The 72,089-nt window shown below is 41.1% G+C and overlaps 1 protein-coding gene across 1 annotated transcript; it reads left to right on the top strand.

Moving 5' to 3' along the window:
• Positions 1-1,021: 1,021 nt before the first annotated feature.
• Positions 1,022-48,821, top strand: WNT9B (Wnt family member 9B). Its single transcript, XM_072645941.1, is given in 6 exon segments — positions 1,022-1,088; positions 1,091-1,160; positions 1,162-1,296; positions 38,735-38,991; positions 46,156-46,421; positions 48,254-48,821. Coding segments are annotated over 6 exon segments (1,269 nt in total). The 3' UTR covers positions 48,728-48,821.
• The last annotated feature ends 23,268 nt before the right edge of the window (positions 48,822-72,089 follow it).

Below are 72,089 nucleotides of genomic sequence, written 5' to 3' on the forward strand. Positions count from 1 at the left end.
CTCTGTGAAATGAAGGAACTGTACTAGATAATCTCTAAGGTCCGTTTTAGCTCTGAATGACTGCTGCATTTCTTTCAGAAATCCAGATACATTGTCTTTGGCATTTCCATGATTCAATCTCTATCTGCCTCAATTTCCTCCGTTGTAATGGGGATAATAATAGCGCCTATTTCCCAGGGTTGTTGAGAAGAGCAAATGATATAACGTTTTTAAAGCCTTAGCGGAGTATAGAAAACGCTTAATGAACCCTTGTTATCTCCCTCCCCGCCGCCCTTTCTAGTCTAGATTCAACGCTGGTCACTGCTCAGCTCAGTAAATCAAGCAGGAAGCCCCTCTGTCCAGGTGACTAACAGATTCATAATCACACAAGGTTAGATGGAGCTGAAAAGGATTGTAGAGGTCATCCTGTCCGATTCCCTTATTCTACAGGTGAAACGAGGAGCAGGGCAAGAAATGACTAGCTCTAGGTCACACACCTACTTAAGTGGACTGAGTAAGCCAGGATTTCTGAGGCTTTTGACTGCAAGTTCACGGATCTCTCCCTACACCAAAGTAACAAGACATCTGGACTGGGGTAGGGGCAAGTCATCTCATGACATCCTTTCCAGCCCCTGCCCTACTTCCAAATTCCGAATCCTTTTTGGTTTTTTAATCCCCAGTCCCCAGAGCTCAAAAGTGGTCAATGCCTGATTACAATCCTCACATTTCCAGCGGGGGGAGTGGGAGGTAAAGTTGTTGGCAGGGAAGAGTTTCAAGCTGAAAGCCTCAAGATAAAGTCCCAGTCTTCCCACCCACCCCCCTTCCGCTGCCCCCACTGACCCCCACCCAGGCCTATCCACCCCTTCCCCCTTCCCATCTCCTCCTCCGGGTAAGAGACCCCGCCATCCCCCCAGGCACGTCGGGCGGCGCCAGGTGAGACTCCTTCCACCTGGGGAGAGGGGAGCTAGGCAGGGGCTGGGCGCGGGATGCGCGCGGCCACCCCTCCCGGGGAAGGAGGGCGGGGCTGCGCGCGGCGGGACCAATGGGGAGGGGGGCTAGCTGTCGGGAAGAAGCAGCAGAGTCCGCACCCCTGTGCTCCCGCACCCCCACGTCCCCGCCTTAAAGCCCCGCGGGGAGCAGGTGGCGGCCGGGGTAGCCAAGCAGAGGAGCCGCGCAGCAGCCGCAGCAGCAGTCGGGCGCCCACGGAGGACATGAGAGCAGGAGCCGCGCCGCCGGCACCATGCGCCGCCCGCCTCCGCTGCCCCTGGCCGCACTCTGCCTCTTGGCGCTGCCAGCAGCCGTCGCCGCCTACTTCGGGTCAGTCCCTTTCCCCCCTTCACCTCCCCTGCCCCACCCTCAGTTTCCTCCAGCTTCTTCCTTTGCTCACCCCCTTCCAACGCGAACAGCAACTTTCCTTGACCAGTCGGCTCTGTTCCTCTCGCGGTCTCAGAACCCATCCCTGTCTTGGACTGTCAACCACGTCTTGCCCCGGTGTCAGACCCTGATTCCTTTCTCTCCCCTGTGGCCTCTGGCCAGGACCCTCATCTGTATCTCCTCCCGTCCCCCACTTTCTCTTCATCTTCATCCTTTCCATCCCACTGACCCCGTCCATCTCCCTTTCGTCTTCTCTTTGACTCTGATCCTTGTCTCTTCTCGAAGATCCCCTTTCCATCTCTTCCCTCGGCCCTCCTCTCTAACCCTATTCCTGTATTTCTTCGGCCCCTCCCCTCGGGTCCCTCTCTCCGGCAAGCTTGTCTCTCCATCCCGCTTCAGCCCTTGCCTCTTCCCTTACTAGGAGTACCCCTGTGTTGGTCTCTGCCCTTCCGGAGGTATTCTGCTTGGGACTGTTGTGTACTTAAGTAGGGCGGGTTGGAGCGATGCGGGGAGCAAGAGTCAAAAAAAAAAGTTCTGGGGAACTGGAATGGGAATAGGATTGTCTTCAAAAAAATAACAAGGCGAGGGTGAGAATGAGAGAAGAACGGAATGAAGGAAAGCTAAACAGTGAGGTGGGGAAAATCTGGAGAGGACCTTGGGGTTCTTATTTGCCTGAGAAGTCACTTGGAGTCTAGGACCCTTGGAGCACTGGACTGCTTTTCAAAAGCATTTGTTGTTCAGTCATTCCAGACTCTTCTTGACCCATTTGGGCTTTTCATGGCAAAGATACTGAAGTGATTTGCCATTTCCTTCTCCAGCCCATTTTACAGACGAGGAAACCGAGGCAAACAGGGTTAAGTGATTGGTTCAGGGTCACACAGCTAGTTACTGACTCCATGCCCAGTGTGCTCTATCCACTACACCCTTTACAAAAGCATAAAGGGGAGAAAATCAGATTGGTTTTAGGTAAAGAGAGACAGAGAGGGAGGGAGGAGGGACTGATAGATACAGAGGCAGAGAGAAAGACAGATATGGAGGGAGAAGAGAGGAGAGAGAGAGAGAAGAGACAACTAGAGCCCCACAAGGGAGGATGAAGAGATTAGATTATTGGAATACAGAAGTTTAGGTGATGACTTTTCTCCTACTTCATTTCCCTTCATCTCCCCCCAACCCTTAGCAAAAGATTCCTTGTTGCTTGCAAGGAGTTTCGGAGGCAGGAACCTTCCCTTCCTTTAGGTCTCTGTGACTGGCTGCCCCAGGTTTATAACTTCACCTTCCCCCTCGCTATCCCATCCCCCATCGTAATACCTGGTAGACAGACAGAGGGGGCTGGAAATAAGACAAGAGAATGAATTTGGGGAAGAATCTGAATTAGAGAAGTGTCCCTGCTTCAGACACCTGTAATGAATTAGATTCAAATTCACTTGAGCAAATCATCCTGATAAAGGAAAGTTTGTTGATTTAACAGGGAAGGTTTGCTAGACTGGCTACATTAGGGATAAGGGAATCAACTGCTGGATGCTTTCAAAGAAGGAAACTTGCCAGTGGGGTGATCAAGATACAGGCTGACAGTCCAGCCCTCAGGGTTGGAGGTGAAGGGATGAGAGGCTTGTGACTGGGATCTGAAGGGGCCTTAGGCAAAACAGGGTATTTTCTTTTCTTTTTTAAAAAGGGTAATTTATTTTTCAGGGTTATTGAACATGACTTGTTATCAAATGATTTCAGATAGATAATGAAGGCAAATCTGGTGATCTCTAAGATGTCTGCGACTTAAAACATGATTCTATGGTTCTGGGGGGAGGGGGAAACACCACCGATTATAGTAATTACATGTAGCAGATGAGAAGCCCAGTATGGTTCAACTGTATTATACCACAACATAGGGAAGGGGTGGGGCAGGATTGAAGGGTGTGCCACCCTATGCTTTTTCTTGGTACTTTATTGTGAAAAGAGCACTGACCTAAAGAGGAAGAGACTTGATTTTAGTGCCAATTAAATAATTAGCTGAGTGACCTTGAAAAAGTAATTTTACTTTCCTAAGCATCAGAGGCAATTACCAGTAAAATGAGAGGGTTAGACTCAAATGATCTTTAGGGTTCCTTTTGGTTCTGATAGCCTATTTTATTGTTCATTCTGATGGACCTCTGGAGAAAGGACCCAGAATAATGACTTTGAATCATAACACTGATAATGCCTTGTATGGAGTAGATAATAAATACACATTGATTTGACTGTCAGAGTGAGAAGGGGCTTTAGAGATCACTTCAGTCTAAATACCCCCATTTTACAGAGGGGGAAAACTGAGGCCCAGAGAAGGGAAATAAAGAGTTGAGAAAAAGCAATAGGTTGATAGATTTAGCACTGGAAAGGGTTTTAGAGGTAATCTAGTTCAATTTTAAAGGTGAGGAAGATGATTTAGAGATATCACATGGCTTGTCTCATAGGTAGGAGGAAGCAGAGTAAGGTCTTCTACCTTCTTATAGAGGTTTCAGGTGGGAAGTGACCTGCAAGCTTTTGTGTTGTTGCTGGAACCAACCTTAGGTGGGAACTTTAAATTCTGACTGGGGGTAGGGTGGGGGAGAATGGTGGTTAAGGGGAAGGGCACCTACTATGCACCAAACACCATCCTAAGTGCTTTACAAATGTTATCTCGTTGGACCCTCATAACAACCTTTCCAGGTATGGTGGTGGGAGTGGAAGGAGGACCCTTGTAGGGACAGGATGGGCTCATGATCCTAAGGAAACCTTGTTCACATTTATACTAGACTGCCCTAAATCAATTAATCCACAAAAAATGTCCTCCAAGGATAATCATTTCTCGTACACTGGCTTCCTTGAAAGCACCCCTACTTTGGAGGTGGAGGCAGCTAGACGGTACGATAGACAGTGCACTGAGCTTGGAATCAGGAAGACTCATCTTCCTGCACTTAGATTTGACCCCAGACACTGACTAATTGTGTGACCCTGGACAAGTCACTTAACCCTGTTTGCCTCAGTTTCCTCATCTGTCAAATGAATTGGAGAAGGAAATGGCAAAGTGCTCCAGTATCTCAGCCAAGAAAATCCCAAATGAGGTCATGAAGAGTTGGACATAACTGAAACAACAAAATTCTGGTGCTGTTTGTTTTCAGTGATGATTAATTATTCCAAGCACGATGAATTTCTTTAGTGAACTCACTCCCCCAACAGGACCCAGGGACTATCCTCCTTGAAAATCCCAACAACAAATTGATATTTCTTCATTGCAGAGCAGGTATCAGAGAGAGCAAGAATTGTTTCTATACTCTGCTGACAAATGCCATTCTCCTGTAATCTGGTAACTTAGGTAGCACTTAACCCTTGTGTCTGCAATGGGGCATTTGGGGGTTGGGGATGGTGATGACTGGGACTTAGGAGATGAGGTTGTCCCTAGGACATAGGATTCTAGGGGCCATTTACAAAGGCTTGTTTGGATAAGAGTGAATAAGGGTAAGAGTGTTTGTTCAAATTGGAATTAGAGGTGTCCCAAAGTGGAAAGTGGAAGGTAGTGAGTTCACTGTCCCTGAAAATCTCCAAGCACAAGTTAGATGACTGCTTGTCAGATGTCATAGAGAGGACTCCTGCTGAGATACAGGTTGAACTGTCTCCTCTGAGGTCCCTTCCAACTTAGTCTCAAAGGCTCATTGATCTAAGGCTTGAAGGGATCTCAGACGCCAGTTATCTAGTCCTTATTCCTCAAGTGAGGAAACTGAGGCCCAGGAAGGTTGAATGACTTACCCAAGGTCAGTAGTAATAATAACATTTTTATAATACTTACTGCTTGCCATTCACTGTGCTAAAAACTTCTCAATTATTCTCTCATTTGATCTGCGCAGCAACCCTGGGTAGGGGAATAGAAGCTATTATTATCTCCATTTTACAGATGAGGAAATTGAGGTAAACAAAGGTTAAGTGACTTGCCTAGGGTCACACAGCTAGAAGTAGCCTGCATAAAGGTAGTGAAGTTCTCCAACTCCAGAACCAGTGTTCTTTCCACTGAACTCCTATGAGTCCATAAATTCTAGTGTAATATTTGCTGAAGTATGGTTGTGTTTAGGAAACCTAAGTGGAGAGAAGGGACCTATCTTTACTCTTTTCCAAAATGAAATGAATATTAGAATAGGTTTTGCTCAGAGCTGAAAAAGATGGCAAATTAATCAATCGTATCTGTCCCGGAAGTTTGTTCCTTGGATTACAGGACCCTAGTAGGTTTCTAGATTTAGAGCCGTATGGGGACATGCCCTAGCAACTGGTGTGAGGGAGGGGGGAACAGGAGGCTTCAGGTAGAAGAAGGTGGAGCTTAAGCAGAGTTCTGAAGGAAACGAGGAATTCTAAGATGCAGAAATGAGGGGAGAGAGCATTCCAGATATGGGGGATGTCCAATACAAAGGCTTAAAGATGAGAGGTGGATTGGCACATGAGGAAGAACAAGAAGGCCACTTTGGATGGTCGAATTTAAGAAGATGTGTTATAAGGCTTGGAAGGAAAGTTGGAGCCAGATCATGAAGGGCTTTCACAACTTATATTTGATTTATATGTTGATAAGTTATGCTGATTTTTTTTTTCTTTTTGTCTTAAATTTTTTTTTGTCTTTTGGCTTTCTGGGAGGAAGAAGGGGAAAGATTCTGAAGGAAACTATGATGATGTAAAAAAGACATCAATAAAAACTTATTTTCATAAAAAAGATGGGAAAAATGGGCAGCTCGGTGGCACAGTGAGTAGAGCACTGGTCTTAGAATCAGGAGGACCTGAGTTCAAATCTGATATCAGACTCTTTGACAATTTCTAGCTGTGTGACCCTGGGCAAATCACTTAACCTTGATTGCCTCCAAAAAAATAGGAAAAATCTATATTTGGTCCTAAAGGCATTGAATAAGGAACCATTTGAATTTTTGAATTTTATTGGATAGGGGAGTGATGTGGTAATACTTGGTCCTTTAGAAAAATCACTTTGGTGGCTGTGTGGAAGTTGGATTAGATTTAGAGAGATACTTGAAGCAGGGAGACCAATTGGAAAGCTATTGCAATAGTCCAAGTAAGAGGTAATGAGGGCCTGAAATGTAATGGTGGCTATATGAGAGAAAGAAGGGAATGAATGCAAGAGATGTGAGGAGGCAGAAATGACAAGATTTGGTAACAGGTTGGCTATGTAGTCTAAAGGAAAGGGAGGAGAGAAGGGACAGACAACACCAAGCTTCCAAACCTAGATCACTAGGATGGTTATACACTTGGCAATAGGGAGGTGTGGAAGAGGGGAGGGTAAGAGGGGAACAAATAATGAGTTCTATCGTGGACATGTTGAGCTTGAGATGTCCATAGGACATGCAGTTTGAAATATTCAGTATAAGCAGTGGAAAGTTCAGGACTAAAGTTCAGAAGAGAAACCAGGGTAAGATGTATGAATCCTGGGAGTATTCTACACAGAGATAATAATTACACTTACGAATACGGAAAAGGTCACCAAATAACAGAGTATAGAGGGAGAGAGAACAGAAGAGGACTCAGGAAAGAGCCTTGGGGAGCACCCACAGTTAGGAGCCCTGATATGAATGCTGAGCTAACAGAGGGACTGAGGAGGGGTCAGGCAGGCAAGAAGAGAATCAAAAGAGAATAGTCTTAGGACAGCTAGCTGGAGCAGTGGATTAACTGCCAGGCTAAATTTGACAAGATCAAATCCAGTGTCAGACACTTGCTAGCTATAGGAACCTGGGCAAGTCACTTGATCCAGATAGGAGGGAAAGAGGGAGGGAGGGAGGGAGGGAGGGAGGAAGAGAGAGAGAGAGAGAGAGAGAGAGAGAGAGAGAAAGAGAGAGAGAGAGAGAGAGAAATAGTGTCATGATGCAGGGAGAAGAGGATAGACAGGAGGAGAGGGGATTCTAGACTGTCAAATGCTGCAGAAATCAAGAAGAAAGACTGATAAAAAGTCCATGAGATCTGGCAATTAAGAAGCCATTGGTAACTTTGGGGAAGAAAGTTCAGTTGAATGATGAGGTTGGAAACCAGATTGCAAAGGACTAAAAAGTGAGTGAAGGAAGAAGAAATGAAGACAATGAGTAAAGGTAGCTTTTCATAGGAATTTAGCTATGAAAGAGACAAAAAAATTTTTAGAATGATAGTTTTAAAGAATAGTAGAGCATTTATTTTTTGTTTAATAATTTTCAGTCGTGTCTGATTGTGACCCTGTTTGGGGTTTTCTGGGCAAGAATACTGGAGTGATTTACCATTTCCTTCTCCAGCTCACTTGACAGTCGAGGAAACTGAGGCAAATAGGGTGAAGTGACTTGCCCGAGGTCACACAGCTAGTAAGTGTCTGAGGCGGGATTTGAACTTAGGTCTTTCTATATCCAGGCTTGGTGTTCTATCCTCCGTGCCACGTAGTTACACTGTAGTAAAACACAGTTAAGGTTTGTTTTTATCTAGTTTTTTTCAAAATTTGGGAGACAGGGAAAGAACTAATAGGTAGGGAGACCATATAGATTACATTGAGAGGAGATATGATTATAGGGAACAATTTGCTGAAGGCCCCTGGAAGAATTAGGATAAGAGACATGGAAAGAGATTGGCCTTGGCAAGTTCACCTCTTCATATGGAAAAAAGGAGGAGAAAATGAGGGATAATATCCAAGGGTTTTGAGATCTAGAAAAGGGAAGAAGAGGAAACATGGTGAATGGTCTCTATTTTCTCAGTAATGTGTGAGGTGAGGTCCTCAACTGAAAGGGGTGGGGGGAGAGGCTGTTATGGGAGGCTTAAGGAGAGCTTGGAGCCATCTCTGTAAGTCATGGAATGGAAAATTAGTTAAGGAAAAGAGACAGGATTGCCTTACTGCAGTGAGTGTCCAGTTAAGATTAAGTAACATAAATCTGAGGTGGGTTTAGTCAGCAAGTTGTAGGATTTCCTCCAGCTCTGGTTAGCAGTAAAAGAACAGATAAAGTGTATGGTGGGAATAATCCAGAACTGCGGTTTGGTGGGGTGTGAGTTTTAGAAAAACAGGGGGACAAGAGATTCAAGAGTAGAGCTAAAATAATAATTGATAACATCTATGTAATGCTTTAATGTTTGCAAAGCAATTTACATATGTTATTTCAATTGAACTTCAAAACAAACCTGTTAGGTAAGTATTAGTTTGTCAGCCAAACATCAGATAGCCCCTGGAGCTCCTTATGGTTAGTACTATATTATAAAGGACAGTATGGCATCGAACTGGTTAACTGTACGGTAGAAATTGGCAAGAAAGGAAAGTAAAATTAAAAGCAAGGGTGATGGCCTGGGAGAGTGCTGGAATATGAAGGACTGGAGATCCCAGTGAAGACAAGAGTGGTTTTAGCGGGGCGGGGGGGGGGGGGGGGCAAGTCATGGCGAGAGGTGGAATGATAAGACGTTATGATCAGTCTGATAAAAGGATTTCAGAGTGTTTGATCATTGAAGTGGAACACTTGTGGGTGATGGTGAAATCCAGGGTGTGACCATCTGTGTGTGTAGACTGAGGTGGAATGGAGGAGTAGGTCGTGGGAGTTGGAAATATTGAGGAACTAGGAAGTTAGGACGTTTAAGAGGTATTGAAGTTGCCTAGTGTGATGGTAGGGTAAGCTAGATAATGCAGTAGATAGATTACAGGGTTTAGAATTAGGGAGACCTGAGTTAAAATCCAGTCTCAGACTTACTAGCTGTGTGACCTTGGGGAAAGTCACTTAACCCTTGTTTGCTATAGTTCCTCAACTATAAGATGAGGGCACATCAGAGAAAGAAATGACAAAACACTCCAGTATCTTTGCCAAGAAAATCCCATGGACGAGTCTATGGGGTCGTGAAGAGTCAGACATAACTAAACAATAGTATAACGGGTAGTGAGAAAGACAGTGCTGAGGAAGACAGTGAGCCAGTTACTGAATCCCTTGAGAAAAAAGGGGAAATTACTTGGAGAATGATAGATAATTTCTTCTAGGATCTAAATTGAATGACACATTTGAATGAACTAACCCTCAAAGTAGGAGAAGCTGCTGAGTGATGACAGCAAAGGGCAAGTGTTGGCACAGTGGCATTGAGTAGCAATGAGAATTCTGACTTTTTCTCTAGAACTGGTGCATAGGGTATATTCTGGGCTGGGCCTGACCCAGGCCAGTCCCCTGGTTGTTTAGGCTCAATATTTGAATGATCTGAGAAACCCTCTGAGACTATACAATAGTTAACAAGAAGAGTTCTACTCTTTGTAATAGCAGAGGAAGGATATGAATTGAGGACACCTTGAACTAATTCAGCCAAGTGAAGCTCCCTCTCTGAGTTGCCAATGGTGGTCTGCCAGCCAAACATCAGCCCTGAATCTTCTTGTGGCTATTTTGTACTCAGGTCACCAGGAAGTGATGGCAGTAACTGATTTAGTTCCCTGAGCCAATGAGAATTTAGCATGGTTTTAAGGAAAAACTAATGTAACGAAAAATGTGGGGAATGTTAGGATATTGTTCCCACCACCAGGTTTGAGGAAAAGCATAGTGTGTGCTGGAGAGGGTGGCTAAGGATGCAGTCAGTGTCTTCTGAGGGCATGTGAGAATGAGAAGGTAGATGGATCCTGAGAGGAAGTCTAAAATGAAGGTTGCTTTGTTATCTGTGGAATAGAAGCTCAGGATAGAGTGGTATACGGGAGGCTAAGGTTGAGGTGAATGAGGATGAAAGAGTAAGAGGTAGAGTTTGGGGAAGGATAACAATTTTGGGCAATTCTGATTTATCCTCACAAGGATTGGGAAAGAAAGAGGTGGTGTGAGTTTGTTAGACAAAAGAGTTGAGTCCAGGCAGAGGGCATAGAAGTACTCAGTGATCTTGGAATAGTTGCTATCTCACTTCCACCTCTCTTGCCTCGGAGTGTTGCATGTATTGTCAAACACAGTCTGACACAGATCTATTATGTTCATCTACACATAGTAGGGCTTGATAAATATTTATTGAATGAAAGACACTAGTCTATGAGGAGGGCTCATCTAACTACTTGGAAACTTCTTCTGGTACACTAAGCTCTGTATGAGGTTCTGTGGAGAAGGGGGAAAGGATAGAAAAGAATGAACTTCCTTCCCTTCCTCTGAAACTTCCACAAGAATCAAGACATGTCTCCTACTTTCTTTTTTTACATTTAGTTTAATTTTTTCTTAATTATATATAAACAAAAATTTTTAACATTCTTTTAAAAACATTTTGACTTCTGTATTCTCTCTCTCCCTCTTTACCTTCCTTGCTCCCAGAGAAGGCAAGCAGTTTGATATAGATTATACATGTGTGGTCATGAAAAACATTTCCATATTAGCCATGTTGCAAAAGAAAGTGAATACCAAAGAAGTCCCATCAAGAATGACAAAGTTAAAAAGTATGTTTCAATCTGCATTCAGATTTCATCTTTTTTTCCTTTGGGTTTGCTGGCTAGATTTCTTGCTCAAAGACCAAGCCTTAAACCCAATTCACTCTGGAGCTCATAGACTTGGACAACAGTGGTCCCCACCCACCTAGCACAGAGTGAATGTAAATACTAAATAGTAACTATTTCTCTTTTACCCAGGAACTCTGGGTAGAAGGGTCTTCCCTTCGCAGTTTGATTTTTATATTTTATTAAAAGGCACCATCCCTTGAAGAGGCTTATTCATTGAATGGATGTATCTCACTCAAAGTGAGAATGTGATAATACCTCAGCCTAAAAGGGCCAGGGTTTCACATTGCATCCTGTACCATCTCTAGTCATCCTGATGAATATCAGGCCACTGGACCCAGATGACTCAGGAGAAGAAAGTGAGGCTGGTGACCTTGCACAGCCCTCCCTCACTTAAATCAAAGTCAACTGCAAGTCATGTCATCATCTTGATGTCATGGTCCTCTTCGAGAACGAAGGACAAACACAACAACAAGTTCTTTCTCTGGAAGTGGATAGTATTTCTCATCATAAGTCCTTCAGAATTGTTTTGGATTGGTGTGTTTCTGATAATAGCTAAGTCATTCACAATTGATTATCATAAAATATTGTTGTTGCTGTCTACAGTTTTCCTAGTTCTGATCATTTCACTTTGCACTAGTTCATGTTAAGTTTTCCCAGGTTTTTCTGAAAGTATCCTGTTCATCATTTCTTATAGTATAATAGTATTCCATCATCATCTGGTTCCTACTTTCAAGGAGTTTCTAATCCAACTGCATACACCCACAACAATGACTTTGCAACATATATACTATAAATTGATCTAAGTGTCAAGGTGAGTGGTGGGAGTAAGACAGAAGTCAATCCAGGAAGCCTTTCTGGAGGAAGTACAATATAGAAAGAGCACAGTGACTAATCTGTCTCTCTTTAACCATATCAGGGTATGTTAGGTCCCTTTTCTAGATTTCCAGAACCTATAATTGGAAAAAAACATTTGGGGTAGAGGATGCTTCCAGGATTGTCACTCAGGTATGTTGTGGAAGGTGGAGGGGAATTTAGGGGTAGTGACATAACAGGTGTGGTGACTGTAGGCTCCTGGGCCCTTGAGAAGGGGAGGGAAAGAGAATCATTAGGGGAGAGTTCTTCGCTATTACTTCCTTTTTTCCCTCCTCTTGTGGAAACAGTAATAGGAGTAAAAACACTACCTAGCTTTGAAGAATCATCTGATGTCAGTCTTTGACATCTTAATGTGAATTTCAGTCATGAGCATCTTTGCTCCAAAACCTTAGATAGCGAAATGAATTTGGCTTCATTACCATCATTATCTATGAGTCAAAGAAGAGCCTCTGTCCTCATAACCAGGATGTTATCTGTCCACTTCCACTAAAGATCACAGCTAGGCACTGATGAGTCTAGGGTTAAGTATTAATTAGTAACTGGTCATTCTTTTTAGCCTTACTGAGGTCCTGGAGTAGACCCTCTACTAAGGCCAGTCCTCAGCAAAATTATGAAATCAGAGGTTTGTCTCTTCTCTCATCCACCCGCCATCTCCTCTTCCTTGTGACATGCCTCATGCTTCCATTATGGCTCCAGGTGCTCACTGCTCTATTGTCTCCTCATCCAAATATGCTCTCAGGAAAGGAAGCAGCACAGGTCATTCTCCAGTTAATCTTGGTGCTTCCCTCCTCCCGGCTTCCCAGTGAAGTCTGACCTTTCTTTGTAGCGAGGCACGTTGGAGAATTTCAGACTTCCCGGAGGAGGGAGGGAGCTGTTTGGGCAGAGTCTTCCAGAGACTCTCTCAGTCTTGTGCTTGAAGACCTCCAGCCAGGAGGAACCAACAGCTTCCTGAAGAAGCCCCTGTTGCTTTTGGACAGCTCTAACTGTTAGGAAGTTTCTCCTGACCAAAAGCCTAAATTGACTTCTTTCAAACTTTCACACATTGCTTCTAGCTCTGCCTTCTGGGGTGAGGAAGAATCTGTCTGGTCTTTTTTCCCAGTGAAAGCCCTTCTATTTTTTTCTTGCAATGGCTAGATAACACAGTGGATAGAGTACTGGGCCTGGTGTCAGGAAGACTCATCTTTCTGAGTTCAAATCCAGCCTCAGACTTGTTGTTTGTCTTCAAAGAGGACCATGACATTATGACATGCAAGTGAATTGGATTTAATTGAGGGAGGGCTGTACAGAGTCACCAGCCTCACTTTCTCCTCCAGAGTCATCTGTGTCCAGTGGCCAGATATAGATCAGGATGACTGGTGATGGCCCTGGATGCAGTGGGAGATGTTGGTCTTTTTAAGCTAAGGTCTTTAACAGGTCTCAGTTTGAGGCAATGCCCATTCAGTGATTAAGGCTAGGTAAAAATGAGGCAGAGCATGACCCTGAACAAGTCACTTAACCTCTCTGCCTCAATTTCCTCAACTCTCAAATGAGCTGTAGAAGGAAATGGCAAACCACTTCAGGATCTTTTCCAAGAAAGCTCCAAATGGAGTCATGAAGAGTCAGACACGACTGAAAGGAATGAACAACAAAAATTTTATCTTGCTTATATCTTCTCTTTCTCAGACTAAACATCCCCATTTCCTTCAGCCAATCTTATGTGGCAAGATCTCAAGTCCCTTTATCATCCTGGTTGTCCACTTCTGAATTCTCATCTTATCAATGTTCTTCCTCTAAGATGCCCTTCCTCTCTCTAGTATAGGAGTTGAGGCTGGGGTGGGTTTATACAAATGCACAGATTACTCTTCTCCATATGAATGTGAGCCTGGATATGTCTAGGGTAGGAAAGACAGGCAGAGGAAGGGGATGGGTATCATCAGTGCTCCTTGAAATCAAACCTAGAGGGAATTAAGCCAGAGAGTTTTATCTGCCATCCCATTTACTGTTCTCAGACAGGGTCCTGCTGCTGCCTCTAAGGAACAAGGAAAGGGGAAGGGCAGAGACTGTAATACTTCATCAGGACCTCCTAAAATGTGCCCCACACTTCAGACCTTTCCAGCCAAGACTTCTTTTCTTGTATTCTCATGTTATCATAGCGGTATAAGATTATAGCTTTAGAACTGGAAGGAAGGGGCCTTTTAAGGCCATTGAGTTCAACCCTCTCACTTTACAGATGGGGAAACTGAGGCTGAAAAGGATAAGAGACTTGTCCAAGAAGTACCCGAGACAATATAAATTCAGTTCTTCCTGACTGCAAGTCTAGTCCTCTAACCATTGTGCCTTGGACCTGCCTCCTCTCTAGGGTCTGCTTCAGGTTTTCCTAGATGGGCATTAGCTAATATTACTCTAATGCCTGCTGAGATGTTAGCTGTTACCCATCTCTAAAGTAATTCTTGGCTTTTTAAGAGGTTCCTCAACCCAGAAGCAATGTGATGTGGTGAACAGCACTCTGAGCCAAGAGCCAAAATCTCTAGATTTTAACCTCTTCCATTTCTGTCCTTCAGGTTTCTTCTTCAGTAATATGCTATTATTAAATGCTTAAAGCCTAGAGGGTATATTAGGTCCTGGGGGAAGATACAAAGTTTAGTTGAGACTAAAGTTTAGTCCTTGTGCTCATAGAGGGGGCTCTTCAGTAACTATAGGTGAGTACAGAGAGAAGTCAAAGCAAAGTGCTATGTGGTATTTGAAGAGGAAGGTTGTTGTCAGCTGGAGAGAGGGGGTCAGGGAAGGACTTTGAAGCATTGATAGAAAACCAGCATGAAGAGGGAGGACATTCTAGGGATAGGGGACAATAAGAACGAAGACTTGGAGGCCAGAAAGCATGGGCTGTGTATGTGGGGGAGGAGAGAGGATTGGCTGGAGTACAGAGTACAAGGAGGTGCATGGTACTGGGCAAAGCACGAAAGGAAGGCAGGGTTAGGTTATTATATTCCCTTGATAATTATGGCAAGCCTTCAATGAGCAGAGGAGTGGCATGATCAGATGATGTTAGGGAAGACCATTCTGGTAGTGGTGTGAAGGAAGAACCCTTATGTTCTCTCTTTCCCTCTCTCTCTTTCCCCTCCCTCCTTTCCTTCTTCCCTCCCTTTCTTTCTCTATTCATTCCTCTCTCCTTCTGTCTCTTCCTCCTTTCTTCCTCCCTCCCTCACTCCCTTCCTTCCTCCCACCCTCTCTTCCTTCTTCCCTCCCTCCTTCCTTTCCTTCCTTCCTTCCTCCCTCCCTCTCTTCCTCTTCCTTCCTTGCTTCCTTTCTTTTCTTTTCTTTCTTCTTTCCTTTATTCCTCACTCTCTCCCTTCTTCCCTTCTTCCCTTCCTCCCTTCCTCCTTCCCTTCCTCCCTTCTTCCCTCCCTTCCTCCCTCCCTCCCTTCCTTCCTTCCTTCCTCCCTCTCTCCCTTCCTTCCTTCCTTCCTTCCTTCCTTCCTTCCTTCCTTCCTTCCTTCCTTCCTTCCTTTCTTCCTTCCTTCCTTCCTTCCTTCCCTTTTTCCAGGGACTTACCATACTGATATATGACTTACTATAGAGACCTAATCAACTTTAGCCCACTGTAGCTCAGAACTCCCAAGCTCAGGCAATCTACCATCTTTATCTTCCCAAATATCAGAGATCACAAATGTGTATCACTACACTCAGCCAGGATGTCATTTCAAGAGCCCAGACTCATGGAGATGAGGGTCTCTGTTGGAGTGGTAGCAATGGAGATAAATGTAGAGGTTAAATTAGGATATTATAGTGGGGATCCCTTTCAGGTCTAGGTTGATCTAGAATAGTGATGGTGGTCCTCTCCAATTCTTAAGAGTCAGTGAACCAGCTCAGTGTGGTAATTGATTAGATATGTAATGTGGAGGAGAGGGAAGAGTCAATGATAAATCTGAGGTTGTGAATATGGGAGAGTTGAATGAATGGGACTTCCATGAACATGATAGTGAAGTTAGAAGGAAGGCAGGGGTGGGGTTGGGGTTGGTGGGTTAGGGAAACATAAGCTTCTTTTTGGACATGTAAAATTTTGAGGTGACTATGGGATATCTAGTCTGTAAAATGAAAAAACTGGAGTTGATCAGCATCTCCCAAACTATGCCCTATAGAAACCTAATATGTCTGTGCAAAAATTTCAAGACTAACAGTATTTTGGTTTGTAACAAAGATACTTATATATGACAATTTTTTAATATGAAAGTAGACTCTATTGGCTCCCAAATGTCATTGATTTTCTTCTAGATTCTGAGTTTTCCATATTACTAAACCCAGTATTTGTAGGTTTCATCAATATATTTTAAGCTTCAAAGGAAAGTTTTAATTCATTTGGGCAACTCTAAATTAGATGATCCATCAGATCCATTTCTGCTCAGCATAAGAGAGAGGGAGATAGGATTCTTCTCCACTGCTCCTTTCACAGCTCACTCAGAATGTAGTGACTCATGATGAGGTTTTAATAAGATATAATATCCTGTGATCTCTTTATGAGGTAGGAACATTTCTCTGATTGAATCTAGTAAGGAACAATTTAATCGGTAGAGCACGCAAATTAGTCAGGGCTTCTAGGGGCTTTATTTGGTTAAGCCCCAGATAAATATTAGAGCCCCCACTGGCGTGATTCCTATTAGCAGTCAGCCGGAAGATACAATTAGCTCTTAGCAAAAGCATTTACTAAGGTGACATAGTAAAAATAGTAACTAAAAATGTTACCCCCATAAACCTGGGGTGTACTCTCCCACAAACATACCTAGTGCCTATGGGAAGACTGGGCTCAAGCTTAGAGAGCAATGGTAATGAAGAACTTGCATAGAATATCGATATAGCAATGACAATTCACAATTTCTGATATGGCAGGGCCTTTTTCTCTCTTTGTAGAGTCTTTACCAAGTTCAGTTTGGGTTCAGTGTCTCAGCTGGGACTTGCTCAATTTTTCCCCCAGTAGGTGCTCCTTTCAACAGCTTGACTCTCTTTTTTGCTGCCAGGGGTTAAAATCCTTGAAACTGTTTTCTTCTTTGGGAGACTGTCCCTCTGTATCTGTTTCAGTGTGAAGTGTGTCTCTGCTCTCTGCTGGATACCCAGCCTCTTACTAGTCAAGTAGCTAATTTCAAAGCTACATGGCCTGCTGGGGAGGATAAGAGATCTATTTCCCACTTTCCTCCCTTGCAAAGGTCTTTTCCACACTTTGACTCACAGGCTTAGAGCTTTCTCCCACTGTCTGCTGAAATTCCTCTAGTGTTTAGCTATTTAAAGGCTCTAGGGCCTTGGCTAATTTATTTGTACAGACAATCTCTTTCCTGATTAAATCTGAAAAGTGTTCAATCCTCATAAAGGAGTCACAGGTTGTTCAATCTTGTTAACATATTAAAACTTCATCTTGTGTGTGACTCTATTGTGTGGCTATGTCAACTGAGCTTTAAGAAGGGGGCAGGGGGAAGAAGTGGTATGGATTGTATCCTTTCTGCCTCTAATGGTGAGAACTGGGGACATATGGTAGGTCTAGGTTATTGCCCTTTAAGTCATAACTCCTTTCTGTGGCCAACCGCAAATGGGATAAAAACAGAACCTGATCAAAACCAAATCTGGGCTTTCAGAAATGACTGACCCGCTTTCAACTTGAGCCATCTCTCCCCAACTCCCTCCTACCATTGCCAGGGGAAAGTGAGAGAAGGAAGAAGGGAGGAAAAGAATCATTTCCTCTGCAGGTGCTAAACTACCCACACTCTAAATACTGAGAGTTGTTGAGATGCAAAATATGCCCATCTGTACGGAACTGCTGAAGTGTTTTGTACATATGCATATTTCTTCATTGATGCGATTCCATGCAGGATGGGAAGGCAGTTGAGCCTGCTGGCTTTGAGACAAGAAATGGATCTATTCAGCAAGGAACACAAAGCTCACAGCTGGGATGAAGCCCATTTCCCCCCTTTACAACTAGATGGTAGGAGAAACACAAGAGGATTTGGAGATTGGCAGTGGGAGCCCATATGCTAATCTTGGGCATAAGGGCATAACCCAATGACTCTTGAGGGAGTAGTGGGAGGAGCACTGGACCTTTTCTGCCTCCTATTAGCCATATGATCTTAGGTAAGTCATTTAGCCTGTCTGGGCCTCAGTTTCCTCCATCATAAAATGTGCAAAATAATACTGCTTCATAGGGTTGTCAGAAAGTCATTTTATAAGTGGCAAAATACCATATAAATGTGAACTATGTCCTTGTTATTGTTATCACATTTTTATTATATCAGCCCAGGGTGGGGATTGTAGGGAGGGTATTGACTATTTAGTTATGGAATGTGGAATGTATGTATTTGGAGTTAGAGGACCTGTGAGGGAATCTGGACTCTATTAGTACTGTGTGACTTTGAGCAAACCATCTTTACCCTATGAGTCTCAATGCCTTCTTCTATAAATTGAGATGGTTGGAGGAGATGATCTATGTGGTCCCTTTCAACACTAAATCCCATGATCCTAAAGCATTTCTCTTCTGAGGTTATGAATGTTAGTCATTCATAGAATGGTAGATTTAGAGCTGGGAGACCTTAGAGGTCATCTGAGAGGTGGAGCAGTGGGTGCACTGTCAGGCTTGGAGTCAAGATGATTCATCTTCATGAGTACAGCTCCAGCCTCAAGACACTTCCTAGCTGTGTGACCCTGAGCAAGTCACTTAACTCTGTTTGCCTCAGTTTCATCATCTGTCAAATGAGCTAGAGAAAGAAATGACAAACCACTCCAGTATTTTGGCCAAGAAAATCCCAAATGGGGTCACAAAGAGTTGGACATGACTGAAAATAACTGAATAACAACAGACGAAAGCTCATTTTACAGTAGAAAGGAAATAAGGGAGGTAAGAAAGATTCAGTGTTTACTTAGTGCTATGCATAATGCATATATTAAGTGAATATATATTTTCCAAATATATTAGTTTTAATTTCTAATATGTTAAATCTTAATAGATATAAATCTCATAAACCAAAAGATCTTTGGGGTTCTCAGTAGTGTTTAAGAATATAAAGGGGTCATGAAACCAAACAAAAATGGAATGGCCTGACTCCAGAGACAGTGGGTTTCCCCTTCAGGCAGAGGTTGGGCAATCACTTGGGTATGTAATAGTGTTGTAGTGTTGTAGGTGGTGTAATGGATAGTGCACCCAGGCTGGAGTAAGTAAGACTCATCTTCTTGAGGTCAAATCTGGTCTTAGATATTACTAGGTGTGTGACCCTAGGCATGTCATTTAACCCTGTTTGCCTCAGTTTCTTTATCTGTAAAATTAGCTGGAGAAGGAAATGGCAAACACTCCAGTGTCTTTGCCAAGAAAACCCCAAAGCCAGACATGCCTGAAAATGACTGAGCAACAAAATGACAGGGTGATAACCAACTCTTTTGGGTACAAGCAAAAAGGACAGTACCTGTCCTTCAATAAACTTATATTCTAATGACAGAAGACTACACACAAAAGAAAGCTGAAAAGCTAGGGGCAGGAGGCGTGAAGGGCTGCAGTTCTGAAGTCCAGAAGTCAGGAGCAAAGTCAGGGTGGGAATGAGAGCTGGCTAGCCTAGGACACTACACAAAGTAGAGTCCTTTCCCAGAAGGAAAGAAGGAGTTGGCCTGGTAGAGGGATATTCCAAGGTGAGAAGAACATGTGGATGAGTTGGATGTTCTAAGACAAGGCAAGGAGGTCCTTAGGACTGAGAGAAGCTCCAAGATGAGACAGTCACTAAGGTGTGGCTTTGAAGTCCAGGCCATCTCGAGCAGGGATAGGAGGAGAATAAAGGTGGTAAAATGACTTACCCAACATTGCATAGGTAGTACTGAAGGCTATAACTCTGAATCCAGTGGTCTTTCCAGTGAACCATACTCCCTCTCAAGGTGAGAGGAGCATCAAAGCCCAGGAGAGGTAATGGGACCAGAGAAGACATAGATGGGACCAGAGAGGGAGAGACCAATAAGAAGAAACCTGCATTAGCAGGTGCAAAATTCCAGATAAAAATAGAAACTGATTAGTGGGTTGAGACTTCAGTCTAGCTAAGCCCTGGTAAGAATCTAAAGGTAAAACTAGTTTAGAATACACTTTTTTTTATCAAGCACTTGGATGATGGTGCAGATGGAATGCTCCTCAGCTTTGCATATGATACTATGCTAGAAGAAATATAGTGGATGATAGAACCAGGATCTGAAAGGATCTTCACATGCCAAAGCAGCAGTTCTCAGAATGTAAGGTTCCCGAGAGTCTTTCAGGGGATCCTTGAGAACAAAACGATTTTCATAATAATACTAAGTTGTTATTTGCCTATTAAAATATTACCCCTTTTCCAACTCCATATCAATATGTGGCCAGATTTTCTTCATGTAATTTAAGCAAAACAGCAAAGCACAACAGTTTGAAAGCAAAAGCAGATGTCTACTATACTAAAAAAAAAATCTATTGTCTTCTATAATAACAGATATTAAAGAAATTTGCAAAAATATGTAAAACAGCATCACCTTTCTCACTATTTCAATTTTGGGAAATATAATTATTTGTCATTAAAATGTTATTTCTGTTAATATATAATGGGTTGTGCTTATTTTGAATGAATAAGTAAATATTTTAAAATTGTATTCATTTTAATTCCTAATATGGTAAATATCAGTAGATATAAATCACATAAACAGAAAGTTCTTTGTGGTTTTCAATAACGTTTAAGAATGTCAAGGGGTCCTAAGGCCAAACAGAAGTGGAATGGCCTGACTTTAGAGGCAATGGCTTCCACCTCCTTGGAGGTCTTTATAGGCAGAGGTTGGACAGTTCCTTGAGTATTATTATTCTGGTAAGAGTAGGGTTGTAACCAGTCCACCCCATTTTAGTCTTGATACTTTGTGGCTATTATTGTTACTGTTCAGTTGTGTCCAACTCTTCATGATCCCAGGGACCATAGCAAATCAACCTCTTCTATCTGCCACCATCTCTCAAGTCTGTCCAAGTTCATTTTCATTGTTTCTATGCTACCGTCCACCTAATCCTCTGCTGCTCCCTTTTCCTTTTGCTTTCAATCTTGTCTCAATAGCTAAAAGACTTTTGAGAAAGTTATTAAAGGCCTTCAGACTGAAAAAATGCTGCACAAAGATGGAGGACACTTGGCCATGCTTCCTGGCATTGTCCATTAAGTTGAAAAGGAATGGAATTCCAGAAAATGGAACAAAAGTGAAGCTATGACTAAAGCTCACTCAGATTGGTCTTGTTGCTTTCCTCCGTCCCCTCCCCTCCCCTTTGGCTAGAGGAGGCCTTAGTGGGCTTCAAGTGGTCTGGAAGATTTTGGACTTTCCAGTTGTCCATTGATGGCCTAGTCAATAATTGAAATCAAGAAGCATTTAAATGCTGGGTTTGTGTGTCATTTATATGCCAAGAAATTATTAAGCATTTATCTGACAAGGACTGTGCTAAGCATCAGTAATACAAATACAAACAAAAAGAAAGACAGTCTGCCCTTAAGAAGATTACATTCTAATAGGGGAAAACAAAACTTAAGAGAAAGCTGAAAAATTGGGTGCAGGAGGGCAGAGCAAAATGGGAGGATGGTGGACAAACAAGTCCTGGGAGTCAGAAGCAGAGCCCAGAGGGGAATGGAGGAATGCCTTTGTGGCATTGCTAGATCAAGTGGTGTCATTGTCTAGATTGGGGCCAAGGACAGATATATACCATAAGGGTTACTTCTTGAGCAATATAAAAATGGGATAAAAGAATTTCCAGGAAACAGGAGCTGTGAATTTCCCCTTTGCCATATGTGTCCATTAAGGTTGAGCCCATTTTGTCCTGAATGCTGTATGTACTTGTGGGAGAGTGTATCACCGACTTTGAAGAGGAATGCTTTGTACTAACTGTTATTACTATTAATAACACCTTAGTAAATACACTTTCCTAAAAGCCACTCAAGGCTGGTAACCAAATTGATTCCCCAAATTATCATCATGGGGAGAAGCACATTGTTGAGGGCTTGGTCTGATGCCATTGGAGAAAGCCAACCTCCAACTCCTCAGACACATCTTTAGAGCCTGCTTTGGGAACCCAACAGCATCTGGGAGTAGAAGTTAGGATTGGGAGCTTACTTGGCCTACAATGGGAATTCCTTTAATGTATTGGTTGGGCTAGATCAGGGCTTCTTAAATTTTTCCCACTCATGACCTCTTTTCAAGTTTTAGCAGCATTCATTACAGTATGTGCAGAGCAAAGTGCACATGCTTTGTGTTCAGAAACAAGGCTGCAGTGAAGTTGCAATGCTTCTAGTCCTTGTCAGATAAATGCTTAATAATTTCTTGGCATATAAATGACACACAAACCCAGCATTTAAATGCTTCTTGATTTCAATTATTGACTGGGTCATCAATGGGCAACTGGAAAGTCCAAGTCTAGGGAAAGTGCTTCTAGAAACACCTCAGATTCATTACTTATTGGATTTCTAATTCCTCTTTGGACATTACATGTTCAGAAACCTTTTACTGTTGCCAAATATCTTATGACCCCATATGGGATTGCGACCCACAGTTTAAGAAGTGCTGGAGTAGATGACCTCTAAGGTCCCTTCCAACTCTCAAGTTCTGTGTCTCTTCTGTACGTTGACTGCTACTCTTGCTGGTCCTAGACCCCTATTTACTCTCCTCTTTTTCTAATGGCAGGAAGCCTTTCATCTTTAAATCAATCAGTCAAAACCTCATATGTACCCAGATCTATGCCAGGCACTTATAGCATAAAATAAAATTCTTGCCTTCAGGGAGTTTACCGTCTTGGTTAAAAGACAACACATAAGAATGTAGAAAAGGACATGATACAAAACAGTGCTGGATAATTAACCAGTGACCCATAAAGATGACAATAGTTGACAACCTAGAACATCTGCTAATTTATCTCTAAATAGCTCCAATTAACTAGATGAATTCCTGCTAAAAGTAGGCATACTCAACCAGTATAGAACTAGTGTAATGCAGTGTGGATAGAACACCTGACTTAGAATCAGGAAGACTCACCTTTCTGAGTTCAAATCCAGCCTTGGACAAGTCACTTAACCCAGTTTGTCTCCATTCCTCATTTGTAAAATAAGATGAGATGGAAATGACAAACCACTTCAGTATCTTTGCCAAGAAAACTCCATGGATAGAGGTCCATGGGGTCATGAAGAGTTGGGCACAACTGAACTATGGTAATTTCTGGGAAGAAGATAAGAGAGAGAGCATTAACCAATGGGGAGAAACAGGAAGAACTTTGTGTAGGACATGGCTCTTGAGTCAAGCCTTGAAGCCAGGGATTCCAAGAGGCAGAGGTGAATGCTTTCCAGACATGAGGGGTGGGGTGCTGCAAAGACATCAAGGCCAAATCAGAACAGTCTATATTGGGAACAGGAAGTGGGTCAGTTGGTGGGAACATGGAGGGAATGAAGAAACAATGTGAAATCTGTATGGAAAGGGAGGTCAGAGCCAGATTGTGAAGGACTTTAAATGCCAAATGGACGAGTCTGTCATTTATCCTAGAAGTAAGAGGGAGCTTCTTGAGGAGGAGAATTACATGGTCATACTATCAGGCCTCTGCTTTAGGAAGATTGTTTTGTCAGCTGTGTGGATGATTGTTTAGAAAATGGAAGCAGGGAGACCAACTAGAAGCTATTGTAATGGAGGCCTAAGAGTAATAGTAATAAGGAGTTGAATCTGATGTTCAAGGACTAAGATTTTTTTAAAATTTATTTACTTTTAGTTTTCAACATTCACTTCCATAAGATTTTGAGTTCCAAATTTTCTCCGTCTCTCTCTTCCCCCCACCCCAATACAGTATATAATTTGATATAGGCTCTACATATATATTCATATTGAACCTATTTTCATATTAATCATATTTTCATATTAGTCAAGTTGTAAAGAAGAATTAGAACCAATGGGAGAAAGTACAAGAATGAAGAAACAAACATAAAAAGAAAAAAAGAGGGAGAGCAAATAATATGCTTCAATCTCCATTCAGACCCCATAGTTCTTTTTCTGGCTATGGACAGCATTTTCCATCATGAGTCCTTTGGACTTGTCCTAGATCCTTGCATTGCTAAGAAAGGATAAGTCTATCAAAGTTGATCATCACACAGTGTTGCTGTTACTGCATACAATGTTCTCCTGGTTCTGCTCACTTCAATCAGAATCAGTTCATTCAAGTCTTCCCAGGTTTTTCTGAAATCTGCCTGCTCATCATTTCTTATAGCACAATAGTATTCCATTACATTCATAAACCACAACTTGTTCAGCCATACCCCAGCTGATGGACATCCTCTCAATTTCCAATTCTTTGCCACCACAAAAAGAGCTGCTATAAATATTTTTGTTCATGAGAGCCCTTTTCCCATTTGTATGATTTCTTTGGGATACAGACCTAGAAGTGGTATTGCTGGGTCAAAGTGTATGCACATTTTTGTAGCCCTTTGGGAATAGTTCCAAATTGCTCTCCAGAATAGTTGGATCAGTTCATAATTTCACCAACAATGCATGAGTGTACCAATTTTCCCACATCTTCTCTAGCATTTATAATTTTTCTGTTTTGTCAAGTTAGCCAATCTGATAGGTGTGATGTGGTACCTCAGAGTTGTTTTGATTTCCATTTCTCTAATCAATAGTAATTTAGAGCATTTTTTTATATGACTATAGATAGGTTTAATTTCTTCATCTGAAAATTGTCTGTTCATATCCTTTGACCATTTATCAGTTGGAGAATGACTTGTATTCTTATAAATTTGACTCAGTTCTCTACATATTTTAGAAATGAGACCTTTATCAGAGACACTGGTTGTAAAAATTCTTTCCCAGTTTTTTGCTTCCCTCCTAATCTTGGTAGCGTTGAGTTTGTGCAAAAAATTTTAAATTTAATGTAATTAAGAGGGACTAAGATTTAAGACAGATAGAGACCAGGGATATAAATGCCAGAGTAATCAATCAGTCAACAAGTATTTATTAAATGCCTACTCTGTAAACTTGGTGCTAAGCAATGAGGATACAAAGACAAACATGAAATAATCCTTGCCCTCAAGAAGCTTATAATCTATTTGGGGAAATCATATATCTACGTCTGTATCTATACTTTTATCTAGCTATCTATATATAGATATACATATATTTGTATATACAAGATAAATTCAAGGTCATTTGGGGAAGGTAGAGGAGGGCACTAGCAATTTGGAAAGGCCTCATATAAGTGTCATTTTAACTTTGTTTACCTGGAAACAAAGGAATCTGGGAGATGTATTTGAGGAGGGAATAAGATTGAGTTCCTGTGGGCTGGGGAAGTCAGCAAAGGTTTCATGAAAGAGAAGGGTTTTATCTGATGTTTATGTAGCACTTTAAGGTATGCAAAAGGTTTTACATATATTCTCTCAATTCTTATAACAACCCTTCAAGGTAGATGTTCTTGCCCCATTATACAGATGAGGAAACTGAGGCATTGAGAGTTTAATTGAATTGCCTAAGATCACACAGTTATAAGTCCCTGTAGGAGGATTTAAACTCTAGTCTTTCCTGAGTCAAAGTCCAGGTCCCTAGCCACTTCCTAGGTTTCGGTTAGCCTAGGGGAAAGAAGGACTGACTAGTGAAGTGAAACCCAGGAGTTCACTTAGATTCCAAGACTTAGAAGGACAGAAGAAGCAAGTCTCTCTCCCTCCAGGGATCTCTTGGGGGTGTTGGTAGGAGAAGACCCCCTATCTGAAAGGCGAATGTAGTGAGACTAAGTCATTGGTTCTTCCTGTGCTGGGGGGGCAGGGGGCAGCCACTTTGGAGCCACTCCCCAGACTAGGGGGTGAGGGGCAGACCTAGATTTTGAAGATGAAAGCACACTGTGAATGCTTTCTATGTAAATTAACCCCAGTAGAGGAAGCCTGTTATCTGGAGCATCTAATGGGTGTTTTTTAGCCCACTGGGCCCAGGCATTAAGAGCCGGACACAACAAGAAGGCTTTACTAGTTTCTGGGTGTCAGCCCATGGCTGGCATGGGATCTAATGCCAGGCAAAGCTTCTAGGCCCTCCTGACATGACTTGCCCCCGTGAGAACCATTGCCTTGGTCCTCTTCCAACTAACCCCTACCTCCTGAGGAGAGCCTCAGCAGGAATACTCTGAGGAGTCTAGGGCAGCATTTCTCATCCCCCCGGGGATGCCCAGGGGTCCTGAAGACCCTTTTTGGGAGGGGGTTCTGTAAGGTCAAAACTGTTTTCATAATAATATTGAGACATTTCAATTTATAATATGAAAAATACCAATAGTTGGGACAGCTAGGTGATGCAGTTGATAGAGTATCAGGCCTACAGCCGGGAAGACAGCTCTTTGAGCAAATCTGGCCTCACACTTATTAGCTGTGTGACCTTGGGCAAGTCACTTAATCCTGGTTGCCTCAATTTCTTTCAATGTAAAATGAGTTGGAGAAGAAAATGGCAACCACTCCAGTGTCTTTGCCAAGAAAACAGTAAATAGGGTCACAAAGAGAAGAGTCGGACATGATTGAAGTGATTCAACAACAAAAAAGGAACCTGAGACCAAGAAGTTTAAGACCTGATGCTTGTCTAGAGGAGAGTCCTGGTTAGACTGACTCAGGTGCTTTGGAGCTAGCTAAAAGATGGGAAATTCTCCAGGATCCTCTGTTGGCATGCTAACATTCAACTTTACAGGTACAATGGTAGCTAGGTGAACTTGAAGGTAGGAAGAAAAGATCCAAAGCAAATCACTTAACCTCCTTTTGCCTCAATTTCCTCATCTGTAAGATGGAAATAATATTATCACTTGCCATATAGGGTTGTTGTAAAGACCAAATAAGACATGTAAAGAATTTTAATATTAATATTGTTCAGAATAACAGATGTCTACTATGTGCAAAGCACTGTGGTAAATGTGAGGGATACAAAGATAGATGTGTACATTCCCACAATGCACTGCTCTGTCATTTGTAAACAAATGAGTGAAATACAAGGTAGGATGTGATGAGGAGGATGGAGAATAGGTGTAGACTAAATGCTTTAGGGAAATTTGGGAGAACACTTTCAGCTGGGGATGGGGTGGGGGTGGAAGAGCAGGCAGAGTCCACTGAGAAGCTATCAGCTTGGCGGGCCTATCTCCAATCCTAGATATTCCTTGGTAAACTTTTTTTTCTCTCACCTTCTCCCCAATCCTGGTGGAGATACCTTTCCCTGTGTCAAGTTCCTGTGAATGGTTTTCTTGGGATTGCCCCATTCTCCAAGCAAACTCACTAATCAAAGTCATTGCATCCTTCAGGTTTCTAAACATTCTAACCTGAACCTCTAATCAGTTGCAAAGGTCCCAAGCTCATCTTCAAAAAACTCTTCCAAGAGTCAGGCCAGTTTTAGGGTTTTTTGCCTATCTCTGCTTTCCCAACTACCCTAAATTCTAGAATATTGGACTGCTTTAAAGAAGACAGGCAACCAACCCAGACCAGCTGTTGTTGTCCACTTGAGCCAATAGCACAGGATGTTTCTACTTCTCTCTCTGTAGCCTTTCCAAGCCCTGTGCCTCTCTCTTTCCCAATATAGCAGAAAGAAACTACAGAGTAAGCAATTTTGGGGGGGGGGGATGTGGGGAGAGAGAATATAACAAGAAGGAGCAAAGATAAAAACAGGAAGCTGGTATAAGGTAAAGACTGGAGGAAGCAGAGACTTGGGAAGGAGGCTGTCTTTTCTCTATTTGGGAGACAGAGGTTGAAGAGGGAGCTGCCTAGATTCAAAACTGATGGGATAGATAACAGAGAAACCTGAGAGCCAGGACCACTTCCAGCATAGGTAACAACTTGAGTCCCTGGGGTATATAGAGTTGGAGGAGGAGAGAATGGGAAAGGGATTACTTCCTTGAGTGGGGTGATAAGGATGGGAACACATAGCCAGCTCAATTGGGGGTGGGGGGTGTTGGTTGGTTTCTTAAGTAGGGGAATAAATCACTAAGCATAACTGAGAAAGACTGGAACTAGGATTGGATCCAGTAACATAGACCTTGAAGACCACATAAAGCTTCTCATAACCACGGAGAAGAATTAGCAAGTTCATGAACCTCTGAAAGCTAATTGTTTACCTAATAGCTTCTAAGCTAATAATAATAGTTTACAAAAATATAGCATCTTATAAACCACTCTCCTTAGAACAACCCAATGGCAGTGATACTTAATACACAAAATTAAATTAAGCTTAACTGGTCATAGAGAGGGACCGCAAGTGAACTGATAAAGAACCCTAGACTTATCATAAAGAATTGTAGGAAACCTTCATCATAAGGGCTTATGCTTTTAGTAAAAAGTTCTATTATTCAAATTTACATTTCATTTTATAGAGTAGTTCAATGTTTGGCAATGAATAGAAATTGGTAATAAAAGCAATTCCCAAAGGGGGAAAAAAGGAACAACTTGGTGAGGTATTCAATAGCTTCTTTTATCAATGAGAAAACTGAGACCCAGGCAGATAAAGTGATTTAATTCATGAATTGTGGGACATGTAATTATAGGTGATCATTAAAAGTTAAATAGCTTACAAACACATTTGAATAAATATCTTAATTTCCTGTATTTAATCATTACTACCTGTGTGACTTAGTGTAGCTAGATGGTGTACTGGAGAGAGTGCTGGGCCTGAAGTCAGGAAGACTCATCTTCATGAGTTCAAATCCAGCCTCATGTGCTTACTAACTGTGTGACTCCGGGGCAAGTCCCTTAAAACACTGTTTACCTCAGTTCCTCATCTGTAAAATGAGCTGGAGAAGGAAATGGCAAAGCACACTGATATCTTTGCCAAGAGAACCGCAAATGGGGTCACAATGAGTCAGACATGACTGAAAAATAACTGAACACCACCATCACCACCTGTTCGACTTTGAGCAAGTTGTCTGAGCTACTTTGGACCTTAGCTTCCCCATCTGCAAAATGAGGAGATTGGAGTATATGGCCTCTGAGGTCCCTTTCAGCTCCAGAGCTATCAACTATGAGGAAACTCAGTCAGTTTGTTCTTATACTAACACTAACAGAAGACTATTGGGGTGAGGGGGTGGGGGCAGGGAAGGGGGAAATGTGACCTGGTTAGGAATAGAGCTCAGATGGGAGGCTGGAGAGCCAACCAGGATGGGCTTGCCTTTTGGGGGGAGGAGAGAAGTTGTCTTCTCTGTTACACTTTCTTATTTCATCGAAGAATTGGGCACAAGGTCATTTAGATGCGTAACAAATTCAGAATGCCAGGGTCCAGGACCTTTACACTAATACTCAGTTATTGCTAATGGTGTGAAGCAAGTTGATTCTCTATAACTGCTTTTGCTTTAATCTCCCTACGTAAGGGAAAGGGCTTCTGGGCAGCTGGCAGACCAGGGGCCAGGTATCTCCTCAGGCCTCTGTCCGGTTGGTTGCCTTTGTTGATCATTAAGGGCAACTAAACATCATTATTGCTAATAAAATTAACTCACTTTTTATTAGACTTCTACAGTCAATCATGGGGTTCCACTTAATTTAGTAAGTGACAGGTATTTGTTTAAAAGCTTCTTTCTATTAAAACCTGAAAGTAGATTTTCTGGCTGACACCTTAAGACTTGGGAAATCCAGGCACACTTTGACTTATTTTTATTTTTTGCCTTTTAAAAAACATTTCATTGGTGTTCTTTATTTTAAAGTCCCTGTCATATCCCTAAAACTCCTCCATACCTTTAACATTATGACATGTCTCTTATAATAAAGAAGTATAATTAAGCAAAATGAATGAGCATATTGGTCATGACTGACCACGTATGCCCAGTTGCATAGTCTATCAAGTCTCTGCCAAGGAAGGAAACAAGCATTCATTAAGCATTTACCATGAGCCAGGCACTGTGCTGAGTGCTTTACAAATATTATCTCATTTGATCCTCACAACAGCCCTTCATGGTAGGTGCTATTATCCTCATTTTACAGATCAGGAAACTGAGGCAGAGAGCAGTTAAGAGATATGCCCACGGTCACACAAGTAGTAACTGTCTGAGGCTAGATGTGACCTCAGGTCTTCCTGACTTCAGGCCCAGTGCCATCTAGCTACCTACAACACATGACCACTTCCACATCTATAGTTCGCCACCTCTCTGCCAAGAGGAGTGAAGCATGTTTTATTGACAGTTCTATGAAGTCACGCTAATTCACCAACAGTTTTGATCAAGGAGCACATAAAAATACATATTAAGTGTATGCTATGTACTAGAATACCAGTTTGGTTAGACATAAGAGAAATCCAAAATTTGGGTAAGACAATATGTTTTTCTTCTTTTTAAATTATTTATTTTACCATTCTTTTTTTTTAAACAACTCTGAGTTCTAAATTCTCTCCCTTTCTTCTGCCCCCTCCCCTTGCCCATTGTGAAGGCAAGAAATGCGATGTCAATTATACATGTGAAATCATGCAAAACATATTTCCATGTTAACTATGTTGCAAAAAAAAAACAAGAGAAATAAAGCAAGTGAAAAAAATTATGCTTCAATCTGCATTCAGACTCTATCCATTCTTTCTCTGGAGGTAGATAGCATTTTTTATCACAAGTCCTTTGGAATTATCTTAGTCTTAGATCATTATATTGATCAGAATAGCTGTCATTCACAGTTGATCATTATACAACATTACTATTACTGTGTACAATATTTTGCTGGTTCTGTTCACTTTGCTTTATTTTAGTTCATTACAAGCCTTCACAGGTTTTTCCAAAACCATCCTGTTCATCATTTCTTTTATCACAATAGTATTCCATCGCATTTATATATTACAACTTGTTCAGGCATTGATAAACATACCCTCAATTTCCAAATCTTTGGAAAAGAGTTGAGATATATGTGTGTGTGTGTGTGTGTATTTATGTGTGTGTGTATGTATATATATATATATATATATATATATATATATATATATATATATATATATATATATATATATATATATATATATATTTGTCCTTATCCTTTTTTTATCTTTTTGGGATACAGCTGTAGTAGTGGTATTGCTGGATCAAAGGATATATACAGTTTTGTAGCTCTTTGTGCACAGTTTCAAATTGCTTTCAAGAGTGTTTGGATCAGTTTACAACTCCACCAACAGTGCATTAGAGACACAAAGTTTGTTAAGCTAACCACTGGATGTGGGATATGTACAGTTTTGTAGCTCTTTGTGCACAGTTTCAAATTGCTTTCAAGAGTGTTTGGATCAGTTTACAACTCCACCAACAGTGCGTTAGAGACACAAAGTTTGTTAAGCTAACCACTGGATGTGGCAATAGAAGGTAGTACTCATAAAGATAATTCTTCAGTTATACCATTCATCCACTGTACTTCTTTTCACAATTCTGGTGGTGGGTCTTAAGTCAGAATATCACAAGACACTGTTTTCTATATTAGTATTGTTTTCTTTTGAGCAGAAAGGGAAGGATCTTTTCCTTTTACAAAGAAGAAGTTGGATTGATAGAGAAAAGAAGACATGTCAATAGCATATCTTCCCTTCTGGGTGTGATCTTCAGGGTTCAGGGTAGGGAGAACTTAAATAGAAGGGAGCCACATGAACTCATGTCCTCTCACTGGGTTGCCTCTTGACCTGTGCTTCTGGATTTCACAGCCTCATGGGCCAATAAACTTCTCAGTTTCTTGCCTCAGAATCGTCTGAACCACAACCCAATGTGAGAAGGGAGCAAGCACCCAGACTCTTAAAATGTAAGGGACCTAAGAGGTCATCTAGTCCTACACCTACTTGAATTATAAATTCTCTCTACAAAGAAGGGATATAACCCTACCCAACGCATAGCCCATCCACAGCCAGGCTTTCCTTGTTAGAAACTGATCTCTTAGTTCAGTTGAAGTGGGCACCAGTCAGTTGAGATGAACCATGGCTTCTGCTAGGGACCAGGGAAGAATCAAGTAAGGATCCTGAAACTGAAGGTTTAATGCCAGGTTTCAGGGAAGGGTTTTGATTTGGACAGCAGTGGACTGGAAATTTACCCATTGGCCCCCAGCTTAATTATTAGCCAGCTTCTTCCCTCCACTCAGGTTGGGATTGCCGCCCAGGGCCACGGCTGGCTGGGATGGAGTCTGATAGGATCTGTCCCTGCTTGGTGGTTTTAGAGATTAGCTCCCCACTGAGTTGGCTGCACCTGGTGGATTCCATCCATGGGAGTTCTCTGAAGGTACTTGTGATGGGGGTGGACCCATCTTACACATGTGGGTCTTTCTGCCTTCAGTCCAACAGAGAAGGTGGTCATTCAACAAGTCAGCCTTATTGGAGGAAAGTCACAACCACAAGCCTGAAGCTTGATCATTCGTTCCTTTGAATCTTTGTCACTGTGAAAAAGGTGGCTAAAGGTTATGAGGAGATACTCAGGATGGCTGAAGAGTAAGACTGTTTCACTGCTTTCCAGAAACAGCTCAAGGAAGGAGAGAATATATCTTGGCTTTGGGGCCCCCTGGGTCCTTGGTTTGGATGAGTTGGCTTCAGGAACCAACCTTGTTTATCTCATTATTGTTAATTTTTTTAATTCCTTGATTCAATAAATTTCTTTACTAAGCATTCATCATATACACAAGGCATTGTGAAGTATGAGGCAGCTAGGTGGCACAGTGGATAAAGTTCTGAGTCTAGAGTCAAGAATATTCTTTGTGAGTTCAAAACTGGTCTTAGACATTTACTAGTTATGTGACCATGGGTAAGTCACTTCACCCTAATTGCCTCAGTTTCCTCATCTGTAAAATGATCTAGAGAAAGAAATGGCAAAGCACTCCAGTATCTTTACCAAGAAAACCCCAAAATGGGGTCATGAGAATCAGACAAGACTGAAATGACTCAACAAAAAATATAGGCAATAGTTGCTACAGAAGCTCAGAGGAGGGAGAGGTCACTATGGGGTTGAGGGTAACCAACAGACCTCAAACCCAGTTGGTGAGTTATGATGTGTCTATCCCATGCATATAAAGATTTCCCCTGATGGAATGGGTGGATGGAAACAATTTGTTCCAACAGAAGGTGGCTGAAGCAGGCCTTGTGGAGCACTTAGAGTTTGATCAGACATCAAAGATGCCAAGGTCATCCACTGCATCCTGGGTTATTGACAATCCTCTTGACTTTTGTCCTGCCACTGGACTCTGATGACTCTGGAAGAGAGAATGAGGCTGATGACTTTGTGCAACTCTGCCTCATTTAAATATAATTCACTCACGAGTGAAGACATCACCTCATGATATCCTTGGGTCTTCTTTGAAACAAAGGATGAATAACAGAGGCTTCTAAAACACTGAAGTCAACTGGGACTTCTATAAAGAATTAGAATACACAGGGATCTCATAGGGCAAGAGCAATGGGTTAGATGAAATGGAAATTAATTGACTAGGGTGGATAATGGGATCTGTGACAGTGGTTTAGGTTGTTCTATACTTGATAGGTATCCCACATGACACATAGAGTTCTATAGCAACAAAAACTGGTGCTCTGAGAAGTAGGCTGTCACTTTCTTAATCCATTAACCAACAAGGGAGTGTAACATATAATTTTCTTCCCTAGTAGTAGGGATTTCCATATGCTTCTGGGGCACCTTTCACATTGCTCATTAGAGGGTACTCAGTTACAAATCATTAGATTCCTTCTCTTCCTACCACCCTGAGCTCCCCTGGGTCCTGGTATGATAAGTGCTTCAGCTCATACTCAATATTAAGGATAATATAATAATGATAATGGGATAGCTAGGTAGTACAGTCTGTAGAGTGCTGGGTCTGGAGTCAAGACTTAAATTTCTGAATTCAAATCTGGTCTCAGATGCTGACTAGCTGTATGACCATGGGCAAGTCATTTAACCCTGCTCACCTCAGTTTCCTCACCTGTAAAATGAGCTGGAAAAGGAAATGACAAACCATTCCAGTATCTTTGCTGATAAAACCCCAAATGGGGTCACAAAGAGTTGGATAGGACTGAATAACAAACACTACTGAACATTAAAGATAACTCCTAGCATTTATATGGCACTTTAAGGTTTAGAAAACATTTTACATATGCCATATCATTTAATCTTCATAACAATCTTGTGAGGTAGATACTATCGTTTTATCCATTTTACAGTTGAGGAAAGTGAAGCACACAGCAGTTAAATGACTTGCCCAGGGTCACACAACCAGTAGATATCTGAGGCAAGTCTTCTGACTCCTAACCAGCACTTTATCTATTGTAGCACCTAAGAGTATGGAAAGAAAATGGGATATCGCTGGGAAATATTGAGAGGCTAACTAGATGGCAAAGTCAGATCAAGCACTGGTTTGGGAGTCCTGATGTCCTAAATTTGAATCCTACTTCAGACACTCACTGTATGACCCTCGGCAAGTCACTTAACCCCTCTCAGGCGCAGTTTCCTTATCTGCAAAATAGGGATTATAATCACATCTACCTCACAAAGTTGTTGTGAGGTCAAATGAGATAGAATAGGTTAGGAGCAGTTTGCAGACTTTAAAGTGGTCTGTAAAGGTTAGCTATTATTTTTTTAATTATGAAAATTTCAACACGGCTTTAGCCAACAACAACCTTGAGGAACTTCTGCTGACCCTAAGGGCCTAAAGTACTTGTTCTTTTCTGCTCTGGATCCAGGCCAGGGTTCAGTCCTGGAGGAGCCTTCCTGTATTGAGCAGGCTTAGGGCCCTTATTCTTACTGTCTTCAGCTCATTTATGCCCCACCCCCAAATCCTCAGGAGTGATTTTAGGTTACTGTTCATGTCTGGAGCTTCTAGACGGAGAAGGAGTAGCAAAAGGTACTCAACCTATAATATGAATTACATGGGGGAGAGATAGTTTATTCCTACCACACAAGAAATGCTAAATATAAAAAAAAACTTTCAAGCATGGATGAACAGAATAGGATTCAGTAACAACTTATCAACACTGTTACAAGCAACAGAGAGGGTAATACTTAAGTCTCATCAGAACACAAAACATATTCAGGATTGTTAACATGTGTTGTGGTTTGTCCTTTGTTCTTGAAGAGGACCATGACATCGTGGAGGTCAGGCCATGACTTGCAAGTGAATTGTATTACAGTGAGGGAGGGCTGTGCAAAGTCACCAGTCATGCTTTCTCCTCTGGAGCCATCTGGGTCCAGGGGCCGGTTATAGATCAGAACATTTACCATTTCACCCGGGGAAACCAGTCCTGGTACCTGTCTGGATTCCTGGACCTCTTAAATTGACAAAGTTGCCTCAAAGCCTAGATATCCACCTGGTGAAAGGTGTTCAGTCAATTATTAAAAGAAGCAACAACCATAAAGCACAAATGGAGGCCAGAGTTCCTGGCGCAAGGTTGCATAGTTGAGTCCACGCTCCCCTTGGCTGAGGGAAATAAGCACTATCTGCCTCCCCACCTCCTTCACAAGAATCTAGGGACAAAGTGTACTACTTGCCACATGAAAGGATCAAAGCCGAGAAACTGAGCCAAAAGTTGTGTCTTCTTTTAACTGATGGTAGCACCTGCAAAAATACTAGAGTGGCCTGCCATTTCTTCTCCAGTGTGTCCCCATTTTACAGATGAGGAATGGAAGCAAATAAGAGTTAAATGACTTGCCCAGGGTCACATAGCTAGTAATTCAGACAGCTGAATTTGAACTCTGATCTTCTTCACTCCAGGCTCAGTGCTCTATCCACTGTACCATCTAGCTGTCCCAAATGGGATTATGTCATGCTAAAATTCTTTCAGCTCCAGGCTACCACATAGCTGGACAGAAGCCCTATGGTACCCACATGGTCATTGGAACCAGCAATGAAAACTCTAAGCATGCTCCAAGGGGGAAGGAGAGGAATTCCCTGGGAGCACCCACCTCCACCTCCCACCTGCTTGGCTGGGTAATCTCTCTCTATCCACCAGTGTCATTTAAAAGATGAGTTCCTTTTCAGAAGTCACATGATTTATTAAAACTCATTAAAGTTTTGCAAAGGGTTAGATAGAATGGGAATTGGATAGTCAAGAGCATCAGACAACCAAGGGTAAAACCCTTGCAAAAGCAAAAAGAGGAAGGGACAAGCTGCATGCCTGCACGGAAAATCTCACCCTATCTCCTGATCTCTCACATGATCTTATGGCATTCAGGTAATATTGCTTTCAATATCTTGAGGATTGACTTTCCCCTGTGGTAGCCCCCAGGGTTCCTCCAGCTCCCACAGAGATGAATCATCTTGTAGAAGCTGCTACAAATAAAGTGATAATAGTAACATTTTTACATTTCTCTAGTGTATCTAGGAATATACAGGGGAGCCAGCTCACATCATTGAGGCAATTGCTAAATTTTCAATGTAAGCATTTATACCAAAAATGCTACAAATCAGGATTCAATTTATTGTTTTATTCATTGTCTAGACTTTTAAAAGTGATAGAGATAGTGCTAATTTTTCAGATCAGACTTAAAAATGTGCAAACTAATTATTAAACATTTACTAACACATCCTTTTCTTACAGCAACTCTGTGAGGGAGGTATCATAAAGATTATTTGTCCATATTTTACATATGAGAAAATTGAGACCCAGAGAGGTCAGATGTTTTGGTCATGGTCACACAGATCATCCCAAGAACCTCTGGCTTCAAGATCTCTTTGCTCTTCAAGATCATGCTATCTCTCACAAATGGAAAACCCTTCTCTTAGGTTTTAAAAATCGGTTGTACATGTACAAGGGAAAGATAGGGCTATAACAGTTCATGTGAAAAAGATCTGAAGGTTTCAGTGGATCATAAAGTCAAAATGAAGCAGCACCATGACCCAGCAACAAAATTAATGCAATCAATCTCAGGCTGTATTAAAAAAAAAGTATAGCTTTTCCAGTGAGGGAAATAGTGATACTTCCACTGTATTCAGCTGTGGACAGATCACAACTGAAGCATGTTCAATTCTGGGTACCATATTTTTTTAAAGAAGGACATTGACAAAAGCTAGATTGTACCCATAAGAGGGTAACCAGGATGGAGAGGGGTATCAAGCAGAAGAAACTAGAATGCTTCTTCTGGGGCAGCATGCCATAGAGCTAGTCTCAAACAGCTGGCTTCAAAGCCAGGAAGGTCTGAGTTCAAGAACCATCTTCAGTACATACTTGATTGAATGACCCTGAGTAAATCATTTAACCTCTGACAGGCAACTTTGCAAGACTCTAAATTACAGAAAAGATGTCCTGGGCCTGCATTGGTAAAGGAATTTCCTCGCTGGGTACTCCCAGTGAAATAACAGGTTCGGCAAGGATTCCTATCCTTGTTTGGGCCCAGACAGCAGATGAAGGAGCAGAGGACAGAAGCTACAGTGCGAAGAACTTCATTTTCAGTTCAGTATAAGAAAAATCTTTCTAATAATTAGAGCTATCCAGAAATGGAATGGATGAGGTAAAACTGCAAAGATAAATTAGACCAGTTCAACACTGACCTCCTCTGAGGTCTCCCATGACCTCTATCCCACTCTGGTTCTGTCTTTACTCCATGTCCCTTCAGCATTTACGCATATAGGTTATGATCTTGATGGTGATGAAGAATGGGAAGAGGTGATGAAATGACAGATTATAAGAGAATAGGATTTGTCTGAATGTTTGACTCACCTTCTTTGGCTTTCCTTAGCCAGTCTAGACCTGTTCCTCATTGCTGTAGGACCAACTGGTTCTCTAATCCAGTTTGTGTTATGCTTTTCCAATATTTTGCATCAGAAGAAAGGAAGGGACTGAAACACTTAAGTCTATCCATTCAGCTATTCATGCTAGATCTTACTGAGGGGCCACTGTGTGATCAGCACTGTGCTAGGCATTATGGAGGGAAGGGAGAGGGAGCAGATAAGAAGATTGATCCCAGTGTTCAAGGAGCCTAGCTGGGGAACACAAGCAATGATTAGACAATTAAAAATCATATATCTCATCTTATCTCCAACTTTCAAGAAACAGTCAGTCTCCTTTTCCCCTAAGCCCACCATGCTCATTCTTACCATTCTCATGTACGTTGTTCCTCCTGTTATTACCCTGGTATTCTGGAAAGGCTATTGGACTTAGATTCAGTGGACTTGAATCACAGGTTGTCAGTTCTGGAAGGGCCTTTAGAGATCATCTGAAAAAGAAGTCCAGAGAAGGGAAGTAATTTACCCAAAATCACACAGCTAATTAGCTAGGACTAAAACCTAGGTCAATGGATTCCCATTTCAGGGTTCTTTCCACTCTCTCCCAATTGAATAACCTTATGACCTTGAGCTAATCACAGTCTCTCTGGACCTCAATCCCAATCCAACCTCAATGAGGAGGCGCCATTTGAATTAGTGTTCTAATTCCATCTCTGCAGCCAAGGTGTGTCCTTGTACAAATGATCTTTACTCCCTAAACCTCAATCTTCTCTTCTGTGCAATGGGGAGACACCCTGAAAGGGAAAGGATCAAAATGAACACAGTGGGAAAAGAACTTAACAAACAAATGTTCTACATTGAGAAAGGCATCAAGAGCCTGGACTGCAAAGGACTAATACTTTCGGAAGTAACAGACCACTAAGTTTGAGGCTTACTCTTTGGGAAGTCCATTTTATCTGTCTCAGCCATGATAATATTTTAGGAGGCTGGACCTGTGCTTTCATCAATATAAGGAACTCTTAGACTGGGAACCTCCTCCAATGAATATTGGCAATTCATCTGTAACTTACAGTCTTAAAGGGTTGTCTCTGGCATAAAAGGTTAATGATGATTAAGCTAGTAGGTGTCAAAAGAAGGAATTTGAGCCCAAGTCTCTCTGACTCCAAGACTGGCTCTCTAATACCCTCTTGGATTCTTCTCTAGCCATAATACTTATATTCGACATTTATATAAATCTTTAAGTCTAAGTATTTTTACACACACACACACACACACACACACATTTTTCAGAGAGCAAATGTATGCCTCAGCAAGGTATAATGACTTAATCAAGTCTAAGCAGCTGAAAAGTGGCAAGGCAGGGAATCGAACCCATGTTCCAAGGCTCTTTCCACAAGGCTACCACTGCCCAGTGTCCCCAGATTGGTGCCACTCCACTTATTTCCTTCTCCTCATAAGACTTAACCAAGCCTTTTTTTTTTCTTCCCCTGACTCCCACTAGCCTGACAGGGAGAGAAGCTCTGACTCCCTTCCCTGGACTGGGCTCAGCCACAGCTCCCCTGCAGAGCAGAGCCCACCTGAAGCAGTGTGACCTGTTGAAGCTTTCCCGCAAGCAAAAGCAACTATGTCGGCGTGAGCCGGGTCTAGCTGAGACCCTGTATGATGCTGTGCACCTGGGTGTCCTTGAGTGCCAGGCCCAATTCCGCCATGAGCGCTGGAACTGTAGTTTGGAGGGAAGAACAGCGCTCCTGAAAAGAGGTAGGTGCTTCCTTCAGTCAATCAACAAGCATTTTTAAAAAACTTATTATGTACCTAGGATCCAAATGAAGGTAAAAACATGGTCCCTGCCCTCAGTGAGGTCACATACTAATGGGGAAGGGCATGCAATTAACTATGCACTGCAATATATAGACATATACAATAACAGTTTATATAATGCTTATAATAATTAGATTATTTTAATATATATTGTAATATAATAATTATTATGTTATTTTAAGGCTGCTTATCCTTGAGCAAGTCATATGACCTTTCTGGGCTTCTGTTTCCTTCTCTGAAAAATGAGTTTGTTGGGGAAGATAATAGACTTAAAACACTATATAATTATGTTTCGTATAATATTTATATGTTACATTGCATAATTATTTATAGTCCTATAAACATATGTGTTATAGATATATCTTACCTATACATATATTGTATACATATATACCTGAGTGTGTGAGCGCGCATGTGTGTGTAACTTTGGATAAATCATTTACCTTCTCTGAACTTCACTTTTCTCCTCTGTAACATTAAAGGGTTGGACCAAATTATCTCTAAAGACTCCTCTAGTTCTGATATCCTGTGATTCCAGCTCAGTGAATCTCAGTCCAATAGTTTTTCCAGGATACCACAGTATTGATTTAAGTGGAGTTATATAATACAAGTGAAATGATAAGAATGAGAGTGAAGGGCATAGGGGACAAAGGAAACTGACTGTATACGGGTATATGTGTGTATCTAGACAGGTGTGCATGTATATACATGTAATATATATATACATATGTAATATACATGCATATGTAAAATATATACTATATTTCTTTATATGTATATATTTATATACGTATACACACTCACTTAATAAACATTTATTAGGTGCCTACTATGTGCTGGGCATTGTGCTAAGCACTATAAAAAAAGAGGCAAAAGATAATTCCTGCCCTCTAGGAGCACACAATTAATGGGTGAGATGATATGCATGCAAATATATACAAAGTAAATTATACAGGATAAATAGTAAATAATTTTAAAGGGGGAAAGCACTAGAATTAAGGGTTAAGGAAGGTTTCCCGTAAAAGATGGAGTGAGTATATACATGTATTTTGTAAATGGAAAGTAACCTCAGAGGGATCTCTTATACAATTCCCATTCTTTTTTCTCCCAAATCTATTATTTTTAAAGATTCTGAAGTACCAATAAAAAAGCATTTCCATACATACAGCAGAATACAGAAAGACAATTGTATAGGAAACCGTGAATCTTCACCACTTACTTTTTTAAAAGTATGTAATAAAGTCCATGTGTCAATTTCAAAACTGCCCTGCTAGTCTGTTTCCTTCTGAATTCTCTTCTCTTCCTCTCTACATTAAAAAAAATTTTTTTCAAAGGTCTTTTTTTTTCATCACTATTACTAACTTGTCACCCTAATTAAGAGAAAAAACTCAACCACTTGTGACAGATAAGTACAGTCAAGTAAAATAAGTCCACATAGTAGTCATTTCAAAAAAATGTGCTTCCTTCTGCACCTTAAATCTATTACCTTTCAGATTAAAAGAGCATGAGATCCTTCACCATGGGTCCTCTGGAGACATCATTGGTAATTGTTTTAATCAGTGTTCTTAAGTTTTCAAAGATATTTTTCAAAATTCATTAATTTTTAGTTTTCAACATTCATTTCCACAAAATTTTGAATTCCAAATTTTCTCCCCATCCTTCCCCTCCCCCCACTCCAAGACACTGTGCATTCTGATTATCCCTTCCCCCAATCTTCCCTCCCATCTATCACATCCCTCCCTTCCCTTTTCCCTATCTTCTCTCTTTTCTTGTAGGGTAAGACAGATTTCTATACCCCATTAACTGTATTTCTTAATTCCCAGTTGCATGCAAAAACAATTCTCAACATTCGTTCCTAAAATTTGAGTTCCAACTCCTCTCCCTCCCTTCCTCCCTCCCTACCCATCCTGACTGAGAAGGCAAGCAATTCAGTATAGGCTGTATATGTGTAGTTATGCAAAAGACTTCGATAAAAGTTATGTGTGAAAAATTAACTATATTTCCCTCCATCCTATCCTGCTCCCCATTTATTCTATTCTCTCTTTTGACCTTGTCCCTCCCCAGAAGTGTTTACTTCTAATTACTCTCTCCTCCCGTTTGCCCTCTCTTCTATCATCCCCCTCATTCCACTTATCCCTTTCTTCCCTGCTTTCCTGTACTGTAAGATAGGTTTTCATACCAAATTGAGTGTGCATGTTATTCCCTCCTTAAGCCAAATGTGATGAGAATAAGCTTCACTATTTCCCCTCACCTCCCCCTCTTTTCCCCTCCATTGAAAAAGCTTTTTCTTGTCTCTTTTATGAGAGATAATTTGCCCCATTCCATTTCTCCATTTCTCCTTCCAATATATTCCTCTCTCATCTCTTAATTTTATTTTTTTAGATATCATCCTTACTTATTCAACTCACCCTATGCCCTCTGTCTATATGTATTTAATTCCTCCAACTACCCAAATACTGAGAAAGGTCTCAAGAGTTACAAATATTATCTTTCCATGTAGGAATGTAAACACTTCAACTTTAGTAAGTCCCTTATGATTTCTCTTTCATGTTTAACATTTCATGCTTCTCTTGATTCTTGTGCTTGAAAGTCAGATTTTCTATTCAGCTCTGGCCTTTTCATCAAGAATGCTTGAAAGTCCTCTATTCCATTGAATAACCATTTTTTCCCCTGAAGTATTATACTCAGTTTTGCTGGGTAGGTGATTCTTGGTTTTAATCCTAGTTCCTTTGACTTCTGGAAGATCATATTCCAAGCCCTTTGATCCCTTAATGTAGAAGCTGCTAGATCATGTGCTATCCTGATTGTATTTCCACAATACTCAAATTGTTTCTTTCTGACTACTTGCAATATTTTCTCTTTGGCCTGGGAACTTTGGAATTTGGCTACAATATTCCTAGGAGTTTTTTTTTTTTGATCTCTTTCAGGAGGTGATTGGTGTATTCTTTCAATATTTATTTTATCCTCTGGTTCTAGGATATCAGGGCAGTTTTCCTTGATAATTTCACAAAAGATGATATCTAGGCTCTTTTTTGGATCATGGCTTTCAGGTAGTCCCATAATTTTTAAATTGTCTCTCCTGAATCTATTGTCCAGGTCATTTGTCTTTTCAATGACATATTTCACATTATCTTTTATTTTTTCATTCTTTTGGTTTTTGTTTTGTAATTTCTTGGTTCCTCATGAAGTCATTAACTTCCATCTGCTCCATTCTATTTTTAAACAACTGTTTTCTTCAGTGAGCTTTTGAACCTCCTTTTCCATTTGACTAATTCTGCTTTTTAAAGCATTTTTCTCCTCATTGGCTTTTTGGATCTCTTTTGCCATTTGAGTTAGTCTATTTTTAAAGATGTTATTTTCTTCAGCATTTTTTTGGGTCTCCTTTAGCAAGCTGTTGACTCACTTTTTATGATTTTCTTGCATTGCTCTCATTTCTCTTCCCAATTTTTCCTCTACTTCTCTCACTTTATTTTCCAAATCCTTTTTGAGCTCTTCCATGACCTGAGACCACTGCATATTTTTTTGGAGGTTTTGGATGTAGAAACCTTGACTTTTATGTCTTCCTCTGATGGTATGCTTTGTTCTTCCTCATCTGAAAGGATGGAAGAAAACACCTTTTCACCAAGAAAGTAACCTTCTATAGTCTTATTTTTTTTTTCTCTTTTTTTGGGCATTTTCCTGGCCAGTTACTTTACTTTTGAGTCTGTTGTCAAGTAGAGGGTATAATCTAGGGACCTGTAAGTTCTCAGTTCCTCCAAAGTGGACAATCAAGGGAGAGGAGTTTACTCCTCTTCTGACCTGTGCTCTGGTCTGGGAGCAACCACTAGCTTTTCTGCCCAGGATGTATGAGTAGGATTCCCTCTCCACAGTCACCACCAGCGCTGCCATGCCAGCACTCCTCCTCACCCCAGGACTGCCACTCAGAACTATGACCCAGATGGGCCACTCAATTCCCCCAAGGTCTTTAGGTGAAAGCCTCCAAAAATGGATGCTGCTGCCTTAGTGGCTGCTGCCTCCCTGAGGCCAGAGCTAGATCTGGACCCTGCTCCCTTCTTACTGACCCTTGAAGCTGTCTTTGGGGTTTGTGGGTTGAGAAATGTGGGAACCACAGCTGCTGCCTGTGATTCCGCACCCTGAGACCAGTCCTGTCCATGCTGTGTGGCCAAGGCTAGACTGTGCTCTGCTCCGAGTCTGGTATGATAGACCTTTTCTGTTGGCCTTCCAAACTGTCTTAGGTTGGAAATCTCTTTCACTCTGTCTTTCTGTGGCTTCTGCTGCTCTAGAATTTGTTTAGAGTCATTTTTTACAGGTATTTTATGGGTTATGGGGGTAGAGTTAGAGCAAGTTCATCCTTCTACTTTGCCATCTTGGCTCCACCCCCTCTCAACAAAGATATTTTTAATTACAATATTGTAGTCTTTGTATAAATTGTTTTCCTAGTTCTGCTCACAACACTTTGCATCAGTTCATGCTAGCTGAGATTTTCTGAAATCATCTTTTTCATCATTTGGTACAATACAGTAATACAGTCAGATGCCAAAATGTGTTCAGCCATTCCCCATTTGATAGGTACCCACACTGGATTCCCATTTTGGGCTTCTCTTTTAATCATCACTTCAGGATTGGAAATTTCATTTTTTGTTTGACTATACCTTCCCTCAATATTAGCTTCCCTTGTAACATCCCCTCTGCCTATCATCCTTGCTTGTTTCTTTGTGTATGTATTTCTATACTAAACTGGTAGTGTGTGTGTATGTGTGTGTGTGTGTTCAGCTCTCCTTTGGTTCAGATATAAATGATATTCAGCTGATAACAGCTCCTCATCTTCTCCCTTTATGTATATGTATTCTTCTTATATACCCTATGTGCTCTTGTGAGAAATAGCAAATTCTACCTCTTATTTCCTCCTTTCTATACTAGCATATTTCTTTTACCCTCCCTTGTCTTTCCTCTCTTAAAATTTTCAGAACAGAATCAGTCCACCTCCCCCCACTTCGTCTGTTTTTCTTATCCAACTCTCTCAATACCCTTTGAAGACGTTAGAGTTCTAAAGAGACACTTCTCCCCCAGTGCTAGTACTGCATCATCATATATATAAACCCAGTTTACTTCCAAATTTACTCGAATAAATTTACCGTTCTAGGTTTCTATTAACTCTTCTGTATTTTCATTTAAAGTGCCTACTGACCTCTCCTCTTTTAATCAGAAAAGTTTTAATTTTCTTTCCCATTAAAGTATCATTTTTTCTCCTGTATGATGGCTGGCGTGATCTGTCCAGTAAGACCATACCTAAATCAGTTCTAGTTCAGTTCTGGAGACCACAATTTAAGAAAGACATTGATAAGCTGGAGGACAACCAAGGTAGGGGAAGTTTCTTAAGTCCTTATATGAGGATGGGCTTATATGAAGGAGACATTATATTAGTTTTGAAATATTTGAAGAGCTGTCATTCAGCCACCATTCAGATTGCACATGGACCAGTTGGTGACATTCTCTTTCCTACTCATTAACATCTTTTTCCATGTTTCTTTCTGCCTTGCTCCTTTCTGTATTATTTTGCCCTGGAGAAGAGAGCTAATAACATGATGTAGTACTCTCAAAGAGGCAAATTTTAGTCTTTGTGTCAGAAAATCTTCATACTAATTAAAATCCAAAAGTGTAGCTGACTACCCCTAAAAGAAATGGTTTCCCCCTCACTGGAGTTTTTCAAGCAGAAGATGAATGATCACTTGTCAGATATGATATGTCAAGGACTTCTTTTGAGGATGAGTTGAATGAGTGGGCCAGTGAAGTCCTTGCAACTTTAATTTAAAATTAAAAGTTATTATTTAACTTATTATCTAATTAAATTAATTAAAATTAAATTTAAATTAATTAACTCAATAATTAGCATGGTCTATTTATTAATAAAGTAATTCATTTAAAATTTGATTATTATTTAAAATTTAAAATTTGTTAAGTACCTACCATGTGCAGATCATACTTACGTGTTAGGAGCAAGATACAAAATATAATTATAAGGCAATCTTCTTTCCCTCAGAGAGATTATAGTCTAGTAGGAGGATAAGACATAAACATAGGTAAAGCTACATGTAGAGAAGTTGTTTAAAAAAAAAAAAGCGGTATAAGAGAAAGGGATTTACCAACACAGGAGGAATTAAGGAAGGCTTCCTAGAAGAGGGGGGAGGAGGTCAGCTGCTTCTCAACCTTCAAGCCTCAAGAACATCAGAGCCAAAGTAGAAGAGAGAGAGCTTTGGGAGGAACCTCCAATGGCAGATATGGGCCAGTAATGACCCTGCTTACAGAGGATGGAGGCTGTTATTCCATCCAAAGAAAAAATATTTCCTCTTTGAATCTAAAACCTGGAGAGATGGAATTTGCACATTTGTCCTGTGTCGTGTCTCAGGAGAAAGGGAGATGGGTGACAGGGAAGCATTTTCTAGTTGGAGTCTCAAATGCCCCAACAGTTGCTGTTCAACCTTGGACAAGTTCCTTCCACATTGGGTCACTGTAGAGTGAGACTATCCCGAGTGCGTAGAACGTTCTCCCGAGTGCGTAGAACGTTCTCCCTCTTTAGCTCCACTTCCTCACTTCTCTGGCTTCTTATAAATCCCAGCTAAAATCCCACCTTCTACGGGAAGCCTTCCTTACTCTTCATAATTCTAGTGCCTTCCCCTCTGCTAATTATTCCCTATTTATCCTGTACATAGCTTACTCATACATATTTTTTTCCTTGTTTCTCATCCATTAGATTATGAGGTCTTTGAGGACAGATTGCATTTTGCCTCTTTTTGTATACAGAGTCTTGTACAGAGCAGATGCTTAACAAACTTTTATTGATTGGTTGGTTAGTTGTGCCAGTTCTCTCCAATCCATTACTACTCTGATAGTCTATGATTATATAATTCTGCTGTCACTCAGGGCTCCCAGAAGGCCGGTGTTCACTGTTAGAACTCAGCCTTCTCTCTCTCTCTCTCTCTCTCTCTCTCTCTCTCTCTCTCTCTCTCTCTCTCTCTCTCTGTGTGTGTGTGTGTGTGTGTGTGTGTGTGTGTGTGTGTTTGTGTGTGTGTGTCTGCCTGCCTCTTTCCTCTCTTTCTGGTACAGGTTTCAAGGAGACCGCCTTCCTATATGCAGTGTCCTCAGCAGCCCTCACCCATGCGTTGGCCCGGGCCTGTAGTGCAGGCCGAATGGAACGCTGTACCTGTGATGATTCCCCTGACCTGGAGAACCGCCAGGCCTGGCAGTGGGGTGTATGTGGGGACAACCTCAAATATAGCACCAAATTCCTCAGCAACTTCCTGGGGCCCAAGAAAGGAAGCAAGGATCTTCGCGCCCGGATGGATGCCCATAACACCAACATGGGCATTAAGGTGGGCATCCCCCGGGGCAGCCTCTATCTCCACTGGAGCACAGGACTGAGCAGCTGGGCATCAAGGTCTCTTGGCAGGGCTCTCTCCCACTGAACTGTCCCAGGACAAACTGAGAGCTGGCTTAGGAACCAACAATGACCTGTATTGTTTCACTACACCATAGCAATTGAGTAGTAGGCAAAGGGTGGAAGGCAGCTTTGGTATTATCTAGATGGCATATGTTCATGCATGCCCTCACTGCCATCCCTCCCCCAGTACACAATTTTCAGTTCAGGCTGTAAAATGGAAAAGACCCTGGGTTTGGAGTCAGAGGAACAGGTTTTGAATCATACCTTCATTACTTAGTGACCTTGGATATGTCACTTTCTGTTTCTGGGCCTCATTTTTCTCCTTTGTCAAATGAAGAGGTGGTCATAATAGCACTCACATAACACTTTAGAGGCAGCTAGATGACACAGTGGATAGAGTGTCAGGCCTGGAGTCAGGAGGACCTGAATTCAAATCCTTGCTCTGTGTACCCAGGCAAGTCATTTAATCCCGTTTGCCTCAGTTTCCTCAACTCTAAAATGAACTGGAGAAGGAAATGGCAAACCACTCATGTCTTTGCCAAGAAAATCCAAAATGGGGCCATGAAGAGGTGAACACTACTGAACAACAACAAAAACACTTTAAGATTTACATGGGCTATTACAACCACTCTGGCAGGTATCATCCCCATTTTGCAGATGAGGAAGCTGAGTCTGACAGTGACTTACCAAGGTCACATAGCTTATGGAACGTTTGAGGCAGGTGACCCCAAGTCTCTACTCATTGAACCACCTCACTGCCTGATAACTAGCTGGTCTTTAAGGTTGGAAATTCTTATGAAATTAAGCTGGAAATTCTATGATCCTATGATTAGGGGCAGGTTTTGAGGCAGAAAAAAAAAAAGGGATGGGGCAATTTATTTCATGGAAAATTTTAGTTGTGCTTCTTCTTTTAAAGATTTGTACAGAATGTGCTAGAAAATATCCCTTTTTTCTACTTAGCCTTTATTAAATAAATTCAATAAGCATTTATTAAGCACTTACTGTATATACGGCACCGTACAAGGTACTGGGGACAGAGAGGCAACAATAGAGAGACAGTATGGTGTGATAGAAAGAGCGCTGAATTTGGAGGCAGAGGATCTGGATTCAAATGTCACCTCTGACACTTGGTACCTGCGTGATCTCAGGCAAATCACTTAACTTCCTGGGCCTTAGTTTCCTGATGTCCAACATAAGGATGTTATATTAGATGACTTTGGAGATTCCCTCTTGCTGAAAATCTATGATCCTATTACTACCTACATAACCTTGAAAAGGTCATTTTACCATTCTGAAGTGTCATCAGTTAAATGAGGAGACTATGCCAGTTGACTTCTACAGCCCCTTCCAGCTCTAAATCTATAATTCTATGAATGAAAATAGTTTCTACCCTCAAGGAGCTCACATTCCCCTGAGGAATATGTGAATGAACATATAGGTTAAGTTGAGGAAGGCCACTGACAACAAAGGAGATCACTAAAGGCTTCCCGTAGGAAGAGACACTTGAGCCAAGCCTTGAAAGGTTTCTCCTTTCTCTTTTCCTTCCCTCTATTTTTCCTTCCTCCATTTTCCTCCCTAGCCTCTCTTATTGCCCAAAATCCAGAGAGTGGTAATATGACCTTTTCAGAGAATGTTAAGGGGATAAAGGAGGGTATGTTAGGACAGAGAAGGAAGGTGAGGGAGGCTCAGGCAGAGGGAGAGGTAACCCCCCCTTACGTCCTGGCCCAAGCTAACAAGAGTTCTTCTCTCTCCCTTCCCACCTAGGCTGTGAGGAACGGTCTGAAGACCACATGCAAATGTCATGGTGTCTCTGGCTCCTGTGCCGTGAGGACCTGCTGGAAGCAACTCTCCCCATTCCGGGAGACAGGTCAGCTGCTAAAACTACGTTATGACTCCGCTGTCAAGGTCTCCAGCACCACCAACGAAGCCTTGGGGCGCCTAGAGCTATGGGCACCCCCAAGGTCCAGCCACCCAGCTAAGGGCACAGCCCCTCGGCCCGGCGACCTGGTATACATCGATGACTCACCTAGCTTCTGCCGGCCCAGCAAGTACTCTCCAGGTACAGCAGGGCGGGCCTGCTCTAGGGAGACCAGCTGTGACAGTCTGTGCTGTGGTCGGGGCTACAACACTCAGAGCAGGCTCGTGGCCTTCTCTTGCCATTGTCATGTGCAATGGTGCTGCTATGTTGAATGCCAGCAGTGTGTACAGGAGGAGCTGGCCTACACATGTAAGCAGTAGGTCCGGCTTTCCCAACCTGAGGATGACAGGATGGACTCGGAACATCCCCAGCCTATTATATGCTCCTATTGGTCCAGCTTCCACACTAGCTGCACTGACCACCCACAACCACACTGTTAAGTGTATGCTCCTGACTGTACGCTTGCCTACTCCCAATACCTTCCTTCCTCTTTCTACCTTGGCTGTAACCATTAACTCCTCCATAATCTCCATGCTCAAAATTTGTCAAGGAGGAGTGAGGGCACGTGGAACCTCAAGGTCCACTATGTGTCAGTGTCCATGATGCACCAAAGTATTGCATTTCATTGGTTGAGAGATAGCATAATGAAATGAGGTTAGGAGACTAGAGAAAAGGAGAAAAATAGTAGGGATAAGGGTGGCAAGGGGGATGGTGAGGACACTCTTCCTTCTTCATGGCTAAAATGAATGAGGGTTGGGAGCTTGAGTACTCAAGAGGAATCCCCAAAGAACTGAACTGAGAGAAATGGATAAAAGTCAGAGAGGGAGATTTTAGCCATATTAAGTGCAAGATACAAAGATGATCCTGAGTGTCTTAGTGGACTGCAAACACTGGAATTCAATGGAAGTTGATATTACACCAAGGGAGGTTTCAGTTACAGATACCTGAGCCCCAGGTTCTTTCTAAGAAAAAAACTCCACATAGGAAAAAAAATTCCTGACAGCTAGAACCATCCATAAATGGCTACCTTGGAAAGTGAGTTCCCTGTCAGTGGGAGGTAAATGACTCCTTGCCATTGATATTGTAGAGAATGTTCTTATTCAGGACTAGATGACTCCTAAAGTTCAATCCAGCTATGAGAAAATGTCATACTGAGATATGATTCTATACTGAGAAAGAAAAGGAGGTCCTGGCTGGGATGAGTCAATACCAGAAGTGGGGAACCTGCAGCCTTGAGGCCCTATGTAGTCCTTGGGTATGACCTTTTGACTGAGTCTAAGTTTTATAGAACAAATCTTTTTATTAAGGGGATTGTTCTGTGAAGTTTGGACTCAGTCAAAGGGCTGCACTTGAGGACCTAGAGGGCCACGTGTGGTCTTGAGGCTGCAGATTCCCCACCCCTGGAATATCTTCCTCAAACATCATTAACTGGGCTTGCAGAGATGTTATAGTGCATCCTTTCACCTTCTGGTTTGTGGTGACCTTGCCAGGGACCTGGTTTGATCTCTTATTATACTGCCCCAACTTCAAGGAGACAACCCTGGATAACAGGAGTTGTCTCTGGCCTTGAACAACCTCCAAATTGGAAATCACCTGCACAAAAAAAGTCTATTTTTTTAAGTTTAATTCTATACACTTCCTCTGATCTACAGCCCTATTTCAGAAAGACTTCAAGGAAGATAAATACCCTGGTGTCCAACTACCTGGTAGCCATCTTTGATGGTGGTACCTTAGAGTATGTGATGGGGTAGTTACTTTTGTGACATATTGTCCTCAGAAGTTATAGATTAAACCTAGAAGTGACCTGAGAGGTCATCTAGTCTAACCTCCTCATTTTAAAGATGAAAAAAACTGATTCCCAGAGAAATTAAGTGATTTGCCCAAAGTCACAAAATGGCAGAGCTAGGCTTTGAACCCAGGTCCTCTAGACTCCAATCTAGCACTTTCCCCACTATGCCATGCTGCTGAAATGTGAGCATTGACTTTTTGCTATGGAGGTGAAATCCTATAGACTGTCTCTAGGGAAGCAGAATGACATGAACATTTCCTTGTAGTTAGGCCTTGTTTTCTCATGAGTTACCTGAGGGGAGGGAGAGTGTACTTGGAGGCTTGCCTTGGAGAGATCCAGCTCCCGGCCTAGAGCTAAAGCAGGCAAAAGTGGTGAGCTCTCTTCTGAAAGATTAAATAACTATGGGTCCTGGGCTGCATCAATTAAGGTAGCTGAGACTAGTAAGGAATAGTAACAGTGTTGGGCCAAGCCTCAAATGCAAATATTAATTAAGTTTATATCTTGTGTGAGGCACTGGGGAAATAAGGAACTTATATTTAATGGTAGTATGCATGAGTGTAATGGAGCAAGGTGACTGTATATGTACAGGCATGTGTATGTGTGTGTGCATGTGTGCATGTGCACACTCATTCAGTTTGATACGTAGAGCAAGTCAATCAATCAATCGATAAACATTTATTAAGCACCTACCATGTGCCACACACTTTGCTAAGTGCTGAAGAAACTAAAAGAGGCAAAAGACATTCTCTGCCCTCAAGAGCTTATAATCTAATGGTCAAAACGGCTCATTCACAAGTTCCATGTTTGTTTTTGTTCTCAAGCTTTTTAGCCTGATCGGTTGTTAGTATGTGAGAACTTTGGCTAATCTGGGCATCCCGATGCCAACTGCAAATATCCTTCACTTACTAATGGCCACAGTCAGGGCAAAAGCTCTTACTTTGAATGGTATAGGAGAGGCAGACTGGAAAGGAAAGGGTCTTAGATGTAGAGTTAAAAGGACCTGGGTTGAGATCCATGCTCGTCTTCTTTTACCTGTGTGACAGTGGACAAATTACTCCTCCTCTTCGGGTTTCAGTTTCCTCATCCGTAATATGAATGCGTTGGACTAAATGATCTCTAAGGTCTTCTCCAGTTCTGAAGTCTATGAATTACCTTGTTCTTGGTTTCCTCATTTCTGTCACCCAGTAGATATTAATCATATGATAGCAATTGAGAGAGACAGACAGACAGAAACCACATACATATCTATCTTGTGTTACACTAGCAAAGGAAAACTTTTCAACCAGAATTAGGTCCTTGAAATGTTCCTATGGTATGCTCATTTCTGTCAGACCAGCTAGGTCGACTTCTTTCTCTTTTTCTCATTTCACACACAGACACACACACACAGACACACACACACGCACACACACACCATGGAGATTCCAGCCCTGGTTGAAGCCAGGAAATTAATCTAATCCTCAAGAGGAAGAGAAGTATCTAACATGTATTTGGTACCACCTAGAAAAGCAACTTCCATGACAGGTAGTACAAGGGCATCTACCCTGGTGGTTTTCTCTGGAGAACCCAGGAGCCAAAGTCCTGCCCCATGACAGCAGTATATGGGTTGGTTGGTGGGTGGGTGTTTGAAAGAATGGCATGAAGCAGTAATCAGAACTAGCTTCCAAGGCTCCCAGAAACTACTTAATGAGATCTTGAAGTAGATGGACACTGTTGGTGGAAGTCAACCCACCAACTGTTGACAAGTTTCCAGATCAGGATTCCCTCTTGCTCCATCCAATCCATCAAAAGCCCCATGTCCTGTTTCACCTTATCAGCCTTTCACCTGAAGTTTTTGACTTGGACTCCCCAAGTAGGGAGGGTGGGAGCAGAAAAGAGAGTGGAGATGCTTGGTGCTCCTATCCCCACCCACTCTCCCCACACTCCTTCCGAGCTGCTACTAAGATGATTGATGACCCCATCCTCAAGGAGAATTGGTGGGGAAGGCTGAGGAACAGACCACGAGGGGGCAGTGACAATGAACAGGATGGCATTCAGGCTGACTTGTAAGCAACAGGCAAGCAATGGCCAAGGGACAGCCACCAAAATACACATGAAGCAGTTGTTGGGGATACTCTTGTCCCACTTGTTAACATCCTTTCCCATGTTTCTCTCTGCCTCAGAGCTGGCACACTGCAACTCTCCCAACTAAGGAGAGCCCTTTTCCATTCTGGCGCTTTAAGAGAAACTCCGACAGGGTATTTTTTTTTCTACCTCACGTGTACAGCTTTTAAGGCAAAAGAGAATAATTTATATAGATAAGAAATATAAGAAAATATTTATATTATTTATATCATTTCTATATTTCACAGAAAAAAATGTTGAGGGTAGGCGTGCATGTATGTGTGTGCCTTAGGAGAATTTCCCTGTTTCTTGTTACTAAACAACAATGTTATTGTTGCTAAATTTTACATCACGCATCTTTGTAAAACAGATGTATTCGTTTGAGTATCTCATGTTTGTTTCTGTTTCAGAGATGAACTTCACTAATCCCCTCTGTTCACTTCTTTGGTATCTGTGATTCTTTGTACATTCCCTATCACTCCTAACCCTTTCATTCTCCCTGTATGTTTTTCTTGATTATGATAATAATAATAATATTCTACATTTGTATAGCACTTTTAAATTGTTTTTTATTTAGTTATGGAGTTGCTGGTCTGTATTGAAGGGGTGGACTTTCCTTCCTAGAAATATGCCACACTGTTAGAACCAATGATCTGAATCCCCTCTGCTGTGTCAACTGGCCAAAATCCAAAAAAGTTTCCATGATAGACTGGTAGGTAGGATTGATACTTATTTCCATACTTCAAGGACCTGTGATTTTTGACGTTGTGGAGGCTCTGTCCACTAATGGAGATCACAATTATAAATGCTCAGAAAGGCTTTGAAATTTGCAGCATCTGAAATGTTAATCATCCTGCGATCACCCTGGTGGCAAACATCTCTGGGCTTATCCAGGCTGGTCCTCAGACTTCAGCTACCCTCAAAACCTTTTAACCTTCGTAGGACTACCAGAGCTCACACTCCATTGGCATCACCTTTAAGAATGCAGCATCACCTGCAGACCACAATGAGGTAGAGGCACCTTTAATGAAGGATTGATGTTCCTTTTCTAGAACTACTGAGAAAACAAAATTATGGAATGGTGGAGTTGGAAGAAATTAGCTGGTCCAAGGGCTCTTCTCCTTCCATTCATGAACTTGTTCTTAACCAAATATTTTGATAATTGTATTTCAACAGAATTGGTTTCTGTTCTAATCCTGTGTGTTTTATTTTAAGCATTTAAAAATCTTATTGTGAGAAGGGGTCCATAGGCTTCACCAGACTTCACCAGAAGGGCTATGACAAAAAAATGTTAAGAACCCTTAATATGTCAATAGCCTTGTTTTATGGAAACCAAGGCTCATAGCAATAAAATGACTTGCTCAAGGTTGTGCTTTTTACTAGGGCCACAGAGACAGAAAGGAAATAGTCCCTGGCCTCAAGTTGCCTACATATTATGAGAGGAGACAAAATATATGTATATGTATGTGTATGTATTTGTTGTCAATCAGTCATTTCAGTTGTGTTCAACTCTTTGTGACCTCATTTGGGGTTTTCTTGGTAAAGATACTGAAGTGGTTTGCCAGGTCCTTCTCCAACTCGTTTTATAGATGAGGAAACTGAGGCAAACAGGTTTAAGTAACTAGCTCATAGTCACATAGCTAGTAAATATCTGAGACCAGATTTGAACTTAGAAAGATGAGTCTTCCTGACTCCAGGCCTGGTACTCTATCCTTTCTGCCTCCTAGCTGCCGATATAAATGTATACACACATATATGTATATATACACGTATAATTATGCATACTATATATGTATATATATGTAAATTCTAAATAAATACAAAGTAGGTTGGAGAGTGGAAAACATTAGCAACTCAGATGATCAGGAAGGGCAATGTAAGTGCCTCTTGAACTGCATTTTAAGGAATTCTAAGATATGTAGGTAAAAAGAATATGTTCCAGGAATGGGGCACAGCCAATGAAAAGGCATGGCAATGGGAGATGGAGGATACTCAGAAAGACGGTTTGGCCAGATTGTAGATGGTCTAGTTACAGGCATTCCCTACTTCCATAAACTTGAGGGGAAGTGTGGTTGTGAGCCACTGTGGTATAGAAGGGCTATTTAGAGTCATGGGATCAGAGATTCATAGATATGAGCCTGGATGAGATTTGAGAGATCATCTAATCAACTTGAGATGGTTAAGAAAGGCCCAAGGTCATGCAGGTGGAAAGTGGCCAGGGTCTGAACATATTCTTTTTACCAAATCTTTAGAATCCCTTGTTTCCTTCAAAACTCAGATCAACCGGCACCTGGGTCCATACATTTCCAGTGCTTTTTCCCACACATCACATTGGCATTTCCCAAGTTCTTATAGTCTTGTCCTTGACCTTGGATGGCTTGTTTTTGCTTTCCCTAGGAAGGAGGAAGCCATAGCAGCAGCTTCAGAGGAGTCACTAGGCAGAACAGAGTATGGCATCTTGGGGAATAATGATAGATAGGCAGGAGAGGGTGGATGGCAGAGATAATTCAGTGGGAGAAGTGACCAGTTGGAACATTTGGTACCAACCAAGGCCTCTTCCTTCTTTCCTCCATGGAAAAGTTGGGCTTTCCTATTTACCAGTTAACCCCTTCTCTTCCTGGTTTTCCATTGCCTCTGCCCAGCTCCTTCAGCAGGCATTAAGAGTTTCCGTCTTCCTATTTCATTTTATGTTTATGCCATTAAATGGGTTGTTATTTAAAAAAGAAACTTGATTAACAAAATCAGTGATTTGCACTGTTTATTGAATTACTTGGAGAGATTGGGCCCTGATCTTTTAAAGGTGGCAGCTGTTTTCCCCTCAGTCTAAGCTGGAGGTAGTTCTAATATAAGAGAATGAATCCAATATTTTCATAACTCTGAGGACTACATGGGTCCCAATTTGAACCTGAGGCTGACTTTTTTTCCCCTTTCTTGAAGAAGACTAAGAACCAGTTGAGTCGTGTAGCTGAGCAGGCTTTACTCAAGGTGGGAGGAAGGAGGACTTCATACAAGTGCCATTGGTCTGAGCTCCAGGATTCAACACCTCAGGTTCCCCCTCTAGCCAAACCTGGAGCTAGAGGGGCCCCTGGCCTTGCTCAGGAGTTCCCCCTGGTGGTTAGACATGGAGGCTTATCTGGGATTTAATATTTTTCTTTCAAACTATAGTGTCCCTGAAACCTCTCTCCTTGGACTCTCTCATTCTGCAAAATACCTTTTTTTCTCTATTTTTCCAGTTGAACAGAAGCTTGGTTCAACATTACCCAGTTGTCCTACATTTTGCCTTTTGTCTTTTAAGTGCTCAACTTTTAAAAATGTTTATTCATTTTTTTCCTAGTCCTGATTTTTTTTAAATCAAAGATATAATTAAGTTTTCAAATTTTTTTGGTCTTGTATTGGTCTCTCCAAATGGTAAGCCCTTTTCTCAGGATCAACTGATGCAAACATAAAATGATAATAAATTCAAAGTATCTGTTTCAATCTTATTAATGATTTCCTTAAATATCTATTGATATGATAATATGCATGTGCAATTGAATGTGATTTATTGGGTGTTGTGACCTAGTTATATACCAGTTGTTGGTAGAGGAACATGACTACTGGAACTTTTACATTACCTTAAATTTGCATACTTGCTAAATGTTTGTTGCTTACAGCATTGCTTCATTGTGTTTTGGTGGCATATCACTGCATGCCTGGTGTTCATCGAGCACTACTAGTTTTCCAAATACTACAATCCTGGAACAATCTCTTTTTTAAAAAAAATGGGGACTAACTTGGTTGAAATGTAGTAGAGCATCTAAGAGTGGATGCAGCAAGTAAAAATAAGTTCATAAGTACTTTATAAGACCATCGCAAAGACATGTGAAAGTTATGAGATTGCAAAGTGATATATGGTAAGGTTGGGCCTGCAGACACCATTTGGGAAGTATTCTGAATTATTAGCATTCAAAATTAACTGATATAATGACAATGGGAAATAGCATCTGGGAATTTCATGTTCAGAACTTTACCCCTCTTGAGGATGAGCAGTTAGTCAGTCTTAATGAACAAGAGGTCTTGCCAGCAGAGAAATTGAGATGATTATTGAAGTCGGAAAAGGAAATCTCACTTATAGGCAGGGCTAAAGCTAGATCCCTGATGGCAGAGAGAGAAACCTCAATTTGATTGCTATCTCAATTCAGATATCATAGGTTTAAGTTAGTAATCTTCTCAAAACAGGATACTTGTCTGGCTGGGAAATAACCAGTAGGGGTTTGAACTAGATGTGTATCAGAACTACTAAAGGGTACCCAAACTGGATAAAATGTGGCATTTTATTAAAGTGTTAGAGGATCCAATTTATATAATCTCTGAGAGCAAAAAAGCTTGAAATTACATATCGGAAGTGTTTTCAAGAGAAAGATTTGCTGTTCCCTGGTCATCTTCATTCTGTGCTATTAAACTATGCTTGCTCACCACCTCTAACTTGGCTCTCCCTCTTTGCCCTGGACCCCTGGGCCTCTGACTGGTGAGCATTCACCATTACTAGCTTGACCCACTGTTTTGACTACTTCAGGGCTATATTCGTGCCACCACTCTCTCCCCTCCTCCCTGAAACACACACACACACACACACACACACACACACACACACACACACACAAACACACAGGCATGTTTCCACCTCTAGTTATGACTTCCCCCATGTGTCTTGTCTTCTCTTACTAGAGTGTAATTCCTATAAGAACAGGGAATGTCCTGGATTTCTTGTATTTATATCTGTATCCTCAGCACTTAACATAGTAGTTGGTTTAATAAATGCTTGTTTATTCCTTCATTCAATTACTGATTTATTCAATCACTCATCCACAGAGTAGTTCAAAGACCTGGTTTGGCTGCTGAGATACCATTTGTTAAGTTCATCAATACCACTTAGCAGCATCCTCCAAATTTAGGCTGTGGGTGGGGGTGGTCTTCTATTGAAACTAGAAGAACAAGGAGTAGGACAAGCTGGTAGAATAGGCATAGTAAGAATGCCCCAAATGCCCAAGAATGTCAAGAATGGCCTGATTTAAGAGCATAGCTAAAGAATTTTGTATTGAAGATATAGATAATGGTTTCTAACCAAAAAAAATAAAAGAGAGAGAGAGAAACATTTGGACAGTGAGTAAAGAGTACACGTCAGAGAATTTTAACTGTAAGTGCCTCTGAGAAAATTCTAAAATATGGGCCACAAACATAAAGTAAGAAAACTCCACTGATCACACAGGTTTGAAGGTAGGAGACCACATAAACCTTCTTGGGAGATGAAATCGTAAGGACCTCCACTCGGCAAGATAAAGAACCAAGACAATGAAGGCTGTGATATCCTCATATGTGAACGTTACTAGCAGGACAAAGCTAGGAAAGAAAACCAGCAGAGCTGGTGTATAAAAGACTGAATTTCAAGACCCAAACAAATAGACAACGATAGGGGGTGGGTCCAGGGAAGGAAGTCACTCAAGACACCCAGAGTGACCCTATGATCAATTCCTCAAGGGTAGCTTTTATCTGGACTCAGAGGCTGTTACTAGAGGTGATGATGGACATTGAAAATGAAGACTGCAATACTATTCTGGACAGTGAATTGCTAGTTACCACCATATTCCAATCATTTTATTAGCAAACATTTGAGAATAACTTTACACCCCATGAAAGAATTAGAACTTGGAGGCCTGAATAACAAAGACTACCTATATTTGGTATGTGGTACATATACACTCAGTAATGTATCAGAGTAAGTTTGAGATTTCCTAAGGAAGGTGTTGGTGATAACAGGAAGGTAGATACCATGGCTCTGGTAGGTCCAAATCTACCACCTGCCTCTGTCAGCACTGATAGGAACAATCCTGTTGAAAAAACTCTCAGGATGCTATAATCAGCAAACTAGATCTCAATACCTACTTACTTTGACTATCTATGAAGCCTGTGTGGATGCCTATGGGAGAAGAAATGCCAAGGTTGGTTAGCAGCAAACATCATAAAAGTGTTGACTCTTAAAATTCATACTGGATACTAAGAAATTGGACTTTGGCAACTCTCTAGTACCAGAAGAGAAAAAAGAAAAACTTTTAACAGCCTTTTTAAAGATTTTTCCAAATTCTCTCCCCTCCATTGAAAAGGCAAGCAATTTAATATAGATTGTACATGTGAAGTCACGCAAATTAACCATGTTGCAAAAGAAAACACAAACCAAAAAAAATTTTTTTTAAGTATGTTTCGATGTGTATTCAGTCTCCATAAATCCTTTCTCTAGAGATGGACAACATTTTTCATCATAAGTAGAAAGTAATCTTTGAACTGAGCCTTGAAGGAAGCTGGGAATTCATTCCAAAAGACAGAGGTGAGCAAGGAAGGAAGATTTCTCTCTGTGTATTGTGTTCAACTAGCAGAACACAAACTCCTTGAGAACAGACACTGCTTTGACTTTGTCTTGTATAATGCTCAAAAGTGGGCTTTCTGTTCTACTCTTTGCATTGTCTGAGACTAGTCAGAGTCCATTTGATTGGTGCCTCAGACCACATGTCAGATTCCAGCCACCTCACAGATAAAGAGAGTATAATATATGGATGCTTCAGGAGCTAAAAGATATCAGATTTCATCAGTGAGTATGTTCCTTCTACTCATCTGAATAGTTCTTTTGCAGTTTGTGGTTTAATGAGTTGTCTGTGGTTGAAAAAAAGTATCACTTTCTGGTCACTCTCTAGCTTTCCTGCATTAGACCAGAGATGTTAGTCCTAAATATCCCATATAATGCTGAGACCTTTTCAGGGCTGTTCATCCATTTGTGGTATCCAACCAGTCACCCAACTTTCACCTATGGCTCCAAGAAGCTGTAGCATGTATAGCAGTCACACGTCAGTAAAACCATCTCAGCAAATGGGTTAAACCAGGTTGAGCGTGACCAATAGGCCTCAAACTCATCAGTGTCTACCTTAAGCATGTGAAGATTTCCCTCATGAGATAGGCCGATGAGAACAATTTGTTCCAATGGTCATGAAGATGGGCTGAAGAAGGCACCACAGAACACTTAGAGCTTGGTCAGATATTGAAGACACCAAGGTCATCCACTGTATCCCAGGCCATCGCCAGTCTTCTTGACCTTTGTTCTGCCACTGGATTTCGATGACTCTAGAGAATTATGACTTTGTACAACTCTGTCTCAGTTCAATTCAATTTACCCTCAAGTGAAGACATCACCCCATGATGTCACTGGTCCTCTTTGAAAAGGATGTACAATCAATACCAGAAAAGTAAAAAGATCAGTTGAAGTAGCAGCCCAGCAAGAAGACAGGCATACTCTCACTGCATAAGTGAGATGTGGAATGTACCCAGGACCAACTCATAGAATCTTCTTCCATTCCTCCATTTAGTTTCATTCTAGGAAGATTAATTTATCTGTGATGGAAGATAGCCATCTGAGTTGATCTGTTGGTCAATGGCATCATCGTAGAGTCCAGCATCCCATAGGTATCACCTATAGCAGTGGTTTGAAAAGACAGTGAAAAGACAAATGTGGGGAGACTAGTTGACTTTCAACAAAAGAATTCAAGTGGACCAGTACACTTTGCCAGGGCTTCAAGAGTTAGGCAGCCCTTGGTTTTGGGTGTTGGTTTTGAGTAGTCAATACCATCAGATTCCTAAGACAGAGGAAGACAAAGGGTGGATAGTTTTCATTTGCCAAGCTGAATTGTTTGTTTGTGCTGGTGGGAATGGAGGAGATTAGCCTGGCCCACAAGTACCCCCTGGTGGCTAGAGTACTCTGCACTCTAGATTCCCTTTAAGCTCTAGGATCCTGAAACATCATCACTGTGGTCTTTCTGCCAGGGGACATTTGCATAAGTATTTAGGATTTATCTACTCAAAGACCCTTAAGCTAAAGTGTTCTAGCCTGTAGAGCCCACTCTTAGGAGAAAGAAGTAGTAACCCTTCCTCTCCATATTCCCCTTAGGGAAATGAGTGGAGGTAATGAAATTACTTCCAGCCAATAAAAACGTCTTTTCCTGAGCTGTGGGCTCTGGCCAAGGAAGGGCCTTTAGGATGAATGATGGTGCAATCCAGTGCACTCTGCCTTTTTTTTCAGTCTTGAGTTACTGTCTCCCTAAATGGATGGGCAGCTAGGTGGGCATAGTGAATAGAGTGCCCAGCCTGGAGTCAGGAAGGCTCTAGTTCAAATCCAGCCTCAAACACTTATTAAGTATGACCCTGGACAAGTCACTTAAATGTTTTTGCCTCAGTTTCTTCATCTGTAAAAGGAGCTGGAGAAGGAAACAGCAAACTACTCTAGTATCTCTACCAAGAAAATTCCCAAAGGGGTCACGAAGAGTCAGACATGACTGAAATGACTAAACAAGAATAAAAAAGTACAGAAGAGCAGATCATATACACACTGGACAATTTAAAGTGGGGATGATGCTTAGAGACCTTCTAGTTCTGTGTTGTCAACTCAAGTAGAAAAGGATCCCTGTAACTCTTGTATTGATCTAGTAAACCACAAATTGACATTGTCTATGTAGTATTGTATTCTGATTTATTTTGTTATTTTTTTAAGTCTCCTAACTCTTTGTGATCCCATTTGGGGTTTTCTTGACAAAGGTACTGGAGTAGTTTGCCATTCCCTTCTCCAGCTCCTTTTACAGATGAGGAAACTGAGGCAAATAGTTAAGTGACTTGTCCAGGGTCACATACCTAGTAAGTGTATGAGGCCAGATTTGAATTCAGGAAGATGAGTCTACCTGAGTTCAGGCCTGGCACTCTATCCACTGTAACACCTAACAATGTTTTGTTTAACATTTCCCAATTGTATTTTAATCAGTCCAGGCCTGGTTTGGGAGCCTGTAGGCTCCATGCAGCCAGCAAACCATAAATCTGACACTTCTGATTAGTTCAATGCCCCCAGTTTACAAGTCAGGAAACCGAGCAATGATATAACTTGCTCTAGGTCACATAGGTAGTAAGTACCAGAGTCAGGATTTGAACACAGTACCTCTACCCCCAAAATCCAGTGGCCGTTTCACTACACCATTACTTAATTTTGTATCTCCAAGGTTTTACCAGGAGGGATACATTATGCACCTTTTTTTTTTGTCTCTCCTTTAGAGTAAAGATAATAATAACCAATACATATAGAACATTTTAAGGTTTTCAATACACTTCACATACATTATCATTCAATTTTTGCAATAATTTTAAAGCAGATGCTATTATCCCCATTTTACAGATAGGTAAATGAATTGAGAGGTTAATTGACTTGGTTAGGGTCACACAAGTAGTAAGTATCCCAAGGTGGGACTTAAACCCATTTCTTTCCTGATTGCAAGTCCCCCCATTAGACTGAAATCTAAAACTCCAAGTGATTTTTCTTGATTTTTTATTAATAACCTCTTAGCACAATCTTATAGCTAGGAGAAAGCTAGTTAGTAATATGGTATCTTGAGATTTCCTCTTAGCCCTTTGCAACCGTTTTCCCAGGTTACCTTGAATGCAGTTGCCAAAGTATGGTAATAGAGATTGGGGGACCAGTAGCTTTGGGAAAGGTACTTTATACTGGTCTTCATTTCAGGTGGAGATGCTACTGCCTTGCACCATCAGGCAACAATACAGGTCATGGCAAGTCCAACACAGTCACACTCTGAGAGATTTAAGTCTCTGGTTCAAACCTATCAACCTACTCCCCAACTATCACCTCTCTTCCCAAGGTTTTCTTCTATTTCTGGATGACAGCTCATAAAATATGAATGACAAACCCCTGACCAGGGATAGAGTGCACCTAAAAAGAGTTGGTAAGAACTTGTTTTTCTGAAGTCTCACAAATCAAAAGAGTTTTATGTTAAAAAAAGGAAGCAAAAGAAAATTACCTATTCATATAAACTAAGATAAATGTCATATATAGCTACCAAGTAGGAAGAATAACAGTAGAGACACCCAGAAAACCACATTAGATTTAATATAATAAAGAAGAAAGCAATAAAACTCATGACTTTCGTTATCTGTACACTAAAGCAGAGAGTATAGGTAGAAAATAATGTGAACCAGAGATTAAAATGTCAGGAAGTTAATTTCATCACCTAAATATCATTGAGACTTTGTGAGATAGAAGCCACGACTAGAATATAGTCTGTAAAATGGGGTCAACAAAAAAAGAAGAGATGGGGATAAGGGAAGGGAGGGATGTGATAAAAGGGAGGGCAGATTTGGGGAAGGGATAATCAGAATATACGGTGTCTTGGGGTGGAGGGAGGGGAGAGATGGAGAGAAAATTTGAAACTCAAAATCTGGTGGAAAGGTAGGTACAATTATGTATACCTTAGGTAATGTATTAAGAAAATCTGTAATTATGTTCTAAAATATTTATAGCTGCTTTATTTGTGGTGGCAAAGAACTGGAAAACTGCAAGACTGTTCATCGAATAACTGATTAAGCTCTGATATATGACTAATATGAAATCCCACTGGGCCGTAATAAATGATGAGCTAGTTGATTTTAGAAAATCCCGAAAAGACTTGCATGAAATAATGAAGAGTGAAATGGCAGAACCAAGAGAATGCCGCTGTATACAGTGACAGCAATATTGTTTGAAGAACAACTGTGGACAACTGAATTATTCTGAGTATTATAAATCAACTGCAAAGGATCTATAGGAAAATGCTATCCACCTCCAGAGAAAAGAAGTGATAAATAGAAGTATGCATAGCATGATATTGTATATATGAACACACAGACATATGGTAGCCTGCTTTAGTACAAAGTAGGGAGGAGGGGAAGGAGACAGCTTGGAACTTAAAATATGACAAAAGATAAATAAAATTTTTAAATATATATGTATCATATTGTAATATATATTTATATACATAAAATATACACATCTGTGTATATATGTGTGTGTGTCATGTGTGTGCATATACATATGTGTATATATGTATGTGTGTGTATACACACACACAAGAATATCTAGAAACCATCATGGGAAAGAATGGTGGAGAGGATATGAATGAAAATTAGGGGAGGCAGAACAGATGTAATATGTCCATTTGAGTATACTATAGGTCAACTGGAGAGAGACAGGGAAAAGATGAGAAGTTCAGAAGAGGTCACAACTCTGGAAGGGAGAAGTGATAGTGGCGCAAAGTGATGGGAAACCTCAGCTATCCAGATGTGTGCTGGAATTTTATTTCTACATTATTATTGTTGCTGCTATTATTATATGTGGAGCAACAAATAAATTTCCTCCTCAATGAAAATTTTGTCTGTCTGCAGATGACTTTCAGGTCTATGGATCCAACCTTTGTCTGTGTTTTGAACTCCAGTCCTACATCACCAGCTGCCTATCGGACTTCTCTAATTAGATGTCCCCTAATAATCTCAAACTCAACATGTCCAGAGAAAGAACTCATTATCTTACCTTTTGAACTTACTCCTCCTCCAAACTTCCTTATTTCTATCAAGGGCACCACCATTCTTCCTATTAAACAGGTTCACAACTATATCATCATCCTCAATTCCACACTCTCCCTCCCCTTACTTATTGTTGTTCATTCGTTTCAGTCGTGTTCTGACTCTTTGTGACCCCATTTGGGGTTTTTCTTGACAAAGATACTGGAGTGGTTTGCCATTCCTTTCTCCAGTTCATTTTATAGATGGGGAAACTGAGGCAAGCAGGTTTTAAGTGACTTACCCAGGGTCACACAACTAGTAAGTGCCAGATTTAAACTCAAGTCTTCTGACTCCAGGTACGGTCTTCAGATGGCATTCTATCCACAATGTCACCTTCCTTCACATCCAGTTGCTAAACCCTTTTTTCTGCCTTTTTGGCATATCTTCTCTCCTCATACAGCCTCCACCTTGATTCATGGCCTCATCCTCTCTAATCTGGATTTACAATAGCTCCTTAATTGTTTCCCTCTCTCAAATCTCTCCCCTCTCTAATCCAACTTTCACTCAACTGCCAAAGTGATTTTCCTAAAGTTCACGTCTGACTAAGTCACTGCTCAAATCATTGGTTCCTCCAATGTTTCCCTATTGCTTCTAAGATCCATTATAAACTTCTCTTTTTGGCATTTAGAACACTTAACAACCAGGCTCCCCCCTACCTTTCCAGCCTTATTATGTATTTGCTCCCTTTCTATAATCTATATAATACAGCTAAACTAAGTAGCCTTATTATACTCTCTCATATGAGTGACTTCATCTCCCTCCTTGGTGCCTTTATGCTGGATGCATCCCATGTCTGGACTAAACTCACTCCTCATCTCTATCTTTGAGAATCTTTAGTTTTCTTTAAAATCCAACTCAAGCATCACCTTCTGCAAGAAACTATTCCTGAATACCCCCCCCCAACACCTAATCTTTTCTAATACTAATGCATCACCCCCATGTTATCTTGTGTGTATTTTGACTATTTTAAAATATATACTTACGTGTGTTATATTGTTATATTATTACTCTTATATTATTGTTACTCTTATATAATATAAATTACTTGAGAACAAAAACTGTTTTATTTTTTTCTTTGTATCCTGAGAAACTGGCACAGTGCCATACTTATTGACTGACTGATTGATTGATAGAGGAACTAACATTTGGATCTTCTTTTGTGGACCTGATTCTCAATAAGGAATAATTGATTCCTGAGGTGGAAATGATGCAGAACAAGACGTACATTTCGGGCAATGGTCAATATCGGGGGTTGTTTTGCTTGACTATGTATATTTGTTACAAGACTTTTGTTTTTCCCTCTTTGTTTCAGTGGAGAAAGGAAGTGAGGAGGAGAGAAAATACACTTGTTAATTTAAAATTTGAGAAAATATTTTAAATATAAATATTATATGTATGCTTGTTAACTTGCATCTCAACAGGCTAAAATTTAGATAAAATTTAATAGGCACAGTCCTGCACTTACGTTGCAATAAACCAGTTTTGCAGACACAAAATGTTAGATAACCATTCATTTGAAAAACTTTGGGGATGGAGGGAAATGGGTGACTACTTGTCAGGTATTCTGTAGCAAAGATTCTTGGTCAGGCCTTTTAACTGAGGTCCCTTCCAACTCAGAGATCCCATGATTCTAATTGTCCCAATCACATACTGTGGACCACAAATCTTCAATCTGCAACAAAAGTCACTAAGGCAGAGCTCCAAGCATGACCAATCAATTTATTAGGAAGACCAGTGGCCCCTAAGCAATTGGGTCCAAGAACTTCCTCATGGTCAAGGATTCCAGAGTTCAGGGGCTGCTGGATTTTGCAGACATTGGGGAATTCCTGGGAGGTCCTCTAGTCTTTGGGAAGTTCCTTCAGAAGTATGAAACTCCTATCACTGGCTAATCTTCAGAAGCAGAGGAGCTCCCATGATTGGCTAAAGGCAATGTGTATCAACCACAACTACTTTGTCATCAGGTCATCAGCCTATTGGTCTGTAATTTTCTTTCTGTCTTTGCTCTCCCTGGTTTAGGTATCAATATTTCTATATTTGTTACAATTTGATAATACCATATATTTGTATCATGGAAGGAATTTGGTAGGACTCCTTTATTTATTTTTTCAAATAGTTTATGCATTATTGGAATTAATTGTTCTTTAAAATGTTTGAATTCACTTGTAAGAATTCACTTGTAAATCCATAAGCAGAACCCTTTTAATTTCTGATGCACAGAATATGTAAAGGTTCAAAATATGTTAAGGACACAGCTGTCCCTGACCCTATGAAGCAAAGTCATTATCACCCCCACTGTATTCTCTGTTCCCAAGACCATGAGCCCCTTAGAGTACAGCTTGGGACATAAAACTTTATCATGGACAGAGGACACAAACATTGTTAGAAAGGAGGAACCCACCCAAGTTCCTCAGACATAAAGACACTCTCTTGCTCTCCTTCACTTAATGTTACTTGGAAGCTACAGTATAAAAAGACATCTTGAAGAACAAGCTTCGTCTATATGTTGCCTATAAGCAGCTTCAGACTGGGAGTGGGCCTAATGCTCTTCTTAGAGTTGGTGGCAGCTAGATGGTGCAGCAAATAGAGCACCAGCTCTGGAATCTGAAGTACCTGAGTTCAAATCCAACTTCAGACACTTACTAGCTGTGTGACCCTGGGCAAGTCACTTAACTCTGTTGGCCTCAGTTTCTTCCTTTGTAAAATAAACTAGGGGGTAGAGCCAAGATGGCTGAGTAGAAAGATGCACATACTTTAGCTCTTCCCCCACAGACCGTAAAATACCTGTAAAAAATGACTCTAAACAAATTCTAGAGCAACAGAAGCCACAAAACAACAGAGTGAAAGAGATTTCTAGCCTCTACATTAAGGGATTGAAGGGCTTGGAATAGGATATTTCAGAAGTCAAAACTGAGTATAATACTTCAGGGGAAATATGGTCCTTCAATGATATAGAGGACTTTCAAGCATTCTTGATGAAAACACCAGAACTGAATAGAAAATTTGACTTTCAAACACAAGAATCAAGGGAAGCATGAAAAGTTAAACAGGAAAGAGAAATAATAAAGGACTTTCTAAAGTTGAACTGTTTACAGTACTGAATGGAAAGATAATTTTTGTAACTCTTGAGACTTTTCTCAGTATTTGAGTAGTTGGAGGGATTACACACACACACACATACACACACACACAGCACAGCACAGGTTGAGGTGAATAAGAAGGGATGATATCTAAAAAAATGAAATTAAAGGGTGAGAGAGGAAAATATTGGGAAGAGAAAAGGAGAAATGGAATGGGGCAAATTATTACTCATAAAAGAAGCAAGAAGAAACTTTTTCAATGGAGGAGAAAAGGGAGAAAGTGAGAGGGAAAAAGTGAAGCTTACTCTCTTCACATTTGACTTAAGGAGGGAATAACATGCACACTCAATTTGGTATGAAAATCTATCTTACCCTACAGGAGAGTAGGGGAGAAGGGGGCAAGTGGGGTGAGGGGCAAGATAGAAGGGAGGGCAAATAGGAGAAGGGAGTAAGTAGAAGTAAATACTTTTGGGAGGGACAAGGTCAAATGGGAGAATAGAATAAATGGAGGGCAGGATAGGTTGGAGAGAAATATAGTTAATCTTTCACAACAGGACTATTATGGAAGTCTTTTGCAAAACTATACATATATAGCCTATATTGAATTGCTTGCCTTCTCAGTGGGGATAGAGGGGGAGGAAGGAAGGGAGAGAAGTTGGAATTCAAAGAATTAGAAACAAATGTTGAGAATTGTTTTTGCATACAACTGGGAAATAAGAAATACAGATAGTGGGGTGTAGAAATCTATCCTGCCCTACAGAAAAGAGAGAAGATGGGGATAAGGGAAGGGAAGGGTGTGACAGAAGGAAAGGGGTAATCAGAATATAAGGTGTTATGAAGTGGAGGGAGGGGAGAGATGGGGAAAAAATTTGGAACTCAAAATTTTGTGGAAATGAATGTCAAAAACTAAAAATAAACAAATATTTAAAAATAAAATAAAATAAGCTTGAGAATGAAATGGCGAACCCCTCTAGGATCTTTGTTAAGGAAACCCCAAATAGGGTTACAAAAGGATCAGACACAATTGAAACTCCTGAACAACAAATCCTCTGTAGTCTTCTGCTTTCAAATCAGCATTTGCAGTGTTTGTTGTCATTGCTAGCATTTGTCCTTCATTTCTGAGGAGGACCAATGAGGTGAAGTCTTAACTGGAGAGTGAATTGGATTTAAGTGAAACAACATCATCTTGCTTTTCTATAACTAGGTGATTCAGAGGTTGGAGCAATGGACCCAGAACTAGGAAAACCTGTGTCCAGATCCTGTTTCTGATACTTTCTGGCCCTGGGCAAGTCATTTGACTTTTGTCAGCCACATTTTCCTCATTTCTAAAATGGGGATAGATATAGATAGATAGATAGATAGATAGATAGATAGATAGATAGATAGATGTGAGAGAGAGAGAGAGAGAGAGAGAGAGAGAGAGAGAGATAAAATGGGAATAATAAGGAGCATTTATTTCACAGAGTAGTGGTGAGAGTTAAATGAGATAATTTATGTAAAGTGTTTGAAACACTATATAAATGCACAGGACCACCTTGCCACCTTACTGTGTCTGAAGCTCATCTCCTCCAGGGCTATTTCCCTGGTGCCTCTTCCCCTCTTCTCCTTGTTTCCCAACACACACACACACACACACACACACACACACACACACACACACTCTCTCTCTCTCTCTCTCTCTCTCTCTCTCTCTCTCTCTCTCTCTCTCTCTCTCTCTCTCTTTCTCTCTCTAAGTTGATGGTCTTGAATACATTCTTGTGGAGATGTCAGACCCATTAGTGTGTTTATGCAGCCAATGTCCCTGAGGACCTGGGGGTCGGGACCTCCCAATGGAAACTGGACAGGTGAGGGAGGGATAGCACTGGTCAGAGATGTGAACCTGACATAGCCACCGAATTCCTGACCCTCTGCCTGAACAAGTCCAGGGTGGGTGGTGAAGCTGGGTAGGCAATCTCAGATGACTGAGGGCTTGCTCTGCCCTTCCAAAGCTCCCTCACAGCAACAGACAAGCCCTAGTCTTTTTTACTTGTGTTCATTAAACCAGGCCTTCAATCCCAGAGGTCACTTGACACCAACACATTTTAATTCAGAAACTGATTTCTTCTTTTCGGCAACATGTCATTTTTGAAATTGCTTTCTCTCCCCAGAGGCATGGAATGTCAGAGTGAGCACAGGTGTGGTGAAGACTCTCTGCCCCCCTCCTCCTCCCCTGCTCCCTGCTCCCCACCCCCATCACCACCAGCAAGTTCAGAGAAGGGATTAGGGGATGACTTGGGGGAGGGTGGTACCCATTAGAGCCTTGAGCTGCCAACTTTGGTTCTCATATTTCCTTGGAGTGGTTATGGTGGGGAAAGGAGGGGGGAGAGAAACTGGAAATAGTCTTGGAGTCTCTTCCCAGCTGGGGGTCCAAGACTGGGGTAATTCCAGCTGGGCAAGCTGTGTGGCATGGAAGAAAGGGCCAGACATGGAGCCCAAGAGCTGGGAGGGAAGTTGGGAACCAGAACCCAACCTCACAACTCTTGAGGATTCAAAGTAAAGAGAGCAGGCATCCTTCATTAAGTATTCAATGCATTGGACTAGGGCAGGGGTGGGGAACCTGTGACCTCATATCCTCATGTGGCCCTCGAGGTTTCCACCCCTGGACTAGGGTTTTTCTAACCCTACCTGGAACTTTCTATTCCCCTCCTTTGCTCCACCTATGTCTCACTCTGTTACAAAAATACAAAGATCTTGTATAGAAAGAATATTGGATTAGAGGACCTAGTTCTAATATTTTTTTGATATTTGCTATTTTGATACTTGCTACTATTTCCTGTGCATCTTAGGGAAGATCTCTGCACCTCTCTGGTAAAACGAAAGGTTTAAACTAGATGATCTTCCAGCTCTAAATTCTATTTAGAAACACCTAGCCATAGGTGCAAGAATCACTATGTTGCCACCTCCTGACTGAGGTCCATAAGCATAGACTCAGTATCTTTTTCTCCCTAATCCTCAATATCCAATACAGTACCCTAAATATGTTTAGTGCTCAGCAAATATACAATGAATGAAAGAACGAATGAGTGAACATTCTGTCCCATCATCTTGGAAACATGCACACTTTATCAAGGAGATCTCCATCTCTGAATCACTTAACTCCAGGATCACAGTCTCTAGGGTGCGGCAATCAGAGCTTTTTGCCACAGGATGCTGAATTTAGAGGGAATTAAAAACACTTGGATTCCTTTAATAGCACAAACAACAACGACAACCAGAAATTAGCACCTAGTTAGCAAAAATAATTTGTTTAAAAATAGGGAGTCATCGAAAGAGGGATGGGGTGAACTCCTCCCCTGCCCTGTTCTGCTTTCCCCCACCCAAATTCTGTTTAACTTGAGGCCTTAGTCTGTGGCCTTGAACCTGATGTGACTCATGGTACCTGTCCTAGGTACAAAAATTCTTTTTTAAAAAATTATCATTGTCATTATTATTTTGTTTGTTTTCAGTGTTCTACAATCACTTCCATATATCTTAGACTTTTTTCACCTCTCTCCCCCGCTTCTCCCCTACCTCTCCACTCCCTCCCTGACACAGCATATAGTTTTATATAGGTTCTACACATACATTCCTATTAAATATATTTTCACCTTAGTCCTGTTGTATAGAAGAATTAAAATGAATGGGAGAAATCATGAAACAAACCAAAACATAATACAAAAGAAAATGATCTGCTTCATTCTGCAGTCGAATTCCATAGATCTTTGGATGTGAAAGGCATTTTGCCTTAAGAGACAACTGGGAATTATTCCTTGCACACTGTGGTTGTTGCTGTGACAAAGTTCTCCTGGTTCTGCTCATTTCACTCAGCATCAGTTCATATAAATCCTTCCAGGCCTCCCTGAAGTCTTCCTGTTCATCATTTCTTATAGCACAATAGTATTCCATTACACTCATAAAGTACAATTTATTCAGCCATTCCCTAGTTGATGGGCATCCCCTTGATTTCCAGTTTTTGGTCACCACAAAGAGAGCTGTTATAAATATTTTTGTACATGTGGGACCCTTTCCCATTTTTATGATCTCTTGGGGAGACACAAAAATTCTTAATCATGCTTCTGCCACTAAAATACCTAAGATCATTTTTATTGTGTAACATCCAGGGATACAGATGTGACTGTTGTTACCTTTCTCTGTATCCCTAGCACTAAACACAGAGCCTGGAACTGAGTAGGCCCTTAATAAATTCTTGTTGGCTGATAGCAAACATAGAGCTATCGAGGAGAAAGCCATGGCTGCTTATGTTGACAGAGATTAACACCCTGAAATCAAAGCTTAATAAAAAAGAACACATATGCAGCAATTGAAATAAAATACATCAGTTTTAATATACACTTTTAAACATGTAAAATCTCCTAATAAAAATTCATACCATATTAATGAAACATAGGACACCTCATCCTAAGACAAGTATAATAAGATTAATATTTCATTGTCAAAAAGGAGAAATAACACTGAAGTACATTTTTAGATCATAAACTGGACAGATAAACTTTTGGAACCAACATTCTTCACTCCACCAAATGGTAAAAGCTGAAAATGGATGAATTTTATTGGATATGTCTAATATAAGTGAAAGTAGTTTGTCGTCAGATGAAGCCTCTGAAACAGCTAAAATCTAAGCATGGAATCAAAAGATAGAAATGTAAGGTATCTGTGTGTGTGTGTGTGTGTGTGTGTGTGTGTGTGTGTGTTGTGCATGTAGGTTATGTGAGTACACATGGGTCTAACTAGATGTGGCTCAAATGGAGGGATGATTAGATATCTTTAGAGTCTCCTCTCCTTACCTTTCTCCAAGAGAAACTGATTCTTACCAGGAGAAAAGCAAGAGATTGTGGCCAATTTATAGGAAATAAATCCTTATCCAAGCTAACAGAAAACAGAAAACAAAAAAGGTACAGAGATGAAAATATATCAGACAATATACATAGTGAATGAGTTTTCCCATTGGTACTGAGATAACTCAGCCAAGAGAAAGTCCAAGATTTCAACCAAAGAGAAATTCCTCCAAGTCTTTAATGTGATAAGTTGGAGACAGGAACATGACCAAGGTATAAGTTTTGCTATGTGTTGGCTTCTTCTCAGATTATTACTCTTTCCTCATTGGATAGAACTATGGATATTCTCTTTTGAAACTAAAAACCAAAAGACCAAAATGTTTCTTCTCCCAAGCTCTTACTATCTCTGCCCCTCATGCACATGGAGCATTGAGTCATGGATCTCCAC

Source organism: Notamacropus eugenii, chromosome 2 (genome assembly GCF_028372415.1).
Source record: "Notamacropus eugenii isolate mMacEug1 chromosome 2, mMacEug1.pri_v2, whole genome shotgun sequence".
NCBI lineage: Eukaryota > Metazoa > Chordata > Mammalia > Diprotodontia > Macropodidae > Notamacropus > Notamacropus eugenii.